Source organism: Silene latifolia, chromosome 1 (assembly GCF_048544455.1).
Source record: "Silene latifolia isolate original U9 population chromosome 1, ASM4854445v1, whole genome shotgun sequence".
Classification (NCBI taxonomy): Eukaryota; Viridiplantae; Streptophyta; class Magnoliopsida; order Caryophyllales; family Caryophyllaceae; genus Silene; species Silene latifolia.
In genome coordinates, this window is record NC_133526.1 from 33,729,077 (window position 1) to 33,790,024 (window position 60,948).

General features: G+C 41.7%; 1 protein-coding gene across 1 annotated transcript; it reads left to right on the forward strand.

The window, feature by feature from the left end:
• Nucleotides 1-47,257: 47,257 nt before the first annotated feature.
• On the forward strand, nt 47,258-56,013 carry LOC141602804 (homeobox protein LUMINIDEPENDENS). Its single transcript, XM_074422858.1, has 13 exons — nt 47,258-47,727; nt 47,831-47,858; nt 48,228-48,358; nt 48,447-48,829; nt 48,928-49,021; nt 49,107-49,200; nt 49,972-50,098; nt 50,201-50,252; nt 50,351-50,391; nt 50,472-50,560; nt 50,987-51,454; nt 53,502-54,091; nt 54,864-56,013. Exons 1-13 carry the CDS (start codon nt 47,551-47,553, stop codon nt 55,527-55,529), a joined length of 2,940 nt encoding a protein of 979 aa, XP_074278959.1. The 5' UTR covers nt 47,258-47,550; the 3' UTR covers nt 55,530-56,013.
• The last annotated feature ends 4,935 nt before the right edge of the window (nt 56,014-60,948 follow it).

Consider the following 60,948-nt stretch of genomic DNA (forward strand, 5'->3'; position numbering starts at 1 on the left):
GATGGAGCTACTCCCGATGTGATGAGACCACCGAAGAGGAGGAGTTCCGGTCCCAAGAGTATGGTGGGCCGTGCATTGGCTCGTCTTGGGTCAAATATGGGGTCTTATGTTAGACCGGAGGCCGTCGCCGTCTTAGATCCGTTTAGGATCCGTTCCGAGGAGGAAGTCCATGCTAGGCGGGCCAACAAGAAGAATAAGGGGAAGATGTACCCCGAGGGAAAAGGCAAGGGTAGAATGGAAGAGTGAAGACCTCCATTACCCACTTTATTATTATGTTGTATTATTGTTGTGAGTTTGTTTTATGTTGTACTAGCTAGTTGTTGTGTGTTTTGTGCTAGTTTTACTATGTGAGGTGTGTTAGTTAACACCTTAGCTTTGACAAGTTGTAGACTTGTCGAGCTTTATTTGTTGTTGAAATTGTAATCCCTCCCATTATTAATTAAATAAGAGGATTGCTCGTGTAGAAAGTTGTGAACGCTTGTTTCTTCCATCCATTGGTAAAGGCGATTCGATTTGAATCATCCTAAACAATTGCACTTGGGAAAGTGGTATTTTGTGGAAAGGGAGAAAGGCTCATTTTTGTATTTTGTGGGGAAAGGGAATGGTTTTCACTTTCTTTTTTTTGGATGTTGATGTGGGAATGGTTGTATTCTCCTTGTGTAAGAAAGGATTGCCTACGTATCCACCTAAAGAGGTGAAATCAGACCATGATCGTAGTTCAAGAGGTTTTGTGAATTTGAATTGGGTTTTGTGGTTGTATCCCTCAAGCATAAGAGGGACTGCCTACGTATTCACCTGAAGAGGTGAAATCAAACCATGCTCGTAGTTCAGGGGGTTTGGTTTTTGTAGTGCAAATGGATGTTGCCTTTGACAGATCAAAGGACATTTGAACAGGCAAGGTGTCGCAGCTTAGACTCGATAAAACATGCAATTTCAAATCAGAACATATTGAGGAACTTGACTTGAAAAGGGTTGAGGTTGGTGCTAGTTGCAAAACTAGGCTAGGTTGTTGGTTGATAGAGTTCAAGGGTAGTATTTCTTGAGTTGGTCTAGGTTGGTCGGGTTTGTAAAGTCCTCCCCATTTAGGTCACTTAGTCTCACTGCGCCCCCCGAAAGTATTTTCTTGACCAGGTATGGCCCGGCTCAGTTGGGTTTGAATTTTCCCCTCGGATCGACGGGTAATGTTACTCGGACTGACTTGAGGACCAAGTCGCCCTCCCGGATGTTTTGGGGTTTGACTTTCTTGTTGAATGCCCATTGTATACGTCGTTGGTATAGCTGGACGTTGTGCAAGGCGTTGACTCGCCGTTCGTCTAGAAGTGTGAGATGCTCGTACCTTCGACGGGTCCATTCCGCCTCAGGGACTTGACTCTCCAATAGAATGCGTAGAGATGGGACCTCTAACTCCACCGGTTGAACCGCCTCCATACCGTATGCTAGGTAGAAGGGTGTGGCTCCTGTCGGTGTTCGAATGGAGGTTCGGTATCCCCAGAGTGCGAATGGGAGTTTGCTCGGCCAATCGCGGTAGTTGTCTTGCATTTTCTTGATAATGGTGACAAGAGTTTTGTTCGCTGCCTCCACCGCTCCGTTAGTTTGGGGACGGTAGGGGGATGATCGATGTCATTTGATCTTGTATTTGTCCAGCAAAGCCTGAGTTTCCGCCTGGAAGTGAGAGCCTTGATCACTGATGATTTCATGGGGTACCCCATATCGGCAGATGATGTTGTTTTGAATGAACTTGGCCACTTGTTTGGCGGTTAAGTCTGCATATGACTGTGCTTCCACCCATTTGGTGAAGTAATCGATGGCGACAAGGACGAAGCAATGCCCCTTGGTGCCTATCGGGTTGACTTTCCCGATGATGTCGATGCCCCAGGTTGAGAATGGCCAGGGTGATGTCATGGTGTATAGAAGGGATGGTGGTATGTGTTGTATGTTGGCGAAGATTTGGCAATTGTGGCAATGTTTGACGTAGTTACGGCAATCGGCTTCCATGGTTGTCTAGTAGTAACCCAGCCGCATGATTTTCCGTGTAAGCATCATTGCACTCATGTGAGGGCCACATTCTCCGTCGTGAACCTCTCCCATGACTTTCTTGGCTTTGTGATGGTCAATGCAAAGGAGGAGAATTCCTTGGGGTGTTCTTTCGTAGAGTTGATTTTGGTTTATCACGAATTGTGATGCAAGTAAACGGATGGCTCTTTGTCCTCTTTGATCAGAGTTGGGAGGGAATTCGTTTTTGGTTTTGTAATTGAGGATGGCTTGGTACCAAGGTTCATCATGGCTTTCCTCGTCGTCGATAATGGCACAAATGTGAGCTGGCTCGCTCCTTCTCTCGACACATAGGGGCATCGACGTCATGTCGTCAAGTATGTTGACGAGCGCGGCAAGCTTTACCAGGGCATCAGCAAATTGATTTTCCTCTCGCGGCAAGTGGAAGTAGTCGATTTGGTCGAAGAACTCGGCCTCTTGACTGATCTTCGCTCGGTAGGGAGCTAAGCTGTAAGATCGGATTTTCCATGATCCGAATACCTGATTGATGATGAGTGAGGAATCGCCGTGGACCCTCAATCTCTTGATGCCAAGTGTGATGGCTGCTTGTAGGTCGATGAGACATGCTTCATATTCAGCGGCATTGTTGGTGACGGCGAAGTCTAGCTTGACCGAGATCGGAACATGTTCTCCCTCTGGTGATATTAGAAGGATTCCCACCCCGAAGCCTCTCAGATTAGATGCACCATCAAAGTATAGGTCCCATGCGTCAGAGTCGGCACAAAGGATGTCTTCGTCTGGAAGTGACCATGTGTCGGTCGTTGGATCCTCGTTGACGGGATTTTCTTCTAGGAAATCAGCGACTGCTCTTCCCTTGATAACCTTGAGAGGTACAAACTTGAGATCGAATTCAGACAGCATGAGTGTCCACCTAGACAGCCTTCCGTTTAGTACGGGTTTTTCGAAGATGTATTTAACCGGGTCCATCTTGGAGTAGATGTGGACCGAGTAGCTGAGCATGTAATGCCGCAGCTTCTTTGTTGACCATACTAGGGCAAGGCATGTCTTTTCCAGCTGGGTATACCTTGTCTCGTACTCAATGAACTTTTTGCTGATGTAGTAGATGGCTCGCTCCTCGTTGCCAACTGTTTGTGCTAGCATTGCTCCCATGGTTGTCGTGTCGATAATGATCGTGCACAGGGATAGAAGAATCCCCAGTTGAGGTGGCATGAGGACAGGAGGTTTGGATAGGATTTCCGTTATCCTGTCGAACGCCTTCTGACAGTCGTCGTCCCAATCGGCGTGATCGGAGGCGCGAAGCTTCTTGAATATCGGCTCACAAATCATAGTGAGCTTGGCGATGAACCGGTGATGTCGGACCCGACCGAGAAATCCCCGAATCTCCTTCTCGTTCTTAGGCCGAGGCATTTGTTGAAGGGCTTTGATTTTGGTTGGATCAATCTCAATGCCTCTTTTGCTGACGACATGTCCCAAGAGTTTTCCGAAGGTGACCCCGAATGCACACTTCTGAGGATTTAGTCTCATGTTATATTTCCGCAGACGAGCGAAGAATTTCCGAAGGGCATTGATGTGGCCGTCCCGTTCTTTTGATTTGACGATCATGTCATCGACATATACCTCTACTTCCTTGTGCATCATATCATGTAGGAGAGTGGTAGCGGTTCTTTGATAGGTCGCTCCGGCGTTGATGAGGCCGAAAGGCATGACCGTGTAGCAATATGTCCCCCACTGTGTAGTGAACGCAGTTTTGTGCATGTCTTCCTCAGCCATTTTAATCTGGTTGTACCCGACATACCCGTCCATGAATGATAGAAGAGCATGTTCGGCAGTGTTGTCTACCAGAATGTCAACATGCGGCAAAGGGAAGTCGTCTTTTGGACTTGCCTTGTTCAGATCCCTGAAGTCGACGCAAATCCGAATTTGTCTTTCTTTGGTACCGGCACAATGTTGGCCACCCAGTCAGAGTATTCAGATACTTTGATGAACCCAGCCTTGAACTGTTTGTCCACCTCTTCTTTGATTTTTAAGGCCCACTCAGGACGCATCCGGCGTAGCTTCATTTCACGGTTTAGCCCCGGTTTGATGGGTATCCTGCTCTACAATTTCTCTGTCCATCCCAGGCATATCTCTGTAAGACCAGGCGAACACGTCCTTGTATTCGTGGAGGAGGTCAATGAACTGTTGTCTTTCCGAGGGGTCCAGGGTTGTCCCTATCCTAAGTTCTTGAGGTGTTTTGTCGGTTCCTACGTTAATAGGCTCGGTTTCCTCAATGATGGGGGTTCTGGTTTCCCGTTTGTCAAGTTCTTTGGCTAAGTGAGGTGGGTAGTCACTCAAGTCAAATTCCTCATAATCATTCGAGTTGCATTGCGATTAAAAAGAGACGAGTCATAAGCAAACTTAGCATTCATTAAGTTGACACGAGCGAAAAGCTCGGAAAGGACAGACATCTCGTGGTCAGTCAGGGGCGACACAACATAGGAAGTGGCCCCTGGAACAGGCTCCAGGTTGTCACCTTTCATTGGAGTGGGGGTGACCTTAGTAGACTCGGCCTCCGAATCGGCCACGACTTTGTGATAAAACAAAGGGGAAGGGGACCTTGACGGGACTTCCGGAGTGTTAGGAGCTATAACGCACTCGACTCCGACTCGGACTCGACTCGATCCTTCTTCACTTTCCTTCTTGAACATAGGGCCTTCTCCGATTGTGATCTTGAGAATGCGGCCTTGCGATCGGTCCACTTGATGGTCTTCCTCCACTGGGTGGCTTTCTCCGGTCGATGATCGGAGATCAAGGCGATTGGATCAAACGATTGTCTTTCGGGCGATGTTGATGATGTCCTCATAGTCGAGGCGTTTGATGTTATCTTCCCCAAAGACTAGTGTGACAGCTTGTCCGTCGAGGCATGGTGACGGTTTGGACTCGGTTGATGCAGCTTCGATGTTGTCGGGAATAAAGTAGCAGTCCTGGAAGACTTCCACTCCCGGGTATCTAGCCTTTGCCACAGAGTCATAGATAGGCTCCGGAAAGCCGTGGTAGAGTTCGGACTCTCACTCGGGGACAAAGTATCCGTTGAGAGTCAGGTGGTAGGGACGGAGGATGACTCCGTGCTTCTTGCGTTTTCGGATTAGGAGGCTCATCTCCTGGATGTCTTTGTCATTAGGTTCGTATCCCAGTCCAAAGGGAATGTTGGGGACCTTAGCCTGCTTCAAGGGAGGCAGTGGGTCCTTTAGCGGATTGAGCGGCAAACCCGGGAAATAACCCTGGCGCATCATGATACGGTTGATCGTGAGGCTGGCGAACGGGTCACATTCAGAGGTTGTTAGTTCATCAGTTATGGCGTTCACGGCTTGGAAACCCCACATTTCATTGTCTTCCTCCTCAATGGCTTGGGAGGCTACCCCTCTTCTCATAACTGCTTTGATTAGGGAAGCGGGGATCGTGATCGTTTTCCCGTTGAAGGGGACCCTGATCTTTTGGTGAAGCGTTGAGGTGACCGCCTTGACGGCGTGAATCCAGGGACGTCCCAGGAGCATATTGAAGGATGCGTCGATGTCGACCACTTGGAAACTGGTTTTTTTTTCTAGTGGCCCGGTTGTTACGGCTAGAGTGATAAGCCCAGCGACCTTGCGACGAGTGCCGTCGTCGGCGCGTACTCCTTGATTCGTTGGGATTAAATCAGATTCCTTAATACCCAGCCTGTGGGCAATTTTGAGAGGAATGACATTCACGGCGGAACCGTCATCCACGGGGACCATTGGTATATTCTTTTGGAGGCATTGCACAGTGATGTACAGGGCCAGGTTATGGTTGGCTCCGAACCGGGGGATATCCTCGTCGGAGAAGACGACCGGGTTGCTCAGATCAGGGGCGTCTCTTGTCATGTGTGCCACTATTTCTTCTGAGGAAGAGGTGGAGGGCACGGTTAATTTTCCCAAGGCCTGTAGCAAGGCCTGTCGATGCTCAAAAGACGTTGCGATCAGTTGCCAAATTGAGATCTCGGCCTTTGCTTTCTGGAGCTGTTTCAGTATTGAATTCTCGGGAGCCTTTGGTTGAGTGTCCACCTCTGGGACGATTTGGTCATTCGCGGTTGGAACGACCGCTGGGTTGCTCGGATTCTGATAGGGACGTCCGGACCGGGTGAGATGTCCGATTTCCTTCGTCCGCTTCTCCTTTCCTGGGATGACATAGACATCATCAACATCATCCCGCCATATTCCGTTAATTTCAGGGTCTCGAGGACACCTTGGAGGGGTATTCCTCGGTGGGTAGTTCTTGTGGGGAATATTTTTGTGAGGGCGATTTTTGTGGGGGTAATTATTTTGAGGGTAGTTATTTTGAGGGTAATTCTCATGAAGGTGGTTTTCGTAGGGTCTATGCCAGAATGGTCGCGGGAGCAATCCATCCTGGGGTGGGTAGTTTTGAATGCTTGGGGAATTCTCCCGCGGACGTGGTGCCGAGAGATTGAAGATGAGTCGACGGTAGGCGTCGTCGAGTCGGGTGATTCTCTCAGAAAGGCTGGCAAAGCCTCCTCAACTTGCTGAAACATAGTGAGCATAGTGGCAGCACTGAATACGAACACTCCATCTGAAGGGTCCTTTTCCAGAACATTCACCTCGTCGTCAATTGGCAAGATGAGATGAGAGCAGTCTAGGGTCGGCTCATCGTCAGAGATGGCGTAAATTCCCAGAGGATTCGTCTTGTTGTTTGGCTTAGTTGGTGGGGGTATAGGCAAATCTCCCTTCTCAATCATGTCTTGAATGAGGTGCTTGAGTTTGAAGCAATTTTCAGTATCATGCCCTTTCCCTCGATGATACTGGCAGTAGGCGTTGGGATTCCAAAATCGGGATTTCTTGGCGTCGGTAGGGTCCGGGGTGGGCCCGATAGGTTGTAGCTTCCCTTGGTCCATGAGCCTTTTCAGGGCACTTGCATAAGTTGACCCTATGTTGGTGAACACTCTCTGGGGGCGTTCAATTTTATTGGTAGATGATTCGACGAGGTTAACCTCATCAATCTTGTTTGTCTGACCGTAAGGGCGAGATCCGGTTGAGGTAGATCCTTGATAACCCCTGCCTGTGGTCTTTGCTAAGACACCCTTTCGGAGGTCGTCCTCAATACGTGTCCCCAGAATCTGCAGATTTTGAAAAGTTTTGATATTTTGATACCTCAGCAGGTTGGCATAAACCGGGCGGAGGTTGTTGACAATTTTTTCCACCAGAGTTGATTCACTCGGCTTACTAACCAACTGAGTACTCACCCTCCTCCAACGGGTTAGGAACTCAGTGAACCCCTCTTTGTCGTTTTGGGTTAACACCTCGAGAGTACGGGTGTTGGCCTGGATCTCGACATTGTCGGCATACTGTTTGGCAAACTCAACTGCGATTTCATCCCAGATGATAAGGTTTTTCGGGTCCAAGGAGTAGTACCATTGGCGAGGAATTGGCTCTAAAGAGGATGGGAAGATCCTGGTAAAAAGTTCCTGTTTGACCCCCTTAATGGCCATGTAGTCTTTGAAAGCACGGATGTGGTTGAGTGGGTCCTCCACTCCCTTGAACTTAGGCACATCAGTCAGGGTGAAGTTGTCGGGTAACTGGTCCCCAACAGGTTCGAACCTTCGGTTATTTTCAAGGTGGATGTTGTTACCCCGGGCTAGGAGTTGTTCTTCCAAGAGTTTCAGCCTCTTCTCAGTCTCAGTCAGAGGTGGGGTACTATGTTCCCCAATTTCCTTGTTCTCCAGGGCGTCGATACGGGTCTCGACGCGATCCAGGGTGACCTTAAGAGCGGTAAGTAGGTTGGCTAGCTGATCAGTTGTGACATCTCTGTTGTTATCATTGTTGTTGTTGGACGAAGCTGAAGACGGGGCCATGGCTCTGAGGCAGAAAAACGGCTCACATTACAACTCAATCCGACACGGTTCCAAGACTGAACGCAGACAACACAGAGGACGAGACCAAGATCGACTCAACAAGACGGGGTGACCGTGTGTGGTCCCTCGGTGCTGATTCGATTTATAACGTGACAGTGTTTGACCGAACCTTTGACACGAGTCCAACATGACGGCGCGACGCCATTGGACGGGTCTCATGGCGAGACGACTCATAAGTAAAGATCCATAAGTACGTTTGCTTTGACTCGATAGACACGAGGCGGAATTGGAATGGTGGACTGAAGTTTTCGAAAATAGAAATTTTCAAAAGATTCATTTGTCGCTCTAATGGGCGGCTTCCGAAGATAGAAATCTCCGCAAGTCGATCAGTTGAAAAGGGTTGTCTTAAGTTTATTTGCAAAAGATGGTTTGAGTTTGGGTCGGCTCGGAAAACGGTGTGTTGCTTCCCAAGACGGTTTTGAAATTCAAAATTGTATGTTTTGAAAATAGAGTTTGAAATGTTTGAAAAGATCTCGGGGACGCTGCATGGTCCTCGGGATCTCGAAAGTGTCTCGAGAAAAAGGGCGTGTGCTTTTCTCGGGTTTTGAAAGAGCCTTTGTTGGCGCGAAACGGGTTAAAATCTGTGTCTAGACGCGGCGATTATAACGGCGTAAAAAGGTGATTTTGAAATGGTTATACAAAACCGGGTTTGAAAATCGTCATTACGACGGCCTAGAAAGGCGTGTTGAAATGGTTATACAAAACCGAGTTTGAAGATCGTCATTACGACGGCCTAGAAAGGCGTGTTGATATGGTTATACAAAACCGAGTTTGACAATCGTCATTACGACGGCCTAGAAAGGCGTGCATCGGTCGGCGAAAGACCGAGGTTTGAAATGGCCATTATAACGGCGCAAAAGGGGTGTTTTGAGAGTTTGAAAAATGACACGGAAGGACTTATGATCAAGTAGCACATAAGCACTCACAGTTTCATTATATTATGCATCATGCTAACACGGGTTTTGGCTTAAAAGGGTGGGTTACACACTAAGCAATCAAACCCCGATTTGCGAGAGGGATACCAATCCAAACAAAATGTGTAAGGAGGGTGCCCTAGCCTCGTGCTCGAAAGTGACGAAACCTCTTTGACGAAACAAAAATGTGTAACGTCAATGGTATGCTTGACTCAATCGGGATTCGAGACGCGGGGATGAGATAACTCACGCCGACGAGACGAGCCAATTGGTCGATAAGGGTTAGGTTGTGGGCCCGGACAAGGAACCCGACCGTGACCGTAATATCAATTAATGCATTCCAACCAAGACCTCGTTCGAGTCTCACCATCTAGGGATCACAAAGACGTAAGTGTCCTAGTTTTCCCCAGCGAAGTCGCCAATCTGTGGACATGGCCCACCTGCGGGTCCGGTTCGATCTGCGGACGCGCAGCGGTCTTTTTGAAAGCCACGCTCGGCGGCGTAAAGGTGCTTTCGACCGGATCGTTTTTATATCGGTCGGTTTCGTCTCGGTAAGGGTCTCGAAACGATTAGAGATGTTCGGAGTCGCCACCAAGCATTTGTGGGATGCCTGGAACCCGTTCGAATTCCACTTTATACCTCGGTCAAATCGAAGCACAAAGCAGCGTTTTGACATAGGTACTAAAGATAAGGAAATCGTCCCTCTTTAGCATCCTATCTCTAGAATGACTCTCGTACGCCCTGGATAAGGTCGTCCACTATCCAAAGTTTCTGAGTAAGAGGTGAAGGTACGTATTGGGAAGCCCTTTAATCAGACACCCAATCCCGCCCGCGTTTAGCGGCTTCTACTGATCGATCTTGGTTGGTTGAATGCAAAAGTTGATAAAACGGTTTAAATGCATGAATGCGCATCCAATGATTTAAACCTAACATGTGAGAGCTTTCTAAGTCAGTTGGTTTAATCCAAGTATCAAGTATAAGATGTCGAGTTGGATTAATGGTTGATTTGCATGCAAGACGGAAATTAAACATCCATTTACCGTATTAGGTTTTGGGTGCATAACATGATCCATTTGTCTTAGTAAGGCATTTTGCAAATGTGGTTTTGAATAATCAAAAAGTCATCTGATCCGTCCTATATCCGGGTTAGCCGGAGTCATGATCGTCCTGGACTAATGCTGGAAGGAAACAGGCCCTGTACCAGACGGCTATAAGAGGCGCGAGCCAGCCGGCGGTGCAAGGGGCCTCCCTCTGGTTTTGAAAATGAGAAAGAAAAGGCCTGCTTGAGGCGCGGGTTAGGCAACGGCTGTATGCCGTGTTCTGACTGTTTAGAAAACGTTATGAAACATGTTAAAAGTTGGTATTTGAACCCGGTTTGATTTTGAAAGGGTCGTTTAGACCGCATTTGTTGATTTGAAGAACTAGACTCGAATAATCATTATTATTTGATAATATTCGGTGTCGGGTTCGATTTCACAAGCTTGACATGAATAGTTTTGAAAATGATTATGGACTAATTGTTTTAAGTCCATTTTGAATGTAATTAGTCGGTACTCATCATCGTACCCGGGTTAAAATCCGACATGGTATATAGAACCAAGGATGATTTCGTGTTGGTGACTAATATGTTTGTTTGAAAATGTAAAGAAATGAAATAAAAGGCTTTAAAATACCTCTTAAATGTCATTAACCAAATATTATCACCGAAACACGGATTTAACCGTCATGGTATGAAGAACCAAGGGTGAAGAATGCTTTATGGTTAAAACATGTGAAATGAAACAAAAGGGTTTCGAAAATACTTGAAATGGTAAAAACCGATTACAAATATGAGAATGGATTAAGGGAAATGACGAGAACAAACACGGTTTATCTCTGGTCTGGGCACCCCATTTAGGCGTGAGCCTGTTGGCGACCTAAGGGGCTTCTGCCTCAGACCAAAAATCAGTTTTGGCTCGTTTATTCCATGTTTTGGTTCATGTTATGCATGTTTTAGCATGTTAAAGTCATGAAACAAATGAAAACCTAATAAAAGAGGATTTTTACACCCTCATACTTACATGTTTGGTTATGGCGAGTGACCGACGTAAGTGTAACAACTTGTTTGATCGGAAAAAACTCGGTTTAAAACCGTTTTGGTAAGTAAAAGAGTGTTTTAAAAGTTTAGTGATGGTGTAGTGGTCAAAGTGGTCAGACAAGTGATTTAATGCACGATGACGGTATCAAACAATGTGTAAGGCTCGTGTTTACGATCGGTAGGTCGTAAACACGCGTCGGATTGTGACTTTAGAAGTCGGGTCGAGAATTTTAAGGGAGAAAAGAGGGGGCGGACACTCGCGTAACTCTCAAATGGGTGGCATTTGAGGGGTATTTATAGGAGAATGAGTGGTTGTGTGACTTTTGAGCGACGTGGCCACCTGGACTTTTGAGCCAAGTATTTTTGAAATGTTTTGTTTTCGAAATCGTTTTAAGTTTTCCGACGTAAAGTTGTACACAAACTGTCGATCAGACGCTGCGATCCCAAAACATGTTGTAGTCCGATAATCATCGGGTGTTTGTTGGAGTCTCAGCAGATACCGGGTATCTACAGGTATCATTTGGGACCTATGGGGTCCGTCGTGGAGGCATTGGAGGAGGAGGAGGATGATCCTGGAGGGGAAGAGACGACTGTTTTTTGTTACAGGCTTGGTTGTGTTTGTGCCTGGCGGCCTTTGCCCGGCCAATGATCGGGTATCGATCGTTGGTCGTTGTCTGTAGAGGTTCGGATGACCGATGAGTGGGGTTCAATGCGGGCGTGTTATCCCACGTTGCCGCTTTCAATTACCGTCGAATTCAGCTGATTGGGGTTCAACATCGGGGTAGCACCCATTGTCATGGTCCTCTTTCACTCCTGAATTCTGCTGATTGGAGGCCAATGTCGGGGTGACGTGCTAAGTTACGATCCTCGGTTGTCGCGTCGTTCAAAATCTGCCAGGCACCATCTTTCTTTTTGTCGTGGAGCAGGAACGAGGTATTCCCGTCATGGTAACCACCTCTGCTTCCGCTGTTGCTCCTCTGCCCCTTATGTTGCTCCCTTTCTTTTCTGTTTGAGAGGATAGAGAGTGCTTAGTTCGGTAGGTGGCGGATAGCCCCCAGTTCGTTATCTTAGGCCAGTGTCTGTATGATAGACGGTTGTTCTAGGCCAGTGTCTGTATCAAACGTATGTGGACGCATTTTGCGTGAGGCGGTTTGTATATATGTGTTTTTGGATTGTGGTTTATTTTGTGATTTTTGACTTTTTTTGTGTTGTGTTTCGGAGGAGCGCTGTCGGCTGTTGATTCTCCTTTATTTTGCACCAGTTCCTGCATCGTTAGTGTAGAAAAACAGGCAATAGATAGCATATATACATAGATGTAAACACGTAAAAGCATTTGATTGAAAACCAAAATTAACCAAGGTGACTTGAAGTTAAAATTGAAATTTTGAATTTTGAAAATTCCTGCGACAAGTCATCACGTTCGGAATTCAAAAGGAATTGATTCGAAAATTTGAGCAATTAACTCGTGTCGTGAATTAAATTGCATCGAAATTATTGAAATTGATTTGTGACTTGAAAAATTTAAACTTAAACCGTCAGGAAAGAATTTTAGAAGAGATTTTTGCGATTATATTTGATTTTCGATTTTCGAGGCCAAGACTCGAATTTGTGAGTGCTTGAATTTTGAGGAAAACTGATGTCGTGTTATCGATTTTCGATTTTGATTTTTGATGGAAAATTGCGAAAGGCGAAAAATTTTCGGAATTTCGGCTGACATGGAAACGATCCATCGCGGATCGGGGCGACTAGCCCTTCCCTCCTTAAAAAATAAAGAAAAAAATTCGTATGTTTAAAGCTGCGTCATGGAAACCGTGTCGAATTTCGTAAAACGCGAAAACAAAGAAACGTGAGTGTGAGGAAACACAAAAAATGCCCTGAATCTGTTGGGAAATGTGTCCTCAACAATAGTGCGATCACATGATTTAAATATCATTATTAAATCTCATACTAAGAATACGTGAGGGATGATTCTTTATACAGTCGACTGACCGTCATTAATCGGTAATGATTGGCTAACTAGAGTTTGACATTACTGTCGTGTGACGGTGGTGGTCAGTTGATCCCTTTAGGTCACACCTATAGGATGAGGCCCAAATAGATATTTAATTAATTGTATGCGATACAGATTAATTAATTCCTTAATTATGGAAGTGCAATTTTGCGTCTTATTGTAATGTGATTAAATAAGATTAAATTTAGTAATTAAGTGTTATATTACTAAATTGGTTGAGGTATTAATATAAGTTTTGAGGTAGAGGTAATTAGTTATTTAAAGTTACAAGAAGTTGTAATTTTAACTAACTAGTAATTATGGGACCCATTATATGTTGATATAATGGTAGTATACTACTCAAAAAGTGGAGTGTATATTATATTATTAATTGTAATATTTAAGTGTTCAATGATTACATTAATAATTAATTATGTAAGATAATTAAACATATGACTTGTAAGAATTTGTGGGACAAATGACAAAAGGCAAAAATGGACCAAAAAGGGTCCAATATTTCGGCCAAAATGGAAGAGCAAAAGATGCTCTTTTGTTTTTGTTGATTTATGATTAAAGCATGAAAGTGACCTTGCATACTAGCTTTAATCATGCCTACATCTTACACACTCTACCTACACTTTACAAGAGAGTAAAAACAAAAGAAAAAATATTCCCCACACACACATAAGGCCACCGGTTTTTGGCCATAAAAGATGAGCATTTGTTGCTCATTTTTGTTGTTGTTGTTGGCTTGTTTTTCTCTCTACATTTCCCTCACATGCAATTGCAAAATCTCTCTAAAAATACTAATACTCATCATCTATTACTAGAGGTAGTAATATAAGAACATTAGTATTATTAAGGTTATATTTCTACTATATATCTAGTTAATATTAGTAGGAATTTTTGGGATTAATCTTGGGTGCAATTTATTGGAGTGGCTTCTATACTTGGAGTCTTAGGAGGATCATCCATCATATTTAGCTCAAGAACAAGTGAAGGAAGGTGACCTTACTTGTGCCCATAATTTCAAAATACATAACAATGTAAGGAACATTGTTTTTCTTATAAATCTTTCATTTTGTTATGTATGCACTAGATCTAAAGAATAAATAATTAATAAGTTAACTAGTTCACCATTAGAGGAGTCTAATAATAGGTATATGAACCTAACAAGTGGTATCAGAGCATAAGGATGTTGCATGCATAATCGGTTATTGTTTTTCCGAGTTAAAAGGTTAACATATAAAACTAAAAATTTGTGATTTATTAGTATAAGCCACAAAATCACTATGCATGTTATATTTTCTGGTCCTAAAATTTTTTTAGGTCATTTTTATTATTTATGGAAATTTATTGCTCATTTTAATGATTTTTGGTCATTTTATTACATTTTTATGACTAAAATGGGAATTAAAATGCTAAAAATAGTTAAACTAATTTTTTGACCTTGGAAATTTTATATTACGTCACATGCATATTTTACAAGTTGTGTGTAAAAAGTCGAGTTAATTTGATTAATATTGCATGATTTATGATTTTTATGAGATAAAAATGGATTAAAAGAGGTAAAATGGTTAAAATTAGTTATATTTCGAATTAAGCCATGATCTTGTAATATGATGTCACATGCATAATTTACAGATAGTATGTAAATTTCAAGATTTAATGATCTTACTTTGCATGATTTATGGATTTTTAGAGTAAAAATGGCATAAATAGTGACTATTTTGGCAAAATTAGCTAAAACGTATTGCATGGCTTGAGAAACTTATTTTAAGTTGCATTAATATCCCACTAATCATATCTAAAGTTGTAAAAATTATTGGATTAATTTTCGGATACTTTATGTATTTTATGAGATAAAACCGATAAAATGCAACTATATTTTCTCAAAATTAATTCGAAAGTTTTAACCATGATTTTTGACATTATGAGTGTCATGGAATTATTCCAGAATGTTCAAAAATTTAAAATTCAATTTTTGAAATTTTTATAAATTAATTTGGATTTATTTCATATAAATAATGATTTTAAGGTCAAAAATGAGCATAAAAATTAAATCAAGTTGAATTATTGTCAAAAATTTAGTGATGACTAATTTTTGAGTCCTAAAAAGTGTTAGAATAATTAACTTGAGCTTAGATGTGATTTAAGTGTTAATTAGTGATTTTAAAAGGTTATTATCACGCATTTCCATAAAACCGGGTTATATGTACGACATAAGTTAAATAGGGCGATTTGGCACTACATTTGGCATGATAGATACATATTATAATGCTGAATATTTCAATTGTTGAATGTCTTTTATTTATATAATTTTGAATTATGTAATTTTATCTTAGTATGGCCTTAGTTTAATCAATATTACCCGTAATGAAAGGGAATATTGATTCGGTTGTAATTTAATGTGATCTCGTATCACTTTTATTTTTATTTCATTAGTTTTTCCATTTTACAAATGTATAATAGGAATATCTTTGTATTTTTATTATTATTTGTAATTATGGAGCATCTTCAAAGACGGTGCCATTCGGAAAGGTGATCCAGCAAAGACGGTGTCTTGGAAGACGTGCCATTTGAAGATTCAAGGGACCAAAGGAGTTGGTTTCCGAATATGTAATAAATTATTTGATTTTCTATTTTTAGGAAGGCCATACTAGAAATTTATTTATTGCTTTGCATTTCTTTTAATATGTTGCATGCATTGCCAAATCGCCATAACAACACATGCATATCATATCGAGTCATCGACCGTGTCAATTATAATTATCGTAGTTCACCGCTTTAGTTCACTTAAAAAGTGATGGATAATAAATTGACAAGACCTCTCACATATAATAATTGAGATAAAGCCTTACCAAATAGTAGAAACCCATGAAGTACCAATTTCATAAGGGAGTTAATCCGGCTTCACCGTAATACAAACCTTGTTACGTTGGCGAAGTGGGGTAATAAAATGTTATTACATCGAAATTTGGATTGAGCTCAACGGAAGTATTGTTGACCGTAGTCGCATGTCTTCCGGGCTAAAGATGAGAATTAGAGTAATTTTTATCGACCGAGAGTTCTAAAAGTAGAATCAATTAAAGAGTTAATCCACCGAGTTATATTAATAAGGGATGAATCGGCTCACCGTGCCCGAGTTGATATGAATTTGGATCTCGGAATCATTTATATAGTTGGGTGGAGGTCACTATATAAATGCAATACTTGTAGTTAAATTTACGAGTATCATTAAAACGATTGATGTTAATTATTTCCTTTATTTCCGTTTTCGTAGTTAATTATACGCAATGAATTCATCTAATACTCCTACACCCATCACCTTATTCATAGCTCCTATCATACGATGAAAAATGCTCCGATTATGACAATGATAAGATTAAGAATTACACGTTGGCTTTATTTAGGATGGAAATCTTTGTCTTTTTACTACTTCTTCACCTCCCACTCACATACTCATGCCTACCTCTCAGGTAAGAGGATAATATGAGAGGAATCTCACAGATTCCAAGATATCCTTGTTTGATGAAACAAGGAGAAATATCAAATTAAGTGGGAGTTCTAGCAAGAGTGTCCTTGCAAATGAAAGGAGTATTGGTATTAATAAAGGAAAAGCAAAGAAAGGTAAGAAACCCAAATCCGATTGTGAATTGGAAGTTGATAGTGAGACTACCACAAAACCAAGATGGGTATCCAATCCTATCATGAATATCATTATTTTAATGTCATGGGCCAATGGAAGCATATTTGCCCGAATATTTGGAAGATATCAAGTTGGACTTATTACTCCAAGTGGGACTTGGAAATGTGGAGAAGCTAAACAAGGGTAATGTGGATCGCCGACAATGAAATGGAGCTCAGGTAGCTGTCACTTCAAGAGAAATTTATATACTTGTTTTAGCAAATATCTTTGAGTTATAATTTACATAATTGTTATTATGTATCCTCTTAGTCTAAATCATTATTTCCATTTCTATGTGAGACATGAAAGGATCTATATTTTGTCATCAAAGACAATTGCTGTATTTTATTGAAAATAGACATGGATGTGAGCCATGTCACTTATCTTTATGATACACAAGTTTTAGACAATTCCAACTCATGTAAAGATATCTACATAATACGCACCAAAAGACTCATAATTGGTAATCCAAATGATTTGTACATTTGATTTTTCAATTAGGTTACGTAAATGAGAAACGCATTAAACGCTAGTGTCGACTAGAATTATTGGACCATTTGATTTTCAATCATATGGAATATGCGAATCTTGTCTCCTTTGCAATATAATTTGTACTTCCTTTAGTGGTAAAGGGACACAAGCAAGTGATTTGTTGAGACTAATACATGCCGATGTATGTGGTCATACGATCATCACCGCAAGGAGAATCTATGACTACTTCGTCACTTTTACCAATGATTTAAGTAGATAAGGGTATATTTACTTAATCAAATAAAAGGTGAAGTATTTAAGAGATTTGAGAAATTTCTAAAATCACGTAGAGAACCAATTGAAGAAAGTTCTGAGCATTACGACCCAATCGTAGTGGCAAAGATCTAAGTAATAAATTTGATTTATTAAAAATGGATTATGACCTAGCGTCACTACCCATAAGATCGAACTAATATGAGTCGGTTTGAGTTGTTGAAATCAATTTAGGGAATTTGCAATCCAAAACAGACAAGTAATTCTAAACGGATGGTCAACCATGAGATACCTAGAATATTGAGTCTATTAAACAGATGACATGGATAAGACTCGTATATTATCAAGTAGCCATGTTAGGATGACCTTTTGAAAGCTAATACATAGTCTAGATAAACTCCTAATACTCCGTTAAATATATATGTTTGTGACTCACAAAGCTATCTCTCATGAATATTGATATATTTCTGAGAGATAGAGTGGGTAGATTGAATCGTCACAAACATCTCTTATAGTTGAAATGTTACTTTGTGAAAGTAATAGAATTATAGAGTGGGAGTTGGTATTGAACTATAATCTATGAAGATAGTATGAGAGCATAGTTCAGTGGGAGTTTATTGCACATGTCTTATTGTTCAAAAATATTACTTTGTGAAAGTGATAATATCATGACCTTCTTACATACGAGTCGAAGCATTACAATCCGAAAATTGTTGCTCAAGAGTAGATTTACTTTAAGGCGCGGGTCTCCTCAAAAGTAAATAGAGCTCCAGAGTACTCAAATGCATAAGATTTACATAAAGATGTTAATCAAGATTAATTGTGTTAGGAATTGCCACATTTCATTACATGAAGAATGGCAAATAAAATTTCGCTTGTCTAATATGGGAATTTAGAGAAGGAAGTGTTTAAAACACAAAACCTTAGATGAAGATCTAAGAATCCTAACATCTTATGTGTAGCTTTCTTAAGTAAACCTAGGATGGTCTTAACCTAGCTTTAAAGGATTATACTTTTCGTTCATGTGATAATAGTGGACGGTTTCATTCACATGATTGAAGTATCATGATTATACATGAAGTTAAGTGGGAGCTAGAATTGTTTCTCCATGTCTTATATGTTGATAACATATTACTTATTGAGAATAATGTACTAATGCTCTCTTCTAGTAAGAGTAATTGGGAGACTTGGAATGGGATGCAAAGTATTCTAGATTTTGAGTCTATGTGAGAGAATATTGGCATAGAGTTGAGAATCTTATGAGGATAAGATATTTCACATCTGTTGTACAACAACAAAGTTGGGTATATTTTGGGTTATGATGGACTGTGGCTGAACGAAGGGAATAGGACGATAGGAATTGTCCACCCCTTGTCAGGGTTGTTTGAAATCTCAAGGCCACTCGAGGAGTAGTTAACTGGAAATGCGTGGCCACGCTCGGAAGGTATCTATGATAGATAATTCCGGTCAGACAGTTAATCTCCAGATCGAGAAAACCACTCAAGATATGATCAAATGTAAGTACGACCTGCAAGACACCTTGCATTGAGTGGGATATTGTAATAGGACAAGATAATTGGTGACGCACACTTGTCGAGGACAAGTGGGAGATTGTTGGGAAATGTGTCCTCAACAATAGTGCGATCACATGATTTAAATATCATTATTAAATCTCATACTAAGAATACGTGAGGGATGATTCTTTATACAGTCGACTGACCATCATTAATCGGTAATGATTGGCTAACTAGAGTTTGACATTACTGTCGTGTGACGGTGGTGGTCAGTTGATCCCTTTAGGTCACACCTATAGGATGAGGCCCAAATAGATATTTAATTAATTGTATGCGATACAGATTAATTAATTCCTTAATTATGGAAGTGCAATTTTGCGTCTTATTGTAATGTGATTAAATAAGATTAAATTTAATAATTAAGTGTTATATTACTAAATTGGTTGAGGTATTAATATAAGTTTTGAGGTAGAGGTAATTAGTTATTTAAAGTTACAAGAAGTTGTAATTTTAACTAACTAGTAATTATGGGACCCATTATATGTTGATATAATGGTAGTATACTACTCAAAAAGTGGAGTGTATATTATATTATTAATTGTAATATTTAAGTGTTCAATGATTACATTAATAATTAATTATATAAGATAATTAAACATATGACTTGTAAGCATTTGTGGGACAAATGACAAAAGGCAAAAATGGACCAAAAAGGGTCCAATATTTCGGCCAAAATGGAAGAGCAAAAGATGCTCTTTTGTTTTTGTTGATTTATGATTAAAGCATGAAAGTGACCTTGCATACTAGCTTTAATCATGCCTACATCTTACACACTCTACCTACACTTTACAAGAGAGTAAAAACAAAAGAAAAAATATTCCCCACACACACATAAGGCCACCGGTTTTTGGCCATAAAAGATGAGCATTTGTTGCTCATTTTTGTTGTTGTTGTTGGCTTGTTTTTCTCTCTACATTTCCCTCACATGCAATTGCAAAATCTCTCTAAAAATACTAATACTCATCATCTATTACTAGAGGTAGTAATATAAGAACATTAGTATTATTAAGGTTATATTTCTACTATATATCTAGTTAATATTAGTAGGAATTTTTGGGATTAATCTTGGGTGCAATTTATTGGAGTGGCTTCTATACTTGGAGTCTTAGGAGGATCATCCATCATATTTAGCTCAAGAACAAGTGAAGGAAGGTGACCTTACTTGTGCCCATAATTTCGAAATACATAACAATGTAAGGAACATTGTTTTTCTTATAAATCTTTCATTTTGTTATGCATGCACTAGATCTAAAGAACAAATAATTAATAAGTTAATTAGTTCACTATTAGAGGAGTCTAATAATAGGTATATGAACCTAACAGAATCACCCCGAAGAGGCGCGAGCTTCCTGGCGGGAGGTTTGAGGTGTCAGGAGAAAACACAAGTTGAAAGAGACAAGTCAACAGCGGGAATCCTGGGGAAGCCTCAAAGAGGCGCGAGCCTCCTGGCGATGGAAGCCAGCTTTCCCCTTTTTCTGAAAAACGCGCTGATCATCTTGTATAAATAGGGATGTTTGCGCTTCATTGTTTCATCATCCGAAACACAAAAACATCTCTACAAAACCTCTTCTTCTTCCACAAAAATATTTCATGGATGCTTTTGAGAACGCATTGCGACAATGGTGCCGGGATTTGTCGCCTCCCGAAAAGTATCAACTCGTTTGCATAGGAGTTGGTCAATTGTTGGTGCTCCGTCAAGTTAAGGTGAAACCTTCATTTCTTGAAGCATGTTCTCGGTTTTGGGATTCGAAACACCATGTTTTCGTTTTCCCGAAAGGTGAGCTTTGTCCCCTTGCCGAAGAAGTTGGAGCCATTGGTGGGTGGGTGGGTTGTGTTCCGGTGCTTCCTCCGACTCGGTTGTGCTATAAGGAGAAATTCCGTTCCATGTTGGGCTTGTCAACAAGACAAATCAACTTTCTTCTTGCTCCACATGGTGTGGATATGTTGGCTCTTATCAACATCTTTTCAAACCGATTAGAAGCTAATGTCTCGGGGGTGGCTAGGAGAAGGGCTCTTGCATTTTACCTTATCCATGTGTACCTCTTTGTTGATGTCTTGAAGAAGGAGGGGCCAAAATGTCATGGTAGTATGACCCTTATTCATGTGATTGAGCAAATGGAGCATGGTAGAGATCCATCATGGTTGGTGCTTGGAGAGATTATCCAAGCTTTGGACAAGGAAGGCTCTTGTGGAGAAGCTCCCTTTTTCGGATCCCCAAGGATCCTCCAAGTGTGGCTATTAGAGAGGCTAAGGTATGTAGAGCCTCCGGTTGATTCTTCTTCTTATTCCTTCCGTCACCTTACCATGAAGAAGAAATTGTACCCGGATAGCTTTGCTTCCACCGAGGCTTATTGGGCCGCAAGATTGGAAGAGGAGGGCGGTCCTCATATCCGTTGGGTGGTGCCGTGGTGGCACTTGAGGTCCTTCACGGGGTTGTCCGCTTCGTGTGCTAGTCCTCATTCTTTGATGGTGGTGGGTTTGCAGGTTGTTTCCTTCATTTATCCCGAAAGGCTCATGAGGCAAATGGGGCGTCAACAAAAGTTGCCCGCTCAAGATACTCTTGTCCAAGAGAATGTTTTCCGGAACTTCGAGCTTGTAGAGATCTTTGAAAGATGGTAGGCCACTTGGCCGCTTTGGGAGGTACCAAACCCCATTGCCAAGACATGGGTGACTCCCGCTTATGTCAAGTGGTCAAGAGCTCCGTCCTTGGAAGAGAGGTCCAAATTCCGTAAGGACGAGGTTGTCGACTTGAAGTACCGAGAGGTTGGCAAGGCCAACCGTGCCTTCTTTGAGGAGTATGTTGATGGAGCTACCCCCGATGTGATGAGACCACCGAAGAGGAGGAGTTCCGGCCCCAAGAATATGGTGGGCCGTGCATTGGCTCGTGTTGGGTCGAATATGGGGTCTTGTGCTAGACCGGAGGCCGTCGCCGTCTTAGATCCGTTGAGGATCCGTTATGAGGAGGAAATCCATGCTAGGCGGGCCCACAAGAAGAACAAGGGGAAGATGTACCCCGAGGGAAAAGGCAAGGGTAGAATGGAGGAGTGAAGACCTCCATTACTCACTTTATTATTATGTTGTATTATTGTTGTGAGTTTTTATTATGTTGTACTAGCTAGTTATTGTATGTTTTGTGCTAGTTTTATTATGTGAGGTGTTTTAGTTGACACCTTAGTTTTGACAAGTTGTAGACTTGTCGAGCATTATTTATTGTTGAAATTGTAATCCCTCCCATTATTAATTAAATAAGAGGGTTGCTCGTGTCGAAAATTGTGAACGCTTGTTTCTTCCATCCATTCGGTGAAGGCAATTCTATTTGAATCGTCCTAAACGTTTGCACTTGGGAAAGTGGAGTTTTGTGGGAAGGAAGAAAGGCTCATTTTTTGTATTTTTGTGGGAAAGGGAATGTTTTTTTCCCTTTTCTTTTTTTGAAAGTTGATGTGGGTGATGTTTTTTTTTTTATTATGGGGATGGTTGTATCGTTCTTGTGTAAGAAAGGATTGCCTACGTATCCACCTAAAAAGGTGAAATCAAACCATGATCGTAGTTCGAAATGTTTTGTAAATTTGATTGGGTTTTGTGGTTGTATCCCTCAGGCATAAGAGGGACTGCCTACGTATCCACCTGGAGAGGTGAAATCAAACCATGCTCGTAGTTCAGGGGTCTTTGTTTTAGTGCAAATGGACGTTGCCTTTGACAGATCAAAGGACATTTGAAACGGGCAAGGTGCCGCAGCTTAGACTCGATAAAACATGCAATTTCAAATCAGAACACGTTGAGGAACTTGACTTGAAAAGGGGTTGATGTGGTTGCTAGTTGTAAAACTAGGCTAGGTTGTTGGTTGCTATGGTTCAAAGGTAGTATTTCTTGAGTTGGTCTAGGTTGGTCGGGTTTGTAAAGTCCTCCCCATCTAGGTCACTCAGTCTCACTGCGGCCCCCGAAAGTATTTTCTTGACCAGGTATGGTCCGGCCCAGTTAGGTTTGAACTTTCCCCTCGGATCGACGGGTAACGGTGCTCGAACTGAATTGAGGACCAAGTCGCCCACCTGGATGTTTCTGGGTTTAACCTTCTTTTTGAATGACCGTTGTATACGTCGTTGGTATAGTTGGACGTTGTGCAAGGCGTTGAGTCGCCGTTCGTCTAGAAGAGTGAGTTGTTCGTACCTTCGACGGGTCCATTCCGCCTCAGGGATTTGACTTTCCAGAAGAATGCGTAGGGAAGGGACTTCTAACTCTACCGGTTGAACTGCCTCCATACCATATGCTAGGTAGAAGGGTGTGGCGCATGTCGGTGTTCGAATGGAGGTTCGGTATCCCCAGAGTGCGAATGGGAGTTTGCTCGGCTAATCGCGGTAGTTGTCTTGCATTTTCTTGATAATGGTGACAAGAGTTTTGTTCGCTGCCTCCACCGCTCCGTTAGTTTGGGGACGGTAGGGGGATGATCGATGTCGTTTGATCTTGTATTTGTCCAGCAAAGCTTGAGTTTCCGCCCGGAAGTGAGAACCTTGATCGCTGATGATTTCATGGGGTACCCCATACCGGCAGATGATGTTGTTTTGAATGAACTTGGCCACTTGTTTAGCGGTCAAGATTACATATGACTGCGCTTCCACCCATTTGGTGAAATAGTCGATGGCGACGAGGACGAAGCAATGCCCCTTAGTGCCTACCGGGTTGACTTTTCCGATGATGTCGATGCCCCAGGTTGAGAAAGGCCAGGGTGATGTCATGGTGTATAAAAGGGATGGTGGTATGTGTTGTATGTTGGCGAAGATTTGGCAATTGTGGCAATGTTTGACGTAGTTACGGCAATCGGCCTCCATGGTGGTCCAGTAGTAACCTAGCCGCGTGATTTTCCGAGTAAGCATCATTGCGCTCATGTGAGGGCCACATTCTTCGTCGTGAACCTCTCCCATGACTTTTTTGGCTTTGTGATGGTCGAAGCAAAGGACGAGAATTCCTTGGGGTGTTCTTTTGTATAGTTGATTTTGGTTTATCACGAATTGTGATGCAAGTAAACGGATGGCTCTTTGTCCTCTTTGATCAGAGTTGGGAGGAAATTCGTTTTTGGTTTTGTAATTGAGGATGGCTTGGTACCAAGGTTCATCATGGCTTTCCTCGTCGTTGATAATGGCACAAATGTGAGCTGGCTCGCTCCTTCTCTCGACACATAGGGGCATTAATGTCATGTCATCAGGTATGTTGACGAGCGCGATAAGTTTTGTCAGGGCATCAGCAAATTGATTTTCCTCTCGTGGCAAGTGGAAGTAGTCGATTTGGTCGAAAAATTCGGCCTCTTGATTGATCTTTGCTCGGTAGGGAGCCAAGTGTCAGATTGGATTTTCCATGATCCAGACACCTGATTGATGATGAGCGAGGAATCGCCGTGGATCCTCAGTCTCTTGATGCCAAGTGTGATGGCTGCTTGTAGGCCGATGAGACATGCTTCATATTCAGCGGCATTGTTGGTGACAGCAAAGTCTAGCTTAACCGAGATCGAAACATGTTCCCCCTCCGGTGATATTAGAAAGATTCCTACCCCGAAGCCTCTCAGATTAGATGCGCCATCGAAGTATAGGTCCCATGCGTCGGAGTTGGCACAAAGGATGTCTTTGTCAGGAAGTGACCATGTGTCGGTCGTTGGATCCTCGTTGACAGAATTCTCCGCTAGGAAATCGGCGACTGCTCTTCCCTTGATAACCTTGAGGGGTACAAACTTGAGATCAAACTCGGATAGCATGAGTGTCCACCTAGGCAACCTTCCGTTTAGTACGAGTTTTTCGAAGATGTATTTAACCAGGTCCATCTTGGAGTAGATGTGGACCGTATAGTTGAGCATGTAATGCCGCAACTTCTTTGTTGACCATTCTAGGGCAAGGCATGTCTTCTCCAGTTGGGTATACCTCGCCTCGTACTCAATGAACTTTTTGCTGATGTAGTAGATGGCCCGTTCTTCGTTGTCGTCTTTTTGTGCTAACATTGCTCCCATGGCTGTGTTGGTAACAGTCAGGTATAGGGATAGATGAATCCCCGGTTGAGGTGGCATGAGGACATGAGGTTTGGATAGGATTTCCTTTATCCTGTCGAAGGCCTTCTAACAGTCGTTGTCCCAATTGGTGTGATCGGAGGTGCGAAGCTTTTTTAATATTGGTTCACAAATCATAGTGAGCTTGGCAATGAAGCGGCTGATGTATTGGACCTGACCGAGAAATCCCCGAATCTCCTTCTCGTTCCTAGGCCGAGGCATTTGTTGAAGGGCTTTGATTTTGGTTGGATCAATCTCAATGCCTCTTTTGCTGACAACATGTCCCAAGAGTTTTCCGGAGGTGACCCCGACTGCACACTTCTGAGGATTTAGTCTCATGTTATATTTTCGCAGACGAGCGAAGAATTTCCGGAGGGCACTGATGTGGCCGTCTCGTTCTTTTGATTTGACAATCATGTCATCGACATATACCTCTACCTCCTTGTGCATCATATCGTGTAGGAGAGTGGTAGCGGTTCTTTGATAAGTTGCTCCGGCGTTGATGAGGCCGAAGGGCATGACCGTGTAGCAATATGTACCCCACTGTGTAGTGAATGTTGTCTTGTGCATGTCTTCCTCAGCCATTTTAATATGGTTGTACCCAGCATACCCATCCTTGAAGGATAGGAGAGCATGCTCGGCGGTATTGTCCACCAGAATGTCCACATGTGGTAAAGGGAAGTCGTCCTTTGGACTCGCCTTATTCAGATCCCTGAAGTCGACGCAAACCCAAATTCTTCCATCTTTCTTTAGTACGGGCACAATATTGGCCACCCAATCAGAGTATTCAGACACTTTGATGAAACCAGCCTTGAACTGTTTGTCTACTTCTTCCTTGATTTTCAGGGCCCATTCAGGACGCATTCGGCGTAGGTCTGTTTTACAGGTTTAGCTCCGGGTTTAATGGGTATCCGGTGCTCTGCAATTTCTCTGTCAATCCCAGGCATGTCTCTGTAAGACCAGGCGAACACGTCCTTGTATTCGTGGAGGAGGTCAATGAACTGCTGTCTTTCCGAGGGGTCCAAGGTTGTCCCTATCCTAAGTTCTTGAGGTGTGTTATCGGTTCCTATGTTAATAGGCTCAGTCTCCTAAATGATGGGGGTTCTGGTTTCCCGTTTGTCAAGTTCTTTGGCTAGGTGAGGTGGGTAGTCACTCAAGTCAAATTCCTCATAGTCATTCAGAATTGCATTGCAGTTAAAATGAGACGAGTCATAAGCAAATTTAGCGTTCATTAAGTTGACACGAGCGAAAAGCTCGGAGAGGACAGACATCTCGTGGTCAGTCAGAGGCGAAACGATAGAGGAGGTATCCCCTGGAACAGGCTCCAGGTTGTCACCTTTCATGGGAGTGGGGGTGACCCTAGTAGACTCAGCCTCTGAATCAGCCACGACTTTGTGATAAAACAGTGGGAAGGGGACCTTGACTGGGACATCAGAAGTGTTGGGAGTGATGATAGACTCTGACTCCGACTCAGACTCAGACTCAGATTTAGGTTCTTCTTCGCTTCCCTCTTTGAACATAGGGCCTTCTCCAGTTGCGATTTTGAGAATGCGGCCTTGGCGATCAGTCCACTTGACGGTTTTCCTCCAGCCTTGTGTAGCTTTCTCCGGGTCAGTGTCGGAGATCAAGGCGGTGGGATCAAATTGGTTGTCCTTCAGGGTGATGTTGATGATGTCCTCATAGTCGAGGCGCTTGATGTTATCTTCCCCAAAGAGGAGTGTGACAGCTTGTCCGTCGAGGCATGGTGACGGCTTAGACTCAGTTGATGCAGTTTCGGCGTTGTCGGGGATAAAGTAGCAGTCCTGGAAAACTTCCACACCCGGGTACCTAGCCCTGGCCACAGAGTCATAGATTAGCTCCGAAAAGCCATGGTAGAGCTCAGACTCTCCCTCGGGGACAAAGTATCCATTGAGAGTCAGGTGGTAGGGACGGAGGATAACCCCGTGCTTCTTGCGCTTTCGAATTAGGAGGTTCATTTCCTGGATATCCTCATCGGTAGGTTCACATCCCAGTCCAAAGGGGATGTTGGGGCCTTAGCCTGTTTCAAGGGTTGCAATGGGTCCTTCAGTGGATTGAGCGACAAACCCGGGAAGTAACCCTGACGCATCATGATACGGTTGACTGTGAGGTTGGCGAACGGGTCACAATCAGAGGGTGTTGATTCATCAGTAATAGCGTTCACAGCTTGGAAACCCCACATTTCGTTATCATCCTCCTCAATGGCTTGGGAGGCTACTCCCTTTCTCATGACAGCTTTGATCGGGGAAGCAGGAATTGTGATCGTTTTCCCGTTGAAGGGGACCCTGATTTTCTGGTGGAGAGTCGAGGTAACCGCCTTGATGGCATGAATCCAGGGACGTCCCAAGAGCATATTGAAATAGGCGTCGATGTCGACCACCTGGAAACTGGTTTGTCTTTCCAGTGGTCCGTTTGTGACAGCCAGAGTGATGAGCCATGCGACCCTGCGACGAGTGTCGTCGTAGGCGCGTACTCCTTGATTTGTCGGGACCAAATTAGCTTTCCTAATACCCAGTTTGTGAGCAGTTTTGAGAGGAATGACATTCATTGCGGATCCGTCATCCACGAGGACCATAGGTACATTTTTCTTGAGGCATTGTACGGTGATATACAGGGACAGGTTATGATTGGCTCCGAACAGAGGGATATCCTCGTCAGAGAAGATGACTGGGTTGTTCAGATCAGGGGAGTCCCTCTTCATATGTGCCACTATTTCTTCTGGGGAAGAGGTGGAGGGCACTGCTAACTTTCCCAAAGCCTGTAGTAGAGCCTGTCGATGCTCAAAAGATGTTGCAATTAGTTGAAAGATTGAAATTCAGCCTTCGCCTTCTGAAGTTGTTTAAGGATTGAATTATCAGGAGCCCTTGGTTGAGTGTCCACCTCTGGGATTACTTGGTCATTCGTTGTTGGAACGACCGTTGGATTGTTCGGGTTCTGATAGGGACGTCCGAACCGGATGAGGTGCCCGATCTCTTTCGCTCGTTTCTCTTTCCCTGGGATGATATAGACATCCTCAACATCATCTCTCCAGATGCCATTAATTTCAGAGTCTCGAGGGTATCTTGGAGGGGTATTCCTCGGTGGGCAGTTCTTGTGAGGGATATTTTTGTGAGGGTGGTTTTTATGAGGGTAGTTATTGTGAGAGTAGTTATTGTGAGGGTGATTTTCGTGAGGTGTATGCCAGAATGGTCGTGAGAGCAATCCATCCTGGTGTGGGTAGTTTTGAATGCTTGGGTAATTCTCCCTCGGGCGCGGTGGTGGAGGATTGAAGATAAGTCGACGGTAGGCGTCGTCAAGTCGGGTGATTCTCTCGGAGAGGCTGGCTATGGCCTCCTCAACCTGTTGGAACATAGTGAGCATAGTGGCGGCACTGAACACAAATACTCCGTCGGAAGGATCTTTTTCCAAAGCATTCACCTCGTCATCAATTGGCAGGATGAGGTGAGAGGAGTCTAAAGTTGGCTCATCGTCAGAGATGGCGTGGATTCCCAGAGGGTTCGTTTTGTTATTCAGCTTAGTCGGTGGGGGTAAAGGCAAATCTCCCTTCTCAATCATGTCTTGGATGATGTGCTTGAGTTTGAAGCAGGTTTCGGTATCATGCCCTTTCCCCTGATGGTACTGACAGTAGGCATTGGGGTTCCAGAACCGGGACTTCTTGGCATCGGTCAGATCCGGGGTGGGTCCGATCGGTTGTAACTTCCCCTGGTCAATGAGCCTCTTCAAGGCACTTGCATAAGTCGACCCTATGTTGGTGAGCACTCTCTGGGGGCGCTCAGTTCTCTTAGCAGATGGTTCGACGAGGTTAACCTCATCGATCTTGTTTGTCTGGCCGTAAGGGCGAGATCCAGTCGAGGTGGATCCTTGGTAGCCTCTGCCAGTGGTCTTGGCCAAGACACCCTTTCGGAGGTCATCTTCAATACGTGTCCCCAGAATCTGCAAGTCTTGGAAGGTCTTAATATTCTGATACATCAGTAGGTTGGCATAAACTGGGCGGAGATTGTTGACGAACTTTTCCACCAAAGTTGATTCACTTGGCTTACTGACCAGTTAAGTACTCACCCTTCTCCAACGGGTTAAGAACTCAGTGAACCCTTCCTTATCGTTCTGGGTTAGCACCTCAAGAGTACGGGTATTGGCCTGGATGTCGACATTGTCGGCATATTGTTTGGCAAACTCAACTGCGACCTCATCCCAAGTAGTAAGGTTTTTCGGATCAAGGGAGTAGTACCATTGGCGAGGGATCGGTTCCAAGGAGGATGGGAAGATCCAGGTGAAAAGTTCATGTTTGACCCCTTTAATGGCCATGTAGTCTTTGAAAGCACGGATATGGTTGAGTGGGTCCTCCACTCCTTTGAACTTAGGCACATCGGTTAGGGTAAAGTTGTCAGGTAATTGATCCCCAACAGGTTCGAGCCTTCGGTTGTTCTCAAGATAGATATTGTTATCCCGGGTTAGGAGCTGTTCTTCCAAAAGCTTTAGCCTCTTCTCAGTTTCAGTCAGAGGTGGAGTATTATGTTCTCCAGTTTCCTTGTTCTCTAGGGCGTCGATACAGGTCTCGACGCGATCCAGGGTGACCTTAAGAGCGGTAAAGGTGGCTAGGCGATCGGTCGTGACATCTCTGTTGTTATCATTGTTGTTGGATGAAGCTGAAGACGGGGCCATGGCTCTGAGGCAGAAAAACGGCTCACATTACAACTCAATCCGACACGGTTCCAAGACCGAACGCAGACAACACGAAGGACGAGACAAAGATTAGACCCAACAAGACGAGGGTGACCGTGTGTGATTCCTCGGTGCTGACTCGATTTATGACGTGACGATGTTTGACCGAACCTTTGACACGAGTCCAACGTAACGGCGCGACGCCATTGGACGGGTCTCGTGGTGAGACGACTCATAAGTAAAGACCCATAAGTACATTTGCTTCGACTCGATAGACACGAGGCGGAATTGGAATGGTGGACTGAAGTTTTCGAAAATAGAAATTTTCAAAAAGATTCATTTGTCGATTTAATGGACGGCTTCCGAAGATAGAAATCTCCGCAAGTCGGTTAGTTGAAAGGGTTGTCTTAAGTTTATTTGCAAAAGACGGTTTTTGAGTTTGAATCGGCTCGGAAAACAGTGTATTGTCTCCCAAGACGATTTTGAAATTCAAAATTGTATGTTTTGAAAATCGAGTTTGAAATGTTTGAAGAGGTCTCGGGGACGGTGCGTGGTCCTCGGGATCTCAAAAGTGTCTCGAGAAAAGGGTGTGTGATTTTCTCGGGTTTTGAAAGAACCATTGTCGGCGCGAAACGGGTTAAAATCCGTGTCTAGACGCGGCGATTAACAGCGTAAAAAGGTGGTTTGAAACGGTTGTGAAAAACCGCGTTTGAAAATCGTCATTACGACGGCGTAGAAAGGCATGTTGAAATGGTTATAAAAACCGGGTTTGAAAATCGTCATTACGACGGCCTAGAAAGGCGTGTTGAAATGGTTATAAAAACCGGGTTTGAAAATCGTCATTATGACGGCCTAGAAAGGCGTGTTGAAATGGTTATAAAAACCGGGTTTTGAAAATCGTCATTACGACGGCCTAGAAAGGCGTCCATCGGTCGGCGAAAGACCGAGGTTTGAAACGGCCATTATAACGGCGCAAAAAGGTGATTTCGAAAGTTTGAAAATGACACGGAAGGACTTATGATCAAGTAGCACATAAGCACTCACAGTTTCATTATATTATGCATTAAGCTGACACGGGTTTTGGCTTAAAAGGGTGGGTTACACACCAAGCAATCAAACCCCGATTTGCGAGAGGGATACCAATCCAAACAAAATGTGTAAGGAGGGTGCCCTAGCCTCGTGCTCGAAAGAGATGAAAGCTCTTTGACGAAACAGAAATGTGTAACGTCAATGGTATGCTTGACTCAATCGGGATTCAAAACGCGGGGATGAGAAAAACTCACGCCGACGAGACGAGCCAATTGGTCGAAAAGGGTTAGGTTGTGGGCCCGGACAAGGAACCCGACCGTGACCGTATTATAAATTAATGCATTCCAACCAAGACCTCGTTCGAGTCTCACCATCTAGGGATCACAAAGACGTAAGTGTCCTAGTTATCCCCAGCGGAGTCGTCAATCTGTGGACATGGCCCACCTGCACGCCCGGCCGATCTGCGGACATACAGCGGTCTCTTTGAAAGCCACGCTCGGCGGTGTAAAAATGCTTTCGACCGGATCATTTTAGATCGGTCGGTTTTATCTCGGTAAGGGTCTCGAAACGATTAGAGATGTTCGGAGTCGCCACCAAGCATTTGTGGGATGCCTGGAACCCGTTCGAAATCCACTTTATACCTCGGTCAAATCGAAGCACAAAGCAGCGTTTGACATAGGTACTAAAGATAAGGAAATCGTCCCTCTTTAGCATCCTATCTCTAGAATGACTCTCGTACGCCCTGGATAAGGTCGTCCACTATCCAAAGTTTCTGAGTAAGAGGTGAAGGTACGTATTGGGAAGCCCTTTAATCAGACACCTAATCCCGCCCGCGTTAGCGGCCTCTACTGATAGATCTTGGTTGGTTGAATGCAAAGGTTGATAAAACGGTTTAAATGCATGAATGCGCATCCAATAATTTAAACCTAACATGTGAGAGCTTTCTAAGTCGGTTGATTTAATCCAAGTATCAAGTATAAGATGTCGAGTTGGATTAATGATTGATTTGCATGCAAGACGGAAATTAAACATCCATTTACCGTATTAGGTTTAGAGTGCATAACGTGATCCATTTGCCTTGGTATTTTGCGAACATGATTTTGAACGAGTAAATAGTCATCTGATCCGTCCTGTATCTGGGCTAACCGGAGTCGGGATCGTCCTAGACTAATGCTGGAAGGGAACAGGTCCTGTACCAGACGGCCACATGAGGCGCGAGCCAGCCGGCGGTGTAAGGGGCCTCTCCCTGGTTTTGGAAATGAGAAATGAAGGACCTGTTTAGGCGCGGGTTAGCCCACGGTTTATGTGCCGTGTTCTGACCTTTTAGAAAGCGTTATAAAACGTGTTAAAAGATGGGTATTTGAACCCGGTTTGATTTGAAAGGGTCGTTTAGACCGCATTTGTTAATTTGAAGGACTAGACTCGAATAATCATCATTATCTTGATAATATTCGGTGTCGGGTTAGATTTGACAAACTTGACATGAATAGTTTTGAAAGTAATTATGGTCTAATTGTTTTAAAGTCCATTTGAATGTAATTAGTCGATACTCATCATCGTACCCGGGTTAAAATCCGGCATGGTATGTAGAACCAAGGATGACTTTGTGTTGGTGACTAATATGTTTGTTATTAGAAATGTAAAGAAATGAAATAAAAGGTTTTAAAATACCTTTTAAATGTCATTAACCAAATATTATCACCGAATCACGGATTTAACCGTCATGGTATGAGGAACCAAGGGTGAAAAATGTTTTATGGTTAAAACAAATGAAATAAAATAAAAAAGGTTTGAAAATATTTGAAATGGTAAAAACCGATTACAAATATGAAAATGAATTAAAGGGGAAAGGCGAGAACAAGCACGGTTGAGTTCTAACCTGGGCACCCCATTGAGGCGCGAGCCTTTGTGCACAATAAGGGGCTTCTGCCTCAGGCCAAAACTTAGTTTTGGCTCGTTTATCCCATGTTTTGGATCATGTTATGCATGTTTTAGCATGGTATAGTCATAAAACGAATGAAGACATGATAAAAGAAGGATTTTTACACCCTCATACTTACATGTTTGGTAGTGGCGAGTGACCGACGTTAGTGTAACAACTCGTTTGGTCGGAAAAAACTCGGTTTAAAACCGTTTTGGTAAGTAAAGAGAGTGTTTTGATGTTAGTGACGGTGTAGTGGTCGAAGTGGTCGGTCAAGTGATTTAATGCACGATGACGGTACCAAATAATGTGTAAGGTTTGTATTTACGATCGGTAGGTCGTAAATACGCGTCGGGTTGTGACTTAAGAAGTCGAGTCGAGAATTTTAAGGGAGAAAAGAGGGGGCGGACACTCGCGTAAGTCTCAAATGGGTGGCATTTGAGGGGTATTTATAGGAGAATGAGTGGTTGTGTGAGTTTTGAGCGACGTGGCCACCTGGGCTGCTCAAAGAGGCGCGAGCCACGTCGCGGTTCTTCGAGGTGAGTTGTCGCTTTCACAACAAACGCAATCATGATTTGTTCTATCCTAGGTTTTGTAGTCACATGTTTGGTACTTGACCATTCATGAATCCGGGAAAACTTAAGGTAGAAGGTTTGAAATGTTTTGTTTTTGGTGGTTGACTCGGTTTCACTCGTTGTTGGAGTCGGGATTTGAATTTTTGAGTCGATTTTTGGTCCGGTGTCGGTTTTGACTCTAGTTAGTGTCATTGCGACCCGGTCGTCGTGCATTAAACACTCCAGGTATTTTTGAAATGTTTTATTTTCGAAATGGTTTTAAGTTTTCCGACGTAAAGTTGTACACAAACTGTCGATCAAACGCCGCGATTCCAAAGCATGTTGTAGTCCGATAATCATCGGGTGTTTGTTGGAGTCTCAGCAGATACCGGGTATCTACACTTTGATTAAGGAAAGATTGCATAAATTAGGGAAAGTTTTCAGATCTAGAGTAGTGTATATACAATTGATTAAGGGAGGGGGTATTTATAGGTTGCACTCTAATTAGGGTAGAATTAAAAATGGGTCGTAGAAATGCGGAAAAGTGCTCCCGGCCGGTCAACCGGCCGCCGGTCCCATGACCGACTGGGAGTTTTATGGAAAGTTGAATTAATTTTGCATCATCAGGTAGCCATAGCCGGGCGACTGGCCGCCGGTGGCTGACCGGCTGGGACATGCTTGACTTCCTCATTCTTTTGTTGACTTCCTAGCTTCAATGTGTGTTCCCAGCCAGTTAACCGGTCCGCCTTATCCGTCAAAGAGAATGGGAACAACATCATCCTTAGAGTGTCCTTGGATACCCTGTTCTTCTTCATCATTGATACCTTCCTCTTGAACTTTCGTAGGTGAGCATGAGCATTTTCTTCAATATGCCCCCCAAATAAATCCTTCTCGATCAACCCGACTTGGGCGGGATGCATCTCAAAGTTGTTGGGAGCCAAAGTGCCAAAATTAATAGGGTTACATGAATCATTATGGTTAGGCAGGTTGTGATCTCATATAGCCATTTGTGGTGGTGGATTTGGTATATGAGGGGGTGGTGTTTGAGGTGGGCTAGGAAGTGGAAAGTTGTGAAAGGGATTTTCTATAGGGATCTTAATTGTGTTGTTTGGTTGAAGTGGGATTGGTGTATCAATGGTTTGTAGGGTGTGTGGGTTTGGTTGGTCTATGTTTGCTTGAGGAAGGTTCCGAACCCTATCAAGGGTCCTTGTCCTCAAGGTCTTAAAAAGCCTTTCGGGGTCGGAATTGAAGAGTAAAGCTTGATGGTTCCTTCTAGGCATGCACTCGACAAACCGTTAGTCTCCTAGTATCTTTACACACTAGGGGAGGGCAAGAAATCACACACTCTACAACGAATCGCACAACTACTAAAACAAACTAACAAGTGAGATTTAACTAAAGCAAAGACTCTTAATAAACTAAATATAACCTAACGTCATCCCCGGCAACGGCGCCATTTGATGATTAAGATGGCTGTAGAGTTGAGTTTCTTATCACCAACAATATTTATAACCCAATTTAGTAGTGTAAATCAGGGTCGAACCACAAGGATTGAGGGGTTTCTACTTAGTTTAATTGGGAGTCTAGTTTAGTCGGAAGATGAAACGATTTGATTTAAACTACTAGATTTAACTAAAGCAAACGATTGAGATGAAATGTATACGATTGATTAAAAGACTAGGGCTTTCGGGTTCATCTAAATGGTTTAAGGGCAAACATGATAATTTAAGGGTTCAATGGCAAGGGTTTATCCTAGGTAGAACAATCAATGTCTTGACTCACCTAAAGGTGACCCCTAACTTTCATTAAGTATCACACTTCTCTTAAACATACAACAAGACCACCGCAAACTTTCATTCAATGGAGGAATTAAGCAATAACGAAGAAAGGCATTAGCTTTTACTCACACAATTCATCAAACACCTTGTGTGCAAGGATATGAAAGATAAACAATTCACCAAACACCCAAATAATAATTATACAATCATACTCATTAATTCCATTTAGACTCCCCCTAAACCCTAGAAGGATTTCTACTCACTCATGTTCAAATTGTTCATACAAACAAAGGTATAGAAAAAAGTTATTAAAAGAGATGACATGGTATGAATTCAAACAATTATAAAAGACAACTTGAAATGTAAACAATTGATTTAACAAGTAAATAAGAAGAGAAATATACCAACAATGAGTAAAGATGGTTGCTTTGATTGAATTAATGAAGGAATCCTTCAATATCTCCCAATTACAACCCAAAAACAAAATGTAAACAATTGATAACAACTACTACTAAGCTAATTTTAATAAATAATTAATGTTGATTAAGGAAAGATTAGTGCTTGATTAAGGAAATATTGCATAAATTAAAGGAAGGTTTTCAGATCTAGGGCCGTGTGTACAAATGGTTAAGGGAGGGGGTATTTATAGTCTTTAATTAGATTAGAGAAGAAGAGGAAATGAAGCCTAATATCCGCAGCAGCTGCGTTCTGCCGGTGGACCGGCTACCGGTCAGCCTACCGGTAGCGAGACCGTTGCAATTTAGACTTAGAATTTTGGAAAATAACAGGCATGCGTGTTCTACCAGTGGATCGGCTGCCGGTCTACCGGCAGAACACACTCTTCTATTCCCCAAAGGCTTTGTTGGTGTGTCTTCTATCGGTTGGCCGGCTACCGGTTCGTCTACCGGTAGCGAGACCAATCAATTATTTCTCTTCAACTTTAATTCAATGTGGGTTGTTGTGCTCTGCCGGTGGACCGGCTACCGGCATGTGACACCTCCATGCTCCCAAGTCCCTTACCAGGATCACTCAGGTATAGGAACGTCACCATCTCGGTTACCCAAGGCAATGATAATCATAAGACAATAAAGAAACGTACTTTAAAAGTAAATATAGTTTAAGTGATTACATGTCTCAAACCAAAACTGTTAAATGAAATACAATCCCAAAACCAAAACTGACTGCTAGCAAAACTGAACAACTACAGACATCATCTGACACAACGAAAGACTCTTCTAATGGTAAGTGATGACTCATCCCAGCTAGCCCAAATGCATCGTATCAAACCTGCTCAACAACTGCTCACCATCCCCGAATGGATCACCACAGTTTTACAAAACAAACAACGGGGTCAGTACTAACTACACAATACAAACCATTATGAAACAAATGCCAAACAACGCAATCAACACATCAAACCCCAGTCTCCATCACCAAACTCCACACAAATGACTACACACTAAAGTGTGTAGCCCTGCCAGAGTACCCATCGCAACAGATACTCCACACCGCCAGTGGGGGACCGCAGCCGTTCCCACCTAAGCACCGCTCATCTCCATCGAGCGATAAACCCATGTTCATTAATATGCACATCCCTCCTGTGGCGGGTTCCACAGAAGGCGAATTAAGGGCGTGAAGCCACTCCCGCAAGTGACTCCACTCAGCCAGAGACGTACCCCGAAGACCACAGATAGATACAACAACAATCAACGATATTAATCAACAATACAACCAACAATATAAACAACAACCGTCACAACCACCAACAATATACTTTAACAATAATCACAATGAAACCAAAAAACACATCATGTAATTAATACTGAGTAGGGAAACCCTGCCTGGGATGCAATCACAGAATCAGACGATCTAACAACTGTCTCAAAACCTCTCTTCTACGAACCCTCCTCCTATACATACATTCATACAATTACTACCTTAACCATATAATCATAAAAACCCCCAAATCCCCAAATTAGGGTTTAACGAACATTAACCAAATGCTATAAAAATGATATGTAGAACTTACCCTTGACGCAAGGATCACAACGGTATAAAGAACAAAGGAAACCGAAACCTCTAACTCCGGGATTTGCCAATAATGCGAATGAAACGAACAACGTAACTTGCAATCTCTCCTTTTTGTGTTTTTAGGTTTGTAAAAGTGTTTAGGAAAAAAATGACGGAGTATTATATATTAATCCGTATTATTAACAAACCCATCGCAAATCACCCGATAACCAACTTACTCGGTCGAGTAAGTCACGTACTCGATCGAGTGCCACTTACTCGATCGAGTGCCAAGGCTACTCGATCGAGTACCCTACAGGCAGACTACTGATTCGTATAAAAAACATACTTACTCGACAGAGTAAGCCTCACTCGATAGAGTACCCAAAGACTTATAAAACAGTAGTATTACAGTCTTCCCTCCTTAAAAAGAACTTCGTCCCCGAAGTTCAAACCACAACAAAACAAAAACACACTAACACTGTCCCGACACAACAACAAAAACAAAACTCAACATAAAACTCCAACACATACTTACCAAACCAAACTCAACCCGACTCAAACAACTACTAACTATATCAAAATCAACATAAAAACATGTAAAAACTCTTCGTGACCATCTCCTACCCCCTAAAATAAACAAGGTTACGTCCCCGTAATCATACATACCTGATCAAAAAGAGATGGGTACCGCTCCCTCATAGCCTCTTACGCCTCCCATGTAGCCTCCTCAACCTCATGATTAGACCAAAGAACCTTAAGCAACACTGTCTCACCATGTCTAGTTTTCCTAACCTTTCGATCAAGAATCTGTTTAGGCACCTTAAGATAAGACAAGGACTCATCCAGCTCTATGTTCTCTACCTCTAATACATGTGACGGATCACTAACATACTTCCGCAGCTGAGATACATGAAACACATTATGTACCCTTCCAAAGCAGATAGTAAAGTCAACCGATAAGAAACCTCACCCACACGGTCTAAGATCTCATACGGTCCTATGAACTTCTGACTCAACTTCCCTTTCTTACCAAATCTCATGACCCCACGCATAGGAGACACTTTCAAAAGAACCTTGTCCCCAACCTGAAACTCTATATCCCGTCGATGTAGATCAGCATAACTCTTTTGTCGATCATGGGCCGCTCTCATCCTCTGTCTTATCAGCTTAATCTGCTCCACTGTCTCATGTACCATCTCTGGTGCTAAAACCACTGCCTCGGCACTATCGTCCCAACAAATCGGACTCATACATCTCCTCCCATATAAAGCCTCAAATGGCGTCATGTCAATACTGGTGTGATAGATGTTGTTGTAAGAAAACTCAACCAAATCTAACCTCTGTTCCCAACTACCACCAAAATCCATAACACAAGCTCGTAACATATCCTCTAGAGTCTTGATGGTCCTCTCCGTCTGGCCATCTGTCGCAGGATGAAATGTTGTACTCATCTTCAAGGTAGTCCCCAAAGACTCCTGCAACTCTTTCCAAAACCGTGAGATAAATCTCGAATCTCTGTCAGACACTATATCTTTAGGCACCCCATGCAATCTCACCACATTCTTCCGATAAGCCATAGCTAACTGTGCCTTAGTCCATGTATCTTTCATTGGCACAAAATGAGCTGACTTTGTCAGTCGATCCACTATAACCCATATCATGTTGTTACCCTGTTGACTCTTCGTTTAAACCCACAATGAAATCCATAGAAATGAACTCCCACTTTCACTCAGGTACCTCAAGAGACTTGATCTTACCTTGTGGTCGACGCTGCTCCCCTTTCACTCTCTAACATGTCAAGCAACGAGCCACGAACTCAGCTGTTTCTTTCTTCATCCCAGGCCACCAGAAAGTCTTTTTCAAATCCTTGTATAGCTTGTCACCGCCTGGATGTACCGAGTATGGTATGCAATGAGCCTCTGTCATGATCTTCTTTTTCAGTTCTTCATCATTAGGAACACACCACCTCCCATCAAACCTCAGACTACCATCTGTATGAATAGAGAATCTAGACATTGTCCCTTTCTCTACTCCAGCTCTACATTCCATAATCTTGGGATCCAACACCTGTTTACCGCGAATATCATCATAAAGGTCTGGCTGCACTGTCAAATCTCCCATAACATCCCCTTTCTGGATCATATGTATCCCGAACTTCCCCACCTCATCTCTCAATCTCATCAAAGATATAGTTGTGCATAGAGAATGCACACTCTTCCTGCTCAAAGCATCTGCAACAACATTAGCTTTTCCTTCATGGTAGATAATATCCATGTCGTAATCGCCAATCAACTCCATCCACCTCCTCTGACTCATATTCAAATCCTTTTAAGTGAAGATGTACTTGAGACTCTTGTGATCTGAAAATACCTTAAAGGTCGCCCCATATAGGTAATGTCTCCAAATCTTAAGAGCAAACACAACTGCACCCAACTCTAGATCATGAGTAGGGTAGTTCTCCTCATAAGGCTTCAATTGCCTAAAAGCATAGGCAATCACTTTCCCATTCTGCATCAACACACAACCCAACCCATTCTTTGAAGCATCCGTATACACCTCAAAGTTCTCACTCCCTTCAGGCAATGCTAAGATTGGAGCTGTGGTCAAACGCTCCTTTAATGTTTGGAACGTCGTCTCACAACTTTCATCCCAACGAAACCTGTTCTCTTTCCTCATCAAAGCTGTCATAGGTCTAGCAATCTTGGAGAAATCCTTAACGAACCATCGATAATACCCTGCTAAACCCAAGAAACTCCTGATCTCAGCCACAATCTTGGTGCCTCCCACTTGGTAACTGCTTCAATCTTCGTAGGATCTACAGCTACCCCTTTCTTTGAAATCACATGTCCCAGAAAAGCAACTTCCTCTAACCAGAACTCATACTTGGACAACTTAGCATACAACTCATGTTCCCTCAAGGTCTGCAACACAACCCTCAGATGTTCCTCATGGTCCTCCTTAGTCTTAGAAAAGACTAAGATGTCATCTATGAAAACCACCACAAACTTGTCCAAGAACTGACTGAAGACCCGGTTCATCAAATCCATAAACACAGCTGGTGCATTAGATAACCTAAACGGCATCACCACATACTCATAATGACCATACCTCGACGTGAAAGCTGTCTTTGGTATGTCCTCCTCTCTGATCTTCACCTGATGGTAACCCGACCTCAAATCAATCTTAGAAAAGATTGCTGCACCACTCAACTGATCAAACAAGTCATCTATCCTTGGCAAAGGATACTTGTTCTTCACTGTCACTCTGTTTAGCTCCCTATAATCGATGCACAACCTCAAGCTCCCATCTTTCTTCTTCACAAACAGAACTGGTGCTCCCCACGGTGACACACTAGGTCTAATGTATCCCTTCTCAATCAGATCATCCAGTTGTTTCCTAAGCTCTTCCAACTCCTTAGGACCCATACGGTACGGTACCTTAGAGATTGGCCCCGTCCCTGGTTTCAGCTCAACACTAAAATCTATCTCCCTCTTTAGTGGCAACCCTGGAATCTCCTCTGGAAAGACATCTGGAAACTCTCCCACAACTGGTATCTGCGCAACTGTTGGACTCTCCACTCTGTGATCCCTCACATGGCACAAGATCAATGGGCACCCCTTCCTCAGATAGGACTTCAAGGTCACTGCTGCAATCAACTTAACTTTGGGTTTGACAATAAACCCACGGTAAGACACACTAATCCCCTTAGGACCTCTTAGAGAAACTTTCTTTTGATGGCAATCTATCTTAGCTTTGTACTTTCCCAACCAATCCATCCCAACTATCATCTCAAAAACGTCTAAAGGAAACTCTAGCAAGTCTACAGGTAGATCAACTTGCCCAACTATCATGGATACTCCTCTATACAACCTCCCACAAGATACAGACTCACCCGAAGGTATAAAAACCTCCTCTCTTATAGACTCATACTCACTCAAACCCAACTGTTTAACATGACTCGAAGATACAAATGACTGTGATGCTCCCGAATCAAACAAAACAAAGGTATAAACACCATTAACAAGAAATGTACCAGTGATAACATGAGCATCGTCCTCAGCTGCTTTCTTCTCCAGCATAAACAGCTTGTCACTGGTCTTCTGCCCACCTCCCTGGACAGTACTAGCTGAGGTAGTCGGTTTAGCACCCGACCCCTGGTTGTTGTTGGTGTTCGTAGCTGGTTTCTGATAAGAATTACCGCCATTACGGTTACCCCTACCGTTGTTGTTCTGACCTCCCATGTTGTTCCATGACCCAGCCGGTCTGTTACTAGCATAACTCTGTGCAGTACTCTGTGAAAAGCTCCCTTGTGACGGTCTCTGAAAACCCCCACTCACCGCACTGGTGCACTCATGTCTCTTGTGGCCACACCGCCACAGTTAAAATAGGTCATACCCCAACTACTACTACTACTACTCCCTCGGCCACGCCCATATGAAGCCCCAGCACTAAACCCTGAACCAGATGAATATGCTCTCGCCTGATTATGATTACTCTTCTTATAGCTGGACTGACCACCCCCTTCACTCTCAGCTTTCCTCTTCTCAACACCTCTCTCTTTGGTCATTTCAACCAACCTCTCAGCCCTCCCAGCTCGCTCATAGACTTCCTTAACATCTGTAAGGACTCCCACCGGTAGCTTCTCCATAATCTTGGGGGTCAACCCCTTCTCAAACCTCAAAGCTAGATTCTCCTCACTCAGCCCCATATCCTCAGCGTATCTGGACTTCTTATTAAACTTACGGTAGTACTCAGCCACCGTCATATCAGATGTCATCTTAAACTCATTGAACTCCTCCCTCAGCTTACTCCTCACATGTTCCGGCACAAACTCACGTCTCATAGCTCTTCTGAACTCATCCCAAGGTATTGCAGGTAGTCCCTGCTTCATGTACATCTCCCTAGCACTCACCTTGACCTTATCCCACCACTCCTCTGTCGCTTCCCTCAAGTAGAACGCAGCTTGTTCCACTTTCAACTCATCCGGGCAGTGAACTAACTCCAGGATATTCTCCATCTCCCTGTGCCAATTATCCAGTAGAATTGGCGCCCCAGTTCCCTTATACTCTTTCGGATTGAACCTAGCTATATGGATACTGATCTTGGAGTGATCAACCTCCTTATCCTTCCCCACGCTCTTCAAAGCTTCCGTAAGAGCATCTTGGTGCTCCAACATCTTTACTATGTCGTCAACCGTCATACTCTCAGCTCTAGCATACAAGGCGTTTCTTTTCGGCGGCATCTTGTAATTATATAAGAAAAGGTAGACATAAACACTCATACTATAACCCAAAACATGCATACAACCTGTATAAAATCCACTTGATCGAGCATCAACACCCACTCGATCGAGTTGAGGCCACTCGATCGAGTGCCCCACCTACTCGATCGAGTGCCTCGACTCCAGAACCTGATCAGAACACTGCTCAAAAACACACTCGATCGAGCTGACTAGACACTCGATCGAGCTAACCCCACTCGATCGAGTGCCCCTACCTACTCGATCGAATGCCCAAAAACACGCTTCTGCCCAGAAAACACAAAACTACCTACTCGATCGAGTCAGACCCACTCGATCGAGCCTCTCACCTACTCGATCGAGTGCCCCCCACTCGATCGAGTCATGCAGACTCGTTTAACTACCCGCGTGCTTATCTTTCCTTCCCAACTATACAATACAAGCTACATATTATTAACATAACAACAACAACAATTCATATGTATAAACGCAGCTCTTTATATACTCAACATAATAACTTTGCTTCATATCACTGATATGCCACATTATAAAGCAAACAACATGCCTTCATCCAATCCAACATATAAATCACATATCTTTCAACTTCTATTCCATACCTCATATCCTCCACATTCACACATCCACCGTTCCACACCACATGTTACTATATATATACACAAACAAGAAGATAATACATACGATCCCGACACGTACTCCATGTGACCGGTTCAAAATTGTAGGGTGAGTTCGCGACTTTAGGACGTCTTCCAAGCCTTTGCATTAACTCCTATAACTTCTACCCAAGGTTCATTTTAATTGACTCTCTATGTTCATTAGGTTCATTGGTTACAGGTTTCAGGATCGTCGCTCTGATACCACTTTGTGACACCCCTCACACTCCAAGTGCCTTACCAGGACCACTCAGGTATAAGAACGTCACCATCTCGGTTACCCGAGGCAATGATAATCATAAGACAATAAAGAAACGTAGTTTAAAAGTAAATATAGTTTAAGTTATTACATGTCTCAAACCAAAACTGTTAAATGAAATACAATCCCAAAACCAAAACTGTCTGCTAGCAAAACTGAACAACTACAGACATCGTCTGACACAGCGGAAGACTCTTCTAATGGCAAGTGATGACTCATCCCAGCTAGCCCAAATGCATCGTATCAAACCTGCTCAACAACTGCTCACCATCCCCGAATGGATCATCACAGTTTTACAAAACAAACAACGAGGTCAACACTAATTACACAATACAAACCATTATGAAACAAATGCCAAACGACGCAATCAACACATCAAACCCCAGTCTCCATCACCAAACTCCACACAAATGACTACACACTAAAGTGTGTAGCCCTGCCAGAGTACCCATCGCAAAAGATACTCCACACCGCCAGTGGGGGACTACAGCCGTTCCCACCTAAGCCCCGCTCATCTCTATCGAGCGATAAACCCATGTTCATTAATGTGCACATCCTTCCTGTGGCGGGTTCCACAGAAGGCGAATCAAGGGCGTGAAGCCACTCCCGCAAGTGACTCCACTCAGCCAGGGACGCACCCCGAAGACCACAGACAGATACAACAACAATCAACGATATTAATCAACAATACAACCAACAATATAACCAACAACGTCACAACCACCAACAATATACTTTAACAATAATCATAATGAAACCACCAAACATATCATGTAATTAATACTGAGTAGGGAAACCCTACCTGGAATGCAATCACAGAATCAGACAATCTAGCAGTTGTCTCAAAACCTCTCTTCTACGAACCCTCCTCTTATGCATACATTCATACAATTACTACCTTAACCATACAATCATAAAAACTCCAAAATACCCAAATTAGGATTTAACCAACATTAACCAAATGCTATAAAAATGATATGTAGAACTTACCCTTGACGCAAGGATCACAACGGTATAAAGAACAAAGGAAACCGACACCTCTAGCTCCGGGATTTGCCAATAATGCGAATGAAACGAACAACGTAACTTGCATTCTCTCCTTTTTGTGTTTTTAGGTTTGTAAAAGTGTTTAGGAAAAAGATGACGGAGTATTATATATTAATCCGCATTATTAACAAACCCGTCGCAAATCACCCGATAACCAACTTACTCGATCGAGTAAGTCACGTACTCGATCGAGTGCCACTTACTTGATCGAGTGTCAAGGCTACAAGCAGACTATTGATTTGTATACAAAACATACTTACTCGACAGAGTAAGCCCCACTCGATAGAGTACCCAAAGACTCATAAAACCGTAGTATTACACGGCCTACCGGCAGAGCATACTCTTCACCTTTTTTCCCTTTCTCTTGGTAATGTCAGGTGGGGGTGTTCTGCCGGTGGCAGGACTGGCTGCCGGTGTGCCGGCAGAACACACTTCTCAGCTTTTTCAACTCCTTTTCTTCTCAAGCTAACACGAGCTAGCTCTTTCACTCGATCTTCATTCCGTCTTGCCTTTTCCAAGGCCAATCCCCTACAAAGGAGTACGGGGAGTCATAATATCGAGGTACATGGAATAAAGGGCGAAACACGAGCGAGAGTGAGCTAAAAACGTGCTAAAGAAGGCAAAATGCATGAGAAACGGGAAGTGAAATGGCATAAACTAATCACATATCACCGTTCTCACCCGAAAGGGTGTTATGGGTTAGTCTTTGATTAACCCAGTTTCCTTTCCTCATCAAAAAATAAAATAAAAAAATAAATAAAAAAGATCTGTGGTGAACCATATGATGATTTCCGCTCATATGGGGAGCAGTGAATTGACAAGTTAGATTTGCATATACCATGGAGGCTTGGGAGCGGTCTTCGCCTTTGTCGTCACCACTTTTGTTTTCTAGTTTTTTACTTTTCATTAGACCCCACTTTTTATTTCAATTGGGTTGTATTATTGGGATTGCTTTTGAATCCCTTAACTTGTAACTTAACTTAATTATTTAACTACAACTTATTTATGTTAAATCCCTTTATTTCGTTTGTTCGCACTTCAAACTTGGGAAACTAAGTCATGTGACATCTCCATGGGTTAGGATGGCCTAAGGGAAGCCTTCCCGACTTATGGGGGTGTTACAACCTACTACTGCCTTAAACCACCGCAATACGCTACCACAAGTAACCATCGTATACCACAATCGTCGACCATCATCGCCGACCTACAAGTTGTAATTTCCGATGGAAGGGGGTGATAGTACGTTGCGTGGCCGGTAGAGGGTGAGTAATGCCCGCTGTCAGCGAAGGGTGGGTTAGTTGGAGGAGGGGGAGGGTGATGAGGACAATTGTGCGCAATTAGGAGGAGATTGATATGACCAGGCGACAGGTGATGGCGTGGCGGTCGGCTGTTTGACAGGGTTCCGAAGTAGGGCCAGAGCGGTGGACGGTGGTGGTGGTGAGGATGGATGAGGAGTACTTTATTGCGTGGGTTTTCCTTTCCTTTTGTTTTTCTTTCCCTTTTTTGAATGTAGTACAATAAGGATATGCAAAAGAAATTAGTGAGCAAATACTACTGAAATTAGTAAAAAGTGCACTACGAAAATAAACTCCGTAGTATAAATACTTATTATGTATTACTTCATATATCTATCTTATCCTACATTATTCGTTTAGTCTCGAACATTACTTAATAATTACAAACTTCAATCTTTTGATATTTTGTAATTAAACTTGGGGACTTCTATCAAGGTTAATTTAAGCAGTGTTTTAGGGTCGGACCAACTTTTGTCGACTATACTCGAAGTTTTAGAGACATGAATTCATGACCTTCTTAAGAAGAGATTTAAAGAGGCCTCGATATCGACGATTTAAAAATCAATCTCTTTTAAATAGTGCCGATAGCTACAACTGTGAGTCTCACCACATTTCGACGTGTACGTACTATCACAGGCGCATACCTCTAGATTTGTAGGGACTAAGTTAGATTCCTTCTTTTCCCACTTAAAAGTTGTCTTTAATGGGGTAGCGTTAACAACAAAATCCGTTGTCGACTATATATATAGATACATTATTCGTATTAAACCTTTTCAAAGGGCCAAGCAAATCGGATTAGTTCAGCCTAGTCCTTTCCCATTTTCAAGTATTCGGGTCGAGTTGTTTCGGGTTTCGAGTATGTTATTATCAAGTTATCCATGATTAAATGTGCAACAACAAATATTCAGGTTAGTTGCATTGGGTCGGGTGAATTCGGGTTATTGGTCAAACTTGGGTCCTTAGTTTGGGTGTCAACCATATTTAGGTTGTTTTTTTGGATTCGCCAGTTTTGCCAAATTTAGTTATTTCCCCGCACAAGCCAAATTGTTGTTTACGTCAAAACAAAAATGTAATTAAAACATGATAAAAACATTTTCGAAACCTTTTTTTTCGAATATTCAATGAGAGTCTCTTACATCAACAATGTACATTTATGGATACAAGTTGAGCTCAATCATCATCATGCGTAAAATGAATATATTGTAGGAAGTATGAGAATTTTGTTTACGGGAGGTACATATATGGTTTTCTATAACTATTCTAGTTTTGTGGGTCGGGTGACTTTCAACACACCTCATAGACCCACCCAAATTCCACTATCCCCGCCACTCCCTTGCCTCCTTGCACATCGGCCACGACACGAACCCTTGCCTCATCCCCTACCATCTTTTCCCATAATCAAGTAGCCCTAATTTTCATAACCCTATATTAATTACTATTACTTAATGTGATATAATTGATCAACAAGTCTTGCTTGTGACGGGCTTGTGACCTCTCACAAAAAGGGAGAGGGGATAAGGTGAGACACCCCCCATGTGATTCCCACTCACCTTTCAATGGACATTTTGTGAGAGGAAAGGGTATCCATCACAAGCTTGTGACGGATATCGCCGTCTTCAATGAGAATTTGTGATCATTGATACATAATTAATCTACGTTAGATTCATTACTGGATTAATATGAAAAACTGAGTAGAATTTGGTTCAAAACTCATTGATTAATTTTGAGAGGAAGTGATTTTTTTTTTTTGGTTAGAAGAAGGGTAAGAAAAAGAGTAGTGGTGGCAAAAACTACTTCAAAGAGCAATTACATTCGTAAATTCGTTTAATCCTCTTGCACAAAAATATGTAATGGTCTTTAATTTGGATTTCATTACCAACTACTCCCCACTAATAGAAGCGAAACAAGTAACCCTTCGTATTGTTGGTTTAGATTTAGGTTCGTTAAACAACCAAGCAGCAAGAAACTGCCCTAAATCCGTCGAAAATAACTAAGAACCCTAATTTCTACTTTCAACAACATGAGATTGATTCAATTCAATTAACTTAATCTCAATCAAAATTAATCCTCCTATCAAATTAATCAAACTCGATTCTCCATAACTCTACAATTAATCATGGAGTTGATGCTAAAGGATTACCCCTCGGAGGTCGAAATTGGGGCTTCAATGGCGTCCTTGCAAAACGCCATGGAATCGCAGAAACAACTCTTTCATAAGCAGATCGATCACCTTCGAAACGTCGTCGTTACTCAGTGTAAACTCACAGGCGTTAATCCTCTCTCTCAAGAAATGGTATACTTCCTACATTCTTCTTCATTTTTGATTAAATTCATTATTTACTTTTTATTTCTTTTATTTTGTAATTAAATTGATTATTTACATTGTTGAATTGCAGGCAGCTGGTGCTCTATCCATTAAAATTGGTGAGACTTTTTTTCATTTTTGTTTAATGCTGTGTTTATCATTAATTTTTCGGCTATGTTGTCTGGAATTTTGATGAAGTTGTCGTAATTCGTTGTTGCATAAGCTCGTCTTTCGTCCGATTTTAGTACATTAGGGGAAGAAGTGTTATAATTCCGTTGTTTTTCAGACAGCCGGTTGCTACATTGCTACCAATAGTTGTTGATTTTTATAGCCGTCACTAATGATAACATGTTTTGTGTTAATCATTTGGTGCTTATGATTATGGAACTCTTTAGGTTTAGGATTTAGCTCTTGTTAATTGTTGCAAAGTGTGCGAAATGTCTAAGCTTTATCAGTAGCGCTCACATGAAACGTCTGCTTTGTGATAGGGAAAAGGCCGAGAGATCTATTAAACCCAAAGGCTGTGAAATATATGCAAGCAGTTTTTTCTATTAAAGATTCTATTAGCAAAAAGGAGTCTCGGGAGATTGGTGCTCTATTTGGTTTAACTGTCACACAGGTATTTTTTTTTCTTTGAGTTTCAAGTGTTTATGATTAAGAATGGTACTTTGAATTAACCAGTGATGTATTTCATCCTACAATCACAGGTTAGGGAGTACTTTGCCAGTCAGCGAACTAGGGTTCGGAAAATCATCCGTGTATCTAGGGAGAAGGCTGTTAGAGCAAGCACTAACAAGGAACTGCAAGATAGCGTATCTGCTGATGCTAACCCTTTGTTGGATAGTGTATCTGCTGATGCTGGCCCTATGTTGCTTACCGAGCCTGTACCGTTGATGTCTATTGGCCCTCCCACTAACGAGGAAGTGCCTTCTTGTTCGAACCAGGATGAAGCTCTTCCAGGATTAGACGAATTTGACAAACATTTTGTTGAAAATATTTTCAGTTTAATGATTAAGGAAGAAAGTTTCTCCGGTCAGGTGAAACTGATGGAGTGGATTTTGCGGGTAGAAAACCCTTCAGTTTTGTCATGGTGATTGCCAATCAATCTAACTATATTCTATTTTGGTTTCAAAATGTGAGCTTCCTGTTTTCTCATCTTACTCAATTCTTCCTTATGTATGGTTGTAGGTTTTTGTCTAAAGACGGTGTTATGATTCTAGATGACTGGCTAAGCCAGGCTGCCAATGAAGAACAAACGAGTGTTCTTTCTGTTATTCTAAAGGTATACTTATATGCTGTTGATGAGCTTGTTTATTTGGCGCTTAGAGTGTAGACTGATGTGCCATATTGTCCTGGTTATCATGTAGGTTCTTTGTCATTTGCCGTTGAATAAAGCTCTTCCTGTCCACATGTCAGTGATACTGCAAGGTGTCAACAGATTACGGTTTTACAGGGTACCAGGTGTGGTTCTTTGCCTTTAGCGTTTTCCCTGTGTGCCCAGACAACTCCTTGTTCACATTGGACCTGAAATATTTGTATTTTTGCAATATGTTCTTGCTAATAAATTGTTGCATAGCTGGCATTATCATTAAGTTCCGGGACAAACATGTCGTTTTTTGTTATTGGTCTTCTTTGACAACATCAGCCTCCAGAAAATGTTGGATCTTCAGATAACCATAGCCTATAAATGATAACAGTTAATGACACGATTGTATCTTGTAAATTTATAATGCCTGATCTTATAGTGAATTGTAGCATAGGTAGCAAAAATAGAGGTGGAGCGATCTGGAGAGGAGGGAAATTGGATCCCTTCATATCCCTCACTCCCTACTACAACACAATTTTCTTTCCCTCTAACAAAGGAATGATTTGGAGGCAATACTCGCTACCTTCCTTTTCCCTCCTCTTTCCCCCAAATTCTTCAACATATGGTTGGTTAAGGTTGCCTTCTGAGGCACTGTGGAATATTGTTGTGTATGTTTTTTTAATTCGTAATACGAAGATCGGTCTGTTGGTTATCCAGTGTGTATTTGATGCTCAGGGATTCCCCAAAGGTGTAGTTTGTAGTCTATTGGCTCTTGACACTTCTTTATCCTATCTTGAACTTTGTATGCCCAATAATGTTGTGTACTATTGGTCTTTGATAATCAACTGGTTCTTTTGAATGTTTGTTTTTTTCATAATTTTTGCCTTTCTTTTATACAAGTCACATTAATCTGATTTGAAGATCAGACATATCGAACAGGGCAAGAGTTCTATTGTCAAAGTGGAGCAAAATGTTTGCTAAAAGTCAAGCCTTGAAAAAACCTAATGGCACAACTACTACTGGATCTCACCAAGAAATAAATCTGAGCCAAAGGTAAGCTCTTAATGTAGAAATATTTATCGGCTGTTTCAGTTGATCTAAGTATCTACTGTTTCAATTGTTCTAATCTGCTACCATATTATAAATTTTGTTCAGGCTTGATGAACTTATGGGTGACGGTTCTTGGCAGTCTTCTCTTGATAACCCTGTAAGTATACGCTAGACTGAAAATTTTTAGTTGAGATCTAGAGGGTTTCATTCTTTGCTTATGTTTTTTTTTTTCTCCCTGCATTTCTTGTTTCACAGGATGCTGCTTTAGTTCCTTACGCATGTCCAGATGATATCAGGTTATTGATTGTAGAAGTTAATATTCCACCTGACTGCTGACTTTTCACATAATTAGTTTACCGACTTGCGGAATTTCCAGGAAACTCGAATCTCAGGAAGGCATTAAGCTTCTCACAGCATCATCTGATGATTCAAATAGGAAGCACATTTTAGGCACATCTTCAGCTTGTATCCTTGGAATTTCACTGTTGTTGGGTTTTCTTTCAGGATCACGTCAAATTAGTTAGAATTAAGGCTTTTTTTATATCTGTCTGAGAATCTTTCGGGGTTTTTGTCGTCAACGTAATACGAGTCTCCCTGTGGGATTCATTTGAGTTCCCTTTGTGGGTTTTCTTTCAGGCTCACATTAAATTAGTTAGGGATCAAGGCTTGGTTATCTGCCTGACAATCCTTTCAGGGTTTTTGTCATCAATGTAATACAATTCTCCCTGTGGGATTGATCATATGAGTGCTCGCCTTTTATCTTTTCTAATTTCTTTTAATTTGGGTCAGTAAAGGCAGTTCAATCATATACTCCTTAATTTCATAGCATTTCACTTGTATGATATCCAATCCTTTTGATGATCCTGTTGGCCCTTCCTTAACTATTCATAGATAACAAAGAGCGGAGAAAGGTTCTTCTTGTTGAACAACCAGGCCAGAAAACCGCTAGCAAGAGCCCGCAAGTAAAAGCAGTGCCTGTCAGTCAAACACGGCCCATCACTGCTGACGAGATCCAAAAGGCAAAAATGCGTGCACATCTTATGCAGAGCAACAAAACAAAAACTGAAGGACCTAAAAGACATTTACTAACGAATGATTTCCTTTCAGCATCAGAAGCTTATCTTCGACCTAAGCTTGAAGCTCAGAAGAAAGCATGGTTGCTTCCCCCAAAGAGTATTAAACAAGAGGAACCTCCCTCAAACCAGAAACCCTATGTTGAACAGCAGGAACCTCCCTCTAACCAGAAACCCTATGTTGAACAGAAGGAACCTCCCTCTAACAAGAAACCGTATGTTGAACCGAAGGAATCATTTCTGGATAAGTGTCGGAGGATTCAAATCCCTTGGTGGACACCACCAGGTACATTTATTTCAAATATTTGCTGGATCCTTACTGCATTTCAAATTATCTATTCTTGAAGTGTTCTGAGTACCAAACACTGAACTAACATAATCTAACACTACGTTTTATTCTGGTAGTTATCTCACATTGATTACTGGAGAAACCTGCAAATGTTAAACAAGCACTTGGTTTCGTTTTTCCTTTATAAATTCTAATGTTGAAATATCTCATGTAGATCAGGGAATCTACTATCCTTTCACGAATTTATGGTGCTCAACATTTTCACAGTAAATATTTTGTTGTATAGTTGCTGGCTGTTATTGTGGAAAAAACTAGTACAATCTTATGTAATTTCTTGTGATAGCACTTGAAACAGCCAATTGCATTTCCTAATTTGCAATTCTAGTGAGTCTTGTTAATTTTAGCTCATTGGTAGATTTAATGGTGGATTATGCTTATCACTCGGTATGATGATAAATGCAAAGTTTACGTTGGGTACTACACATTTCATTTTGGACCAAATTTATTGGAATTGCAGCAATTGTTGGTTTGGCAACAGTCAACAGTGTATCACAAGTAATTGTAGTACTCCGTAATTCCTTAGAATTTGAACTCCAATTAGTCACAGGAAGCATCCTACCTGTTTTACCCATCATATATAAACCAACTCTACCAGTGAGTTGCTCTATTAAAATTTGTGTCAAAAGTAATTGTAATAATTCCAAAGTGATGTAATCCAAATTTCGCATTTCTAAAGAATTGAAGGAATACCGATTAGCGCGTGATGAAAGAATTAGTACATGCATCAATAAAGGTGTCTGGTGTAGAAACAAATCAATCTTCAAATTAGTATAGGAATGGATCAATTAGTACCTTTGATTTTACTTCATGCTAATATTTTCGGCTGCTGATTGACTGAAAGAAAATGAAAGAGAAAACAAACGCAAGCATTAGACTTGACTGAATGATGTTGCAGGTGACTGACTGGTGCCATATTACAGTTTCTTAGTTTCTTGCTGATGCCTCCAAATTAGGTAGTCGATGAGATGATATTATCGCCTATTTCCTGAAGAAATTTCCATGGCTGAATCAGCTGTCGTTGCTCTTTGATTGTACTTATTTTGTCATAAGCGTAATTCTGATATTTACGGACTGCAAACTTAACTAATGAGTATCACTACTCATTGACTTTACCAAACATATGATTGTGTTAGGTAATAGATTATCCTAATCTTTGTACAGTGTTAATTATCTACTGAATGTTGGGTTGCTGTTATGTGTTGTCTGGGCTGCATCAAAAATATTGATGACGGAGAAGAAAAATTGATCCGCTTTCATCTGGAAATGATCAAATCGAGTAATTTTTTCTGGCAATAAGAGCATAAATGGACTGAATGGACCTCAAATCACCTACTAGCTAGGCGACGATCACCAGATCTCTTGTCAGTAATCTGGGATTTGATAACTGGTTCAGTTTGTATCTCAGAACAGCTATAAATTTGAAATTTTAATCTTTTCTTTTCTGTTGGATAACGGGTTGAAGTTTGATGGATAAAATCCAGATCTTGGTACTATCCCACAATCACTTTTCTAGCTAAAATAGCCGACATGGGCAAAATTCTCAGTTTGGGAATATCTGGTGTTTAACTATACCGATTGTGCAGGGTTGAGGACTTGAGGTTGTCTGAATTCATATGAAGTAATAACTGAAGTGACAAAAAATCTGAAGAACACAAACGAGGATAATGATAAAAGGAAATAAAATAATTATGAATGAATTTGAACTCTGGGTTCCTGTGTACGGCTCATTTCAGTGGTTCCTGGATGTTCAGATATTAATCGGGTCCCGAGCATATTACTTAGTTTGTGGTTTATATATTGTTGGTTTCTTTCCTTTTCAGCAGTTTTACTTTCTATGTTTATCTTCGTATGTTGATTTTAAGCTTCATCATCAACAAAAATGAAAGCTTTAATGCCAAAATAATTTTTAGCTTCATATAGCCGCGATTATGTTAATTCTGTATATTTTCATTGTAATGAACATCTGTTCTGTTGTTTAATGCAGACGTTCAATTACATTCAGATTGGGGAGTTGGTACTGGAGAAAACAGCAAGGAAATTGAAATCCAGAACAATCGAACTCGACGGGAGAAAGAAACCTTTTACTGTGCAACCCAAGAGGTCCCACTTAATCCCAAGGAACCATGGGACACTGAGATGGACTATGATGATACCTTAACCCCTGAAATACCAATTGAACAGTTACCTGAAACTGATGGTACCGATGCAACCTCGGACCCACAAATACCCGATACTCATAATTCATTGGTTCCTTCAGAGACCCAGGCCTCCACTTCCTCGAACGCGGGGGCTGAGCCAGATCTGGAGCTTCTTGCTGTGTTGTTAAAAAACCCGGAACTCGTATTCGCCTTGACTTCGGGTCAAGCTAGCGGGTTGTCGAGTGAGGACACTGTAAAACTCCTTGATATGCTCAAGTCTAGCGGAGGGTTACCATCGACGGAGGAGGAAGTAAATGTATCACTTCCTTCTCCTACTCCGAAAAGAGATGTTCAGGTTTCCCTTCCATCTCCGACCCCGTCCAGCAGAATTGAAGTTTCTCTTCCTTCTCCAACTCCCTCCAGCAATCCCGGGCCGGTGCGTGATATCGTATTGCAATGCTCAAATTTCATTCCAAAAATGGTAGTGGTTATAATATTAGCTGGAAATGTCTTTGACCAAGGAATAGCCTTCCAAAATAAATAAACCCATGCCTGAACTAAAAACCATAAAAAAAAAAAGAAAAAAAAAAATTTATAAATTAAAGGTAATGCCCAAGCAATACTCTTTAGCCCAAAGGAGGACGAAGACGGATCTAGCCTTTTCTCGGGTCAAGCTAGCGGGTTATTTTAGCTTTTTCTCTTTTTTCGTTTAGGGTTAAGTTTGTTTTTCATTTCCGACGGAGACGAGATCACTTGCATAGTAACATTCTCTTAGTTTGAAATATAATGAAAGTAAAAATAACTCAGTAAACTACAAGTATTTCTCTTATTGTGAATAGCTGCCATTGATGACGTAATTTCTATGATGATTTGTCGGAGATGGTCTGTGTGTCATGTGAGGGGAGCTGGTGTGAATGTTGCGGGTTTTCAGTTTTCAGAGAGCGATAGTTAAAACTTAAATTCTGCTCCGACTGAAATTTATACCCTGCCATTACAAGAAATTCAACTTAGTTTAATAAGAGTAAGGCATCATTCATAGTTAACTAGCTGTCTTAAACCACCTGCTAAAACTTGGTATTGACCCTGAACCCGAGTGCAGTATTCGTCGTTGGCAGGTTTTAATGTCTTGATTGATGCAGACGTTTTATAAAATGCTAACATTAGTAATATTCTGTTCACACATTCAATCTTTTTGCTTTGATTTGCAGAATGGATGGACATTAGAGACTACAAACAATCCATTTTCCCGGCACACTACTCCCGTAGTTGCCACAGCTGTCACTGTATCAGGCAGGCCTCAAAGTAACACCAACTTGCAATCTCCGTTTGCAGCAGCTACTGTAACTCCGCCATTATCGCAATTTTCTTCTCATAACCTCATAACTGAGAATCAACTCGCAATGCATACCCAAACTCCGGCAAATTATCATCAAGTGCATTCACAGCTATCACATCTGTCAGGGTTTCAGGAATTTCCTGAAGATAACAATATGAGAATGACAAAAGCTAGGCATCATGGTTTGCCGCACAATTCTCTCTCTTCTCAAAATACTTATAATCCTATCACGAGGGGACCTGATCCGCCTATGCGACAGGGATTCACGAGGGAGAGGAATGAGTTTTACCCGGGTGGTCAGACAGGTGGGTATGAGTCATGGAGTCCGGAACGTAGTCCTGGCCCGGGTATGTATCACCCCGAACATCAATATGGGCATGGCCGGAGTTATCCAGATCAAAGAAGTTTTGGGGGATATGGTCATGGGCCACCGCCTGATAGACCTAGTAGAAACCAAAATTTACCTGGTTTTCGGGATCATAATTGGCAAGGTGCTGGTGGCAATCGGCGATGGCATGATGGTGATCGGAGGCGATGATGACTTGTATCGTGCCTATAGGCACTTGGTGTCATTTGTTACGGATAGTTGGCCATTTTTTGCCAACATACACACGGAGAGGTGAAAATCTTCAGGCAGGCTGACGGGAGAAAAGACGGGTCATGGACCTGGATACTGCACCTAGACATTTGATATGCGATTTGATTCGATGCTCGAAACAAATACAGGGCAAACAGACCCGTTCACATTTTTCGTAGAGCGTAGGTTGTGAAATTGTTGGACCCAACAAAAAAAAATTGACTTGGCAATCCAAAGAATTTGACATTTAATCTGTGTATTCAAATTCAATTGCCTCACATAAATCAAAGCCCAAGTTGCAAAATCTTTTCCTTGTAAACAATAATTTGAAGCCTAATATCAACCTTAGCAAGAGGATCTGTTAGAATGAACATAATCAAAAACATCAATTCTTGTGCAGGACTTTTAATATATTATTGTAATTTAATTTTGCAGTTTACTTGTACTTTTGATTTATTGAGTTTATTTTTGCATTACACATTTTACTCCATTCAGTACATTTTTGAATTAATTTCCCATTTGCATACCTTTGTATCATGAACACCCAATTAATTAAAGTCTATCAAATTTCAACCATAAAGCCTCCTAAAGACCTAAACCAATCATATTTCTTCCTTTATGTATTATAATTCGAATATACGTTTTTGGATCGTTAATTAGAAATTATACATGAAATTAGTATTGGATTTTTATTATGTTTGCTTCTCCTTCCACTGCAATATTCAATAATTGAAATTCAACAATTAATTGGACTGTACCGGTGTGGTTTTAGGGGATGGCTAATCCAGCGAGTGAAATGTGCTATTGCCGGCCGGCGATTCGCTGGCGGTGAGAAAGGGAAATGGGAGAGACAATATTGAAAAAGACGTACTGTATTGAGTAAAATTGTACTGCGAAAATCAACACCCTTGATTTTTAATGCCACAATGTTTGCATAATATACACTGATACATAGGAATATAAGAAAATTATAAATCTAATTTCCTCAATTACTAATCATTCAAATAAATTGAATTATAGATGATAATTTGAATATATAACAAAAAATTACGATGTAACAACTCTACAATTAAGCATACTCTGGCCAATAGTTTTAGGATTACCGGATTAGTGATATTGAATTTTAAATGTGATGGGAAAATTGGGAATGTGAAACCAAGGTGCACTTTGTAGGGTTTGGAAAACAGCTGGCTAAGCTACCTTTGAGAAGATCATCTGAACTGAAATAAGCCGTGATCATGATCTTATACTTTAACACGCTCCCTCACTCGAATGCTTAAATTCTACTTGTAATAAGTTTGAAGGTTCTCAGGATTTAAATCTATGACCTTTTGGTCACACTGCAGCTGGCTCTGATATCTAATGAGAATACAATTTCAATGAAAACTTTAAGTTATGGCTGAGCCCAGACCCAGTCAATGGTCTTATAACTTAACACTACCACCATTTACTTTTAATCTGTGATGAGCACTGTCTGCACTGTGCTACAAGTAATACCAAGGCAAGCTTGTGATTATAAGTCGGTAATCTGGCTAAGAAAATTCAAGGGTTCAACTAAGATAAGGTGCAACGAGGACATTTATACTTCTGTATGTTGTTTATAATAGTTTAAACGGGTGATTGACGGTTGGTGTTTGTTTACTCACACTTCTATTAACAAATAAAATTACCAATTATTTCCCGATAGTAATTCAGAATCCTTGAAAGGATTCCTAAACCCTTGCTCTATTACCTCTGCTGACCACACCCTCCCTTAAAAGAAAGGTTAAAGAGTGCATGTTGTTTGACAATTGTGCCTAAACATAATGTAATGATCCTGACAGAGGGTGTAATTAGTTATAGATCGGAGTCCAAATAGAAATTATGAGAAATTTTGATATGTCGGGTATACCACATTTACTATTCACTATACACCAAACCAACGATAGTACTCCATTTGATTCTTATTACGAATTGCTCCATTTAATTTTTGCAAAAACATCAAGGAATCAAATTGTGCGAGTAGATGGTGAGTCTCACCATCTTAACATCAAATTAAAGTGACGCAATTAAGTAGGAAATAAAGCAATCCTAAAGAATTGGAGAGAGTATTATAATTGAGAACATTTTTAGTAAATAACTAAGCATAATATAAGTAGAATAGAAAATTGAAAATAAAATTTCTATGTCGTTACGTTAGTATAATATGCTACACCCACCCAATATTATATACTTCCTCCCATCCACTCCAAATGTAACATGGACTCACTTTTCCTCTCACAAAAAGCGGGTTCATATTACCTTTGGAGTGGATGAGAGGGAGTACATAGTACCTAGGTAACACTACTACAAATACAGGCAACCACAACGGCCCTTTAACAACGCTTATTCACGAAAATCATCAAAACACTTTGTAGAATTTATTCCGCGAATTTTACCAAACTTAATGACAACGGTTATGTGTTGTTAACCGTTGTTATTGGTTTTAACAACGGGTCATACTTAAACAACCGTTGTTAATGAAAAAACTAATAACAACGGTTAAATTTTAACCGTTGTTAATGGTTTGGCGCCAAATTAGTGAAAAGTAATCACAACGGTTATATTAGAACCCGTTTTTAATACGTTTTAACAACGGTTGTAGACTCAATAACCGTTGTTATTAATATTATGAAAATCTTAAGAACAACATATTGCTTTATTCTGCTATACGCTACAAACACAAACACAAGCTAATACTGCTACTATATCATCCTCCATTCCTCCCTGATCGTCTCTCTGTCTTCATCTCCGTCACTGTTGTCACGTCTTCTCTCCCTCATCGCGCGTGTTTATCAATCAGGTATATATATGTTTCTTAGCAACGCTTATTATAACTAGATATAGGATTTTTTGGGTTATTATCTAATTTGTTGATAATTTAGCTTAATTGCTTTCCTGAATTTCGTTTATTTGTTTGCTTATTATTGTATTTTCTCAATTAGTTGCCTATTATTACGAATGTAGAATAATGACTCGAACTTGGATGATTGATGCAAATATGAGTGACCGCACCTACAAGGATGGTTTAGCTGAATTTTATGAATTCGTTTCGAACAATTTGAAAGGTTCTTCTAGTATTGCATGTCCTTGTGAAAGATGTGGTAATATTAGCTATATGGCTTTTCCGGATGTTAAAATACACCTAGAAAAGTGGAGATTTAGTCGATCCTATACACTTTGGATTTTTCATGGGGAATCATTAGAGGAAGAGAATAACTCTGAAGAAGATGATGTTGAGGTACACGAAAGGCTAACTGATGATCCTGAGTTTGCTGAGTTTTTTGAGTTGGAAGAGTTGGAAGTAGAGAAGTTGAATGTTGGGTCTATAAATAATGAAGAGAATGATGATGAGTCCATTGCTTTTGAAGATGTAGGTGATGACACTAGTAATTGGGATGACCTTAACAACATGTATGAGAAGTTGTGTGAGTCCAAGCACCTCTTTATCCTGGTTGTAAGTTCACAAAAATGTCGGCTGTGGTGAAGTTGTATAATATCAAGGGGGCAAATGGGGTGAGTGACACGTGTTTCACTAGTTTTTTAGCCTTGATAAAGGAGTTGCTTTCTGATGGTAATGTTCTACCCGTTAAGACATATGAGGCGAAAAAACTAATAAGAGGAGTGGGTATGAAATATGAGAAAATACATGCATGTCCAAATGATTGCATATTGTATCGGAATTATATCAAAACTTAACCAATTGCCCTAAATGTTTGGAGTGGCGTTATAAGGATAAGGAAGGGATCCCGGCTAAGGTGTTGTGGTATTTTCCATTGATACCAAGAGTCATAAGGATTTATGCGAATCCCGATGATGCAAAAATGTTAACTTGGCATGAAACCAGAAGAATAAATGATGGAAAGCTAAGACACCCGGCAGATGGTAAGCAATGGAAATCGTTCGACGATAAGTATCCCGAGTTCGGCAATGAACCTAGAAACTTACGTCTAGCGCTGTCCATGATGGAATGAACCCACACGGAAACATGAGTAGCCAACATAGTACTTGGCCGTAGTGTTGGCTATTTATAACTTACCTCCATATGTGTGCATGAAAAGAAAGTATTTGATGTTGTCGTTGTTAATTTCCGGCCCTAAACAACCTGGAAATGATATAGATGTATATTTGGAACCTCTTCTAGATGATTTGCGATTGTTGTGGGATAGTGGGATAGAAGTATTTGATGCATATAAGAACGAAACTTTCAATTTGAGAGCGATGTTATTGTGTACAATATCTGACTATCCGGCTTATGGCGACCTTTCTGGGCACACAGTTCATGGGAAAGAGGCTTGTCCATTGTGTGGGGAGGATATCGAGTCTGAATACTTGAAGTCTTCTCGTAAGTATGTGTATATGGGAAATAGGAGGTTCTTGTCTCATGACCATTGTTATCGCAAGATGCTGAAAGCATTCAATGGAAGACAAGAACTTCGTCAACCTCCTAGAATTTTGAGTGGGCATGAAGTTTATCAGAAAGTAAAGCATATTGAGATAGATTATGGGAAGAAGAGCAGCTCTAAATTGTCTACTCGTGGGTATAAGAAAAGATCCATATTTTTTGATAAACTTCCATATTGGCCGACCGGAGGTCGCATTGCCTCGATTTCATGCACATTGAGAAAAATGTCTGTGATAATATTATCAATACCCTTCTGAATGTTCCTGGTAAAACAAAGGATAACGCCGCAGCTAGGGAAGATATGAAAATGATGGGTATTAGGCTAGAGTTGGCACCACAGAAGAGAGGTAATCGTACATTTTTACCGCCAGCGGCTTTTACCCTTTCACGGAATGAGAGAAAAGAGTTCTCTGCATGCTTGAATGGAATTAAAGTGCCACATAGTTATTCGTCGAACATCAAAAGCCTAGTGTCGATGCAAGACCTAAAACTCACCGGGTTAAAGTCACATGATTGTCACACTTTGATGCAACAATTACTACCTGTGGCTATTCGTTCCATTTTACCTGAAAAGGTAAGATATGCTATAACTAGATTCTGTCTCTTCTTCCAGTCCATATGCGAAAAGTCATCGATCCCGATGACGCGGATTCATTGCGGACCTCGTTGTAACCTCTCTTTGTCGATTGGAAATGTATTTTCCACCCTTTTTCACTATCATGATTCATCTGACCATTCACTTGGTTAGGGAGATTTTGTACCTTGGGCCCGTGTACTTGAGATACCAGTATCCTTTCGAAAGATTGATGAAAGTCTACAAGGACTATACATCTAATCGGTATCGTCCGGAAGGTTGTATTGCTGAACGCGCTATTTTAGACGAAGCTCTTTCATATTGTTACGCTCATCTCTCCCCTGAGGAGTTGATTGGCGTTCCTAAGAATCGTCATAGTGACT

Coding starts and splice junctions, on each gene's coding strand:
- LOC141602804 (XM_074422858.1), top strand. CDS start 47,551: ATGGAGTTGATGCTAAAGGATTACCCCTCGGAGGTCGAAATTGGGGCT. Junction 48,359..48,446: donor TTGGTTTAACTGTCACACAG/GTATTTTTTTTT, acceptor CTACAATCACAG/GTTAGGGAGTACTTTGCCAG. Junction 50,253..50,350: donor AGTCTTCTCTTGATAACCCT/GTAAGTATACGC, acceptor CTTGTTTCACAG/GATGCTGCTTTAGTTCCTTA.